We start from the raw sequence: 72,089 nt of genomic DNA on the forward strand, positions 1-72,089 counted from the left end.
GTCTACATATTCCTGCTCTAACACCACATTATTTTTTAAAGTATTTCTTTGATACATTTTTGTATAAGTAAGTATCTTCTCTTCTCTTTATTTTTTGTTGTTCAAAACTTTCTTGGCTCTTTAGTGTTTTAAAACTTCCAGATGCATGTTAAAATCATTTTCTCAAGTTTCAAAAATCCTGTTGGGATTTTGATCTGAATTACAATAAACTTACATCTGAATTTCAGAAAACTTGGCATGTTTATATTGTTTAGTCTTTCTATCCAGGAACATGTTATTCTTCTACATTTACATAAATCTTGTATCTCTCCCAGTAAAGTTTTGTAACTTTCTTTGGCCAGTTTTTTATTGTTTGTTTCTGAATATTTTGAATATTATGTTGTCATTTTGATTTGTCTTGTTTTTATACTATATTTCTAACTAGTTATTATCAGTGTATATATAAGAAAACTCTTTAGTCTGTTAATTTACCATATATCTAGGACTTTACTAAAATTTCTCATTAGTTCTAAAATTTTTATGTAGAACCTTTTAGATTTTTTATGCATATACTTATTATTGCATTCACTGGAGTTTTTATACCATAATTAAATAATTACATGATGAAATATACTTGTCTTGTCCCTGATTTTGGTTAAAATGTCTCTAGTGTGTCACTGTTACAGATTACATCACTTATTGTTTTTATCTGAATGTCATAATATAAAGTAACTATATTTTATGCCTAGATTTAAAAAAATATATGTTTCATTTTGTTAATCTAGAAATGGGTGTTGAAATTTAGCAAATGCTTCTTTTGGATATCTATTGAAATAGTCTTATAACTTGGTTTTCTTCTGATCTATGGATATAATATACTGAGAAATTTCTTAATGTTGCCATCCTGACATTCTGAAATTAGTTACATTTGGTGATATATTTTTTAATATTGTTCATATTTTATTTACTAAATGTTTTCTGTTAGATTTTCTTCACTTTAAGTATATCATTTTTTTAAATTTTCTGTGCTGTTTGGCAAGATGTAGCAGGGTTATGCTAGCTTCAAAAAATGCATTAGAGTTCTCCTTCTTTCACCATAATCTGCCTTTTGAAATTAATGATTAATTACATATTTCATAAAATTTGGGGAAAAACATAAATAATCAGTTTGGCAATTTAAATGTACCTTCCCAATGGACTCTAAGCTGCAAGGAATATTTTTGTCCATTTTGTTCACTACTATATTTCTACAGACTAAAACAGTATCTGGCAGAGAGCTGGTATTCATTAAAATTTGTGGACTAAATGTAAAATAATGAATAGTCTCTCTACACATTTTGTTGCATTGCTTGAAAGCTTTCTTTTTTCTGATTTGTCCCATGTTTTGCTCTATAAAGCTCTTTTAGGGTAGCACACATACCTTCTAAAATATCTGGTTTGCTTTACAGAACTCAGGTATAGATAGTACCAGAAAAACCATGCATTGTACTGAAATTTCCTGATGATATTAAGAACAATTATCACAATTCCCCAATACTTTCTATTATTACAAGTTATAAAAAAGGCTGAAAATTATATTTTAAGAAACTTTTCAAGTTGACATTTCAAAGTTTCAGTGATAGGATGCAATGAGTTGTTAAAGTTTCAACCTGAGATGGACACGCAGTCCATTCTTTAGTGAAAAAGCTAAAAGCAATTTTTCTTCCAAGTCCCTTAATAATTTCCAGAACATATTATGGATCTAAAGTTCAGTTAAAATAAGCTCTAAATTTCACTTAAATACTGACCAGGTGGTGACGCAGTGGATAGAGTGTCGGACTGGGATGTGGAAGACTCAGGTTTGAGACCCCAAGGTCACCAGCTTGAGCGCGGGCTCATCTGGTTTGAGCAAAAGCTCACCAGCTTGGACCCAAGGTCGCTGGCTCGAGCAAGGGGTTACTGAGTCTGCTGAAGGCCCATGGTCAAGGCACATATGAGACAGCAATCAATGAACAACTAAGGTGTCGCAACATGCAATGAAAAACTGATGATTGATGCTTCTCATCTCTCTCCGTTCCTGTCTGTCTGTCCCTGTCTATCCCTCTCTCTGACTCTCTCTCTGTCTCTGTAAAATAAAATAAAATAAAATAAAAATAATAAAAAATTTCACTTAAAGTTAAACAATGTCACTGAAAACAAAATACCAGAATTCAGCATCATCACTCAGATTATATAATTTTTTATTTTGCCTATATTACAATATCAAGGATCATACAGGCGTACAGGAGCAAAAAACTATCTCAAGTTAGTGTTGATCATAACATATATAGTCTTTATCTTTTCTTTTTTAAAACAAAAGAAATACATTCTAATAATTATAATTCAAATTTGATTAATTTTAAAGAGCATGTTCTCAGCAGAATACTATGGTACTTTATATACATGTAGTGATTCTGTATTCTGGTGTCATAGATCAATAATTTGTGGTATATTTCACAAAAATAATATGCCACTTATTTATTTGGCCCTGGATAATGTGGTACAATTCCAAATGAGAGAAAGTTGTAATTGAAAATACAGAGCAACCAAAAAATGTATTAAATCTACAATGCCCTCTGTTGTGAAATGTGTGACTAAGGAGTACATGATCAGTTGGAAAAAAATCAAAATATGTTTTTTAACTAATTTTTATTTCAGTTTAAATTAGTTTTGCTAAAATAACATCTTAATTAAACTTTATAAAATGAATATTTTAAGCTCTTTTGTTTTATAAAAGTCAATATAAAATTATGTAAGTTAGTAGGAAAAAAATATCAAAATACAAAGGTTTCCCTGGCCAAATTGCTCAGTTGGTTAGAGCATCATCTGGATACACAAAAGTTGCTGGTTTAATACCTGGTCAGGGCACTTACTGGAACAGATCAATGTTCTGTCTCTCTTTTCCTCCCCCTTCTCTAAAATCAATCAATAAAAAAATAATAAAAAATATAAAGGTAAATGTAGAAGTTTGAGCCCTGGCTGGGTAGCTCAATTCTTTAGAGCATCATACCCATATGCCAAGGTTGTGGGTTTGATAAGGGTACATCAAATGAACTAATGAATGCATAAATAAATGGAACCACAAATGTTTCCTCTCTTGATATATATATATATATATATATATATATATATATATATATATCTTTCTCTCTCTTTCTAAAATCAATAAATAAACAAATTTGAGATAAAGAAGCTTCTGTTTCATATCCTTATATAGATATGATCTACTCTGGCCTTGTTCTGGAAGAACAACAGTTAAAAAAAAAAACAATTTTTAGACAATTTCTCTTTTTTTTAAGTGAGAAGAAGGAAGATAGTAACACAGATTCCCGCGTGTGCCCTAACAGTGTTCCACCCGGGATCCCCCATCTGGAGACAGTGCTGGAATCAACTGAGCTATCCTCAGCACCCAGAGCCTACACTTGAACCAATCGAGCCACTGGCTGCGAGAGTGGAAGAAGGAGAGGAGGGGGAGAGAATCCGATGGTTGCTTCTTTTGTGTGCCCTGACTTGAAATTGAACCTTGAAAGTCCATACACTGCTCCAATGCTTTATTGACTGAGACAACCAATTAAGGCAAAGTGTAATAGGTAGATGGTACTATTCTGAGAAAATACATGGCTGCCTCAACCCCATTTTCTTTAATTTTCAAGTATCAGCCAAGTCCTCACAAAATATGAACTTCACTTGTGGGTTTGGGGTACAAGAACAAGTTGGCATCTTGAGACAAAATCTAAATCCCCTCCTCTAGAAGCTGTTACACCGGTTGATAGACATCCTTTGATAGCTCCTTCCTAGTAGCATAACCATCGATTTTGATAGGGAATATTGTTATCCTTATTAAACACTATATTTTTTAGTCTCCATTGCAGGTAGATCTAGCATTTACATTCTGACCAATAAAATAAAATGGTAGTATCATACAAAACTTTTGAGAAATATCTTTAAAATAGAGGCGATACATTCTCCTTTACCTTTTCTAGCAGCCTGGTAAGTGAGGGCAGTTAGGCAACCATCCTGAACCATGCAGTGGAAGATATATGTTGAGGATGACAAAGCAACAGAGTGTAACAAAACTGGGTTCCCAGTACATATGTGAGTCTTGCCTACCCATACTGTTCCTTTTTTTCCCTTTTTTTGTGTGTGACAGAAACAGAGAGTCAGAGAGAGGAACAGAAAGGGACAGACAGGAAGGGAGAGAGATGAGAAGCATCAATTCTTCGTTGCAACAGCCTTGTTGTTTATTGCTTGCTTTCTCATATGTGCCTTGACCAGGGGACTACAACAGACCAACTGACCTCTAGCTCAAGCCAGAGACCATGGGCTCAAGCTGGTGAGCTTTGCTCAAACCAGATGAGCCCACGCTTAAGCTGGCAACCTCGGGGTCTCAAACCTGAGTCTTCTGTGTCCCCTATCTGACGCTCTATACACTGCGCCACGACCTGGTCAGGCACTATTTATTTCTTAATCAACTTTGCCTTTGTTATTTTGGTCTCGGCTACAGATTATTCTAAACTTAATTGAAACAGAAAAAAATATTATCGTAAAATTTTTCCAAGACAGTATGGCTAAGGGCTGCTCTCAACCAGGATATGAGTAGCCAATATATCAACCAACCAAACTTCCTACACATTTCATGTACCTATAAAACTGAAAAGTACAAAAGGAGAAAATGATATCATCAAACATTTTTATGTTATAAATTACTTTATACCAACTATTTGTACAACCTTTAAAGCATTATTCAAATATACCTGAGTTGAATTTTTATTGTGTTAAAGGCATATCGTATAAACATTAGGGTAAATTTCATTATTATAAAATGAAAAACATGACTTAGATTATCATATGGGAGACTTTTCCCATTAATATCAATTACCAGTTACCTTACTTCTGTGGCATGTTGTATAATTTGTCAAGAAATTTCCTTGTTGATTCAGGTTGAAGATGTTTTCTTTTATGTGCAAAGACTACTTTGAGGACACTAAGATTTTCACTCTACATTCATATTATTTTCCTTCAAAATCAAATGGCTCCTGACCAGGCAGTGGCACAGTGGATAGAGCGTGAACTGGAATGCGGAGGACCCAGGTTTGAGACCCCAAGGTCGCCAGCTTGAGCGTGGGCTCATCTGGCTTGGGCAAGGCTCAGCAGCTTGAATCCAAGGTTGCTGGCTCTGGCAAGGGTTTACTCAGTCTGCTGTAGCCACCTGGGCAAGGCATATATGAGAAAGCAATCAATGAACAACTAAGGTGTAACAACAAAAAACTAATTATTGATGCTTCTCATCTCTCTTCATTCCTGTCTGTCTGTCCCTATCTGTCCCTCTCTCTGACTCTCGCTGTCTCTGTAAAAAAAAAAAAATTAAATGGCTAGGGGTCCACAGTTTTCAGACACCAGCAGCTACTACACTTTGAACTTAAGACATATGACATTATCACAGCTGTGTCTAAACATGTTAGCATACCCAAGAGAAATTACAAAATTGTCATAGTACAACTACAAAGGGACAAATACTTAAACCACATAAACAATATATTAATATCCTTTGATAGTCCTTCCATTAGTTTCACAGCTTGAGAGATGATGAGTTTATCTGCCTATGTACCTGATGAAAAACATACTGAAAGATTTAACATATATGTAAAATGCTGCCAAGGTATCTCCATTTATTTAGCTTTTCAACACAGAAACAGAAAATTAATACCATATTACATCTAACTTGCGACTCTTTGCTATTTGGGGATAAACATGGATATTGTATGATGAGAAGACCCAGAATCGGGAGACTAATTTCCTAGTTAACTAATTCTGAGAACTTAAGCAAAGCAATTAAATTATACCAGCTTCCTCTACTATAAAATGAGAATATACCTGTCTACTTATCACACCGTATTGTTGGGAGAAATAAATGAAAGTATGTGAATGTAGATTTTTTGAAAAGAATAAAAATGATAAACAAATGTAAGGCTATTCACTTGCTATCTAGAGATGGCAAGTTGATTTAATAAATAAATTGATTTTGTAACAAAACACCTTTATCTGACGCCCATCACCATAAAATATTGTCAGTAATCCAACTACAATGTAAAAATCTCATATATTCAAACATTCATCAAGTTGTCCACAAATACTTCATAATGATAATCAAATAACTGAGAAATCTGGTGTTTTCAAATTCAATATTTTATAACGTATATTTCAAGTGATAGGAAAAATTCTGGAGTAATTATAAAATTTATGCCTAATGTTCTCAACATTCTATTTTTTTCTTGACTCTATTCTACTTCTTAACCTTTCATGCTCCATTAACCCCATCTGGTCATTTTATCCCCTTCTACTAGCAAAACTTCATCAGATGACTAATGTAATCCAGGTATTTACAAAATATATTTTAAAAAATTGATGCTATGTATGCCATAGTATAAACTAAGGTCTCAGGAGGGGAAAGTATTTTAAGTTTTATGTCTAAAGTGTGGAGTAAACAAAAGCTTTCACAATCTTAACTTCTAGGAATTTTATTTTAGCTGTAGAGAGGTTAATCTTTTCTTGTATAAAACTAAGGTAATAAGGAACCTGCCCAAGGGCTTCAAAAACACATTCTGCAAGCATATGAAAAGTCTGATTCTGATGGGAAATCAAGTTGAAAACATGTTTTACCCATCATCCCCCAACAATAAGATAATCCTTTATAGTTTCTGTCTGGAGAGTGTAGCTTTACACAATAAAGAGTGTCTATAACACTACAGAATTTAGGTTGTTAATGGCAATCCATTAAGAAACAATGTTGTTTGTATCCCATGATTTTTTTCTACTACACAATTTTAATGCTCATTCTCTCTTTCTTTCAAACACACACATACACACACATCTCACCTCTTGACCATCCTTCTAAGCCACACCAACTTGACTTGTTCCCTCTTAAAGTCCTTCATCCATCCCCTTGCTCTAAGTGGTAGTTACCCATTACTGAAATTGTATATGTGTACCAAATCTCCATCAATGCCAACAATTGGCAAGTATCTATTGCATACCATCATAATTCATAAGATCAAACATGTTAAAAATGTAATAAACAGCCTGACCAGGAGGTGGCGCAGTGGATAGAGCATCGGACTGGGATGTGGAAGGACCCAGGTTCGAGACCCCGAGGTCGCCAGCTTGAGTGCAGACTCATCTGGTTTGAGCAAAGCTCACCAGCTTGGACCCAAGGTCGCTAGCTCAAGCAAGGGGTTACTCGGTCTGCTGAAGGCCCGCGGTCAAGGCACATATGAGAAAGCAATCAATGAACAACTAAGGTGTTGCAACGTGCAATGAAAAACTAATGATTGATGCTTCTCATCTCTCTCCGTTCCTGTCTGTCTGTCCCTGTCTATCCCTCTCTCTGACTCACTCACTGTCTCTGTAAAAAAAAATAATAATAAATAAATAAAAATAAAAATAATAAAAATAAAAATAAATTAAAAAGATTTTTAAAAAATGTAATAAACAAGAAAATGCATTATCCTGAATGTATGAACAAGAAAAAACACTACCAGGTAAATTCAAATTTTTCTTTGCACCTACAGTTGTTCACAAAGATAACAGATTTGTCAGAGACATCCTTTCAGAGCACAAACCCGGATTTTTTAATAGGAGGAAGAGTGGATTTTTATTTTGTGTTAACACAATAAATAAGATTCTGAAGAGGGGAGGAAGTAATAAAGAAATATTAAAAAATGAACATTAAGTTAAACAAATCTGCAGCATAGATGTTTAAAATATCATTCTATAATTAAATTAGCATACTTTGCCAGTGACCATGATGTACAAATTTTGAAATCTTTACAGCTAATATTTTGAAAGCATAGTGATAAGCAGCAATGATTACTATTTTTTCCAAATATAAGGAACTTTATGAAAGGGGATTTAAGTATATGTCAGAAGTAGAGTTTACAGAATATTTCAATAAGAAAAAATGCCTGTTTTCTGTGTACAGAATAAGATGGACTTTGAACAGGAATAAATCTCAAATCCTGATTTTATTTTCTGTATAATATTCATACAATAATTTCCTGTAAAGAATTAATGTGCCACCTTTATTTCTAACCTTAACATAGCTTTATATATCTATGTTTAAACATATACATCATTGTACAGGTAATGTGATAATGTAAAACTTTCCATATTTTATGATCGTTTGAATCAAATTTATTGAGGTTATCAATATACAAAAGTCTGCTGCTTTTCTATATGCCAAAGATGAAATTTTGGAAAATGAACTCCAAATAATCAATTCCTTTTATAATTGCAACAACAACAACAAAAATAAAGTACCTAGGAATAAAGTTAACAAAGGATATAAAAGACCTATATACTGAAAACTGCAAAACATTATTGAAATAAATTAAGAGTGACACAATGAAATGGAAAAATATTCCATGTTCATGGATTAGAAGAATCAACATAGTTAAAATGGCCATATTACCCAAAGAAATATACAGATTTAATGCAATCTCCATCAAAATCCCAATATTATTTTTTTTAAATAGAACAAAAAATTACCAGGTTTGTATGAAACTATTAAAAGCCCTGAATAGCCAAAGCAATCCTGAAAAGAAAAAAAAAAAAAAGAATGAAGCTGGAGATATCACACTGACTTCAAATTATACTATATGGCCACAATAATCAAAACAGCATGGTACTGGCAGAAAAACAGACAGATAGATCAATGGAACAGAATTGAGAACCCAGAAATAAAACCACATATGTATATGTATGGACAAATCATCTTCAACAAAGGAGCCAAAAACACTCAAAGGAAAAAAGAAAGCCTCTTCAATAAATGGTGCTGGAAAAGTTGGAAAACCACATACAAAAGAATAAATCTTGACTACAGTATTTCCCCCTGCAAAAAATCTAATTCAAAAATGAATCGCCTGACCAGGCGGTGGCACAGTGGATAGAGTGTCGGACTGGGATGTTGAAGGACCCAGGTTCGAGACCTCGAGGTCCCCAGTTTGAGCGCGGGCTCATCTGGTTTGAGCAAAAAGCTCACCAGCTTGGACCCAAGGTCGCTGGCTCCAGCAAGGGGTTACTTGGTCTGCTGTAGCCCCACGGTCAAGGCACGTATGAGAAAGCAATCAATGAACAACTAAGGTGTCGCAATGAGAAACTGATGATTGACTGCTTCTCATCTCTCCATTCCTGCCTGTCTGTCCCTGTCTATCCCTCTCTCTGACTCTCTCTCTGTCTCTGTAAAAAAAAAAAAAAAAAAAAAAAAAGGTTTAAAAATGGATCAAAGACTTAAATATAAGATCTGAAACTATAAATTACATAGAAGAAAACATAGGTACTAAGCTTATGGACCCTGACTGTAGAGAACAGTTTATTAATTTGACCCCAAAGGAGAGGAAAGTAAAAGCAAAAATAAGTGAATGGGACTGTATCAAACTAAAAGTCTTCCGCACAGCAAAATAAACTGACAACAAAACAGATAAGCAGCTAACTAAATGGGAGATGATATTTTCAAACAACAGCTCCAATAAGGGGTTAATATCCAAAATACATAAAGAGCTCACAAAGCTCAGCAACAAACAAGCAAATAATCCAATTTAAAAAGACAGACAGAGAGAGAGAGAGAGACAGAGTGAGAGAGCCCTAGCCGGTTGGCTCAGAGTTAGAGCGTCGGCCTGGCATGTGGAAGTCTCAGGTTTCCAGGGCACACAGAAGCGCCCATCTGCTTCTCTACCCCTCACCCTCTCGTTCATATATATCTGTTTCTCTCTTCCCCTCCTGCAGCCAAGGCTGCAATGGAGCAAATTTGGCCCAGGGGTTGAGGATGGCTCAATGGTTTCCACCTCAGGCACTAGAATGGCTCTGGTTGCAGAGGACCAACACCCCAGATGGGCAAAGCATCGCTCCCTAGTGGGCATGCCAGGTGGATCTCGGTCAAATGCATGAGGGAGTCTCTCTGCTTCCCTGCTTCTCACTTTAGAAAAATAAAAAATAAAAAATAGAAAGAGAGAGAGGACCTTAACAAACACTTCTCTCAAGACGACATAAAAATGGTCAACAAGTAGTTGAAAAAATGCTCATTTTCACTAACTATTCGAGAAATGCAGATCAAAACTACCATGAGGTACCACCTCATTCCTGTTAGATTTGCTATTATCAACAAGAAAGGTAATAACATGTGTTTGAGAAGCTGTGAAGAAAAGGGAACCCTAATTCACCGCTACTGGGAATGCAAATTAGTACAACCATTATGGAAGAAAGTATGGTGGTTCCTCAAAATATCAAGAATAAAGCTACTATAAGACCCAGCAATCCTTCTAATAGGTATCTACCCCCAAAACTCAAAAACATTGGTATATAAAGACACATGCAACCCCATGTTCATCACATGATTATTCACAGTGGCCAAGACTTGGAAACAACCAAATTGTTCCTCAATAAAGGATTGGATAAAGAAGATGTGGTGCATATATACAATGGAATACTTCTCAGCCATAAGAAATGATGACATAATGCAATCAACGACAACATGAATGAACCTTGAGAACATTATGCTGAGTGAAATAAGTAAATCAAAAAAAGCTAAGAACAGTATGATTCCACACATAGGTGGGATATAAAACTGAGACTTATGGGTATAGGTAAAAGTGAAGTAGTTACCAGGGGGATGGAAACATGGAGAAGGGGAAAGGGTATGTGAGGGAGTGGGGAAGGGAGTGGAAGGGGAGGAAGGGTATAAAGAGGGACAAATATAAGGTGATGGAAAATGATTTGACTTTGGGTGATGGGTATACAAGGTAATCAACAGTTCAAATGCTACAGAAATGTTCAATTGAAACCTATGTACTCTTACTGATCAATGTCACCCTGTTAAATTTAATTTTCTTAATAAAATTTAAAAATTAAAAAAAAATATTGCGGTGACACTGGTTAACAAAACTGTATAGGTTTAAGGAGCACAATTCTACAACACATCTTCTGTATGCCATATTGTGTGTTCACAGCCCAAAGTCAAGTCTTTGTCCATCACCATTTAACATCCCATACCCTCATCCACCTCCCCTCCCATAGATAATGCATATTTTTATGTTTTTGTTTATTACATGAATTATTATACTTAGGTTAAGAAAATAAATTCAATAAGATATATATATTGTTTTATTTATGTTCATATGTTAATTTCCTGTAACTATTGTACCTATTCTAAACTCAGCCATAATATCAGACATGATATTATCTTTACCAAAAGACATTTATCTTTATGGAAGAACCAATTAATTTAAATTTATTTATTTACCAAGAAAACTGAACCCAACAAATCAAGAACTGTCTAGTTCTTTATGTTCACTTGCACACATTTTAAATTATGTAATTTTTTTAAAGTTTTTAAATTTTAATTCTTTATTTTTTCACTATATGTTTTCTACATGGTTTATCTCCTCAGATATTATCATAGGCTTGTAAGTAGCTGTGAGAATATGCTAATGCATACCCAAGGCCCTGCTTTCTCTTTAACATTGTGGAAAGGGACTGTCCACCATGGCACAGTGCTCTATGCTCTTCTACACCAGCAGGACAGAGCCCCAGGGAGACAGACATCCCAAGGATTCCCACATTGGATACGAATGCAATGCTAAAGTATCAGTAAACACATATATTAATACTTTCCAAAGATTTTTTCATCTTGTAAATTTACAACTGTTATATAAATAAGAAACAAGGGTAAATGAAAACTGTGTGTACTGACCAGTGCTTATACATATTTTGTGCTTAGAAATTGTCCAGATAGCCAAAGAATATTTACTAATTAACTCAATTTAATATAAATTTAAGGACATAAAGTTAACTAAGCATTAGAATTTATAATTTAAGCCAATACAATTAGTCTTTATAATTTGTAGTATTACAAAAATTCATAAGACTAAGGAGGGATAAGGATTAATGGTGATGGAAGGAGACTTGACTTGAGCTAGTGAACAACACACAATATACAGATGTTGTATCATAGAATTATACTCCTAAAACCTATATAATTTTATTAACCAATGTCACTCCAATAAATTCAACAAATATTTTAAAATATATACCCATTATTGCAAATTCATTTAGTTAAATATTTAAAAGTACTTGTGGAAACAATAATGATAATTTATTTGGTCTAAAAAACAAGCTAGAAAATTTAAATACTTTAAACCTTTATAAATTGAATTCAACTCTTATGCTAACTAATATATTGAATCTTTATTATTTTTAAATTATGACAAAATCATGACGAAAACAAAAATTGTTATTACACTAAAGTTAATTCACTCTGATTTTTTTCAGGGTCACCCAATCAAGAAAAATGAAAATTTTGTGGCATTCTTTTCTCTCCCTTGCCTTACCCTCTCCCTAGTGGGGGCACAACTGACAAGTAGCTGTCCAATTTCTGATTCCATCCATTGTGCAGAAAAAGCAGAGTGAGAGTTGTTTAGAAAGTTTTGGTCTACTCATGGGCTGCCTGGATTGACTGATTTCTGTCTTGCCAGACTTAAACCTCAGTTGAAGAGCTGAAGAAAACTTTGAATTTCAATGTTGAAGTCATGGCATAAAAAAACTGTAGGAATATTGTAGACCTGTAGATGCCTGGTAGCAAGAGATTATAGGTAGAGGGACACAATAGAAATTCTAATGCCTCAAGAAAAATCTATGGCAAACTTTTGTTAAAATAAGACATGTAAAAGCAGCAAGAAAGATAAAAATAAATAAATAAATATAGCACAGCCACAGACAGAGGACAGAAAAGACCTAAGAAGACATCAAACCTTCACCCTCGACTGATCTCAAGGCTCAGAAGGACTTTCATGATAGTCTTCAAAGATTGGGAGAGGTAGTCATTTTCAAATGCACAATTTTCAACACAGTATTAAAAAGCATATATAAAAAAAATCCCAAAATTTCATGCCCAATTCAAAGGAACAAAATAAATCTTTCATGATCATCCCTGAAGGAATATATGCATTGAATTTGTCAGGCAAGTATTTTTTTTAATTGTCTTAAATATACTCAAGGATATTAAAGGATACATGGACAAAGAACTAAAGGAATTCATAAAAATGATATATGAACAAAATGAGAATATAAACAAGGAGAAATAATAAAAAAATAAAGAAATTCTAAAGGTGAAAAATAGAACTGAATTGAAAGATTTACTAGAAGAATTCAAAAATAGACTCAAAGTGGGAGGGAAAAAAAGCATCAGTGAAGATGAAGACATTGAAGATTATAAATTCTGAAGAATAAAAAATAGAAAAGACTAAAGAAAAGTGAACAGAGCCTGGAGAACTTGTGGAACACCATCAAGCAGGTCAGTTTATGCATTATGAAAATCCAAGAGGAAGAGAGAAAATTTATTTGAAAATATAATGACTTCTCAAATTGAAGGTAACACAAAATTTAAATATACAAATTTAAGAAGCTTTTAATAATAAACTTTAAGAGGCTTAAAACCAAGACACATTATAATCTGACTGTTGAAAGACAATGACAAAGGCCCTGGCCGGTTGGCTCAGTGGTAGAGCGTCGGCCTGGCGTGCAGAAGTCCTGGGTTCGATTCCCAGCCAGGGCACACAGGAGAAGCGCCCATCTGCTCCTCCACCCTTCCCTCTCTCCTTCCTCTCTGTCTCTCTCTTCCCCTCCTGCAGCCAAGGCTCCATTGGAGCAAAAGATGGCCCGGGCGCTGGGGATGGCTCCTTGGCCTTTGCCCCAGGCACTAGAGTGGCTCTGGTCACAACAAGCAGGCATCCCCAAACTACAGCCCGCGGGCCGCATGTAGCCACCTGAGGCCATTTATCCGGCCCCCTGCAGCACTTCCGGAAGGAGCATCCTTTCATTGGTGGTCAGTGAGAGGAGCACTGTATGTGGCGGCCCTCCAACGGTCTGAGGGACAGTGAACTGGACCCCTGTGTAAAAAGTTTGGGGACCCCTGCGAGGGACAGAGCATCATCACCCCCTGGTGGGCGTGCCGGGTGGATCCCGGTCAGGCACATGCGGGAGTCTGTCTGACTGTCTCTCCTCGTTTCCAGCTTCAGAAAAATAAAAAAAAAATTTAAAAAGGAAGGAAAGCCAATGACAAAAAGGAAATAATGAAAACAGCAAGAGAAAAGTGACTCATCATGTACAAAGAATATCCAATAAAAAATAAAAGTGAATTTCCCAGCAGAAATCTTAAAGTTAGAAAGCAGGGAGAAGGTATATGTATTTAAAGTGCTGAAAGAAATAAATTGTCAACTGAAAATTCCACATCCAGCAAATTTATAAGTCTTTAATAAGAAATATACAGATAAACATATATATGAAAAATTTCATTACCAATAGATCTACGAGAAAACAAATGCTAAAGGAAATCCTTAAGTTGAAATAAGAGTACACTAAAGAGTAGCCCAAGGCCATATGAAGACATGAAGATCTCTGGTAAAAAAATAAATACATGGGCATGTGTTAAAGAAAAAAAAAGGTAGCACAGCAATTTTGATTTTAACCCCACATTCTATTTTATACAAGATTTTTCGGACAAACCCATTAGAGAAGTAAAGCCACAGGGAAACATTGCTCCCCAATTTAGAGAGGCCTAAAGGAGAACACAAAGAATCACCACTTACCAGAGCAAGAACTAACAACTGATGGAAGAATGCAAAGGTAAGAAGAAATGAACTGTAATTGATAAGTTGCTAGAGATTCAGTTTGGACACATCTGAGGCATAAGAACTTCAGGGAGAACCAGGTATCAGCACCCCTAGCTTTTGAGGGTTTTACTATCTAGAGTTCCACCAGGTTGTCACAGTGAATATTGGAGAAAAATCTTTTCATGCATCTGGCAAGTGAATGAAAAAGGAACTATCATGAAATATGCCAGAGAGTTCTATTATTCTTATCAAGATTTGTCCACAATGGAAAGTATTTTACCAGAGCCTAATGTGCTGAGGTTTTATTAGAGGCTAAATAACAAGGTGGAGGAAGCTGGAAATACAAAATTCCAGCAGGCCCTAGCTTTCCATGGATGAAAGGAAATACTCACCTTCAGTCTCATTTAGGCTTTCACATAAGAGAAAGGAAATGCTGATCTCCAAATCATTCTAGCCATCCTGTTCCACCTAAGGTGAGGGAGAGGGTAGGGAGACTAAAAACATGGGTAAAGTTCACAATCTGTAGGCACAGGTTTGCTAAAATAGTAAGAGCTAAACATAGAATTATAGATGTTTTCTTCCCTCTCCCCATACACATATTTCATAATAGTGCTAAAAGGCTATTTTCAGCAATATCTTTTTACCCAGTTCATCATGTCTGGCTATCAAGAAAAGCTTATTAGACAAGCTAACAAGAGAAAACACAATTTGAAGAAACAAAGCAGGATTAAAACCAGACTGAGTTATAATAAGGATGTTGGAATTATCAGACTGGGAAGTTAAGACAACTATAATTAACATGTTAAAGGCTTTAATATAAAAATAGGCAGTATGTAAGAACAGATGAGTAATATAAGCAATGAAATGGAAAGTCTAAGAACAAAAGATGAGAGATCAAAAACACTATAATAGAATTAAAAAATGCCTTTGATGGGTTTGTAAGTAGACTGAGCTTGAAGATCCGTCAATAAAATCTTCCAGTCATCTATTGATGGGCTTTTTGGTTGTTTCCATGTCCTGGCCACTGTGAACAAAGAAGATGTGGCACATATACACTATGGAATACTACTCAGCCATAAGAAATGATGACATCGGATCATTTATAGCAAAATGGTGGGATCTTGACAACATTATATGGAGTGAAATAAGTAAATCAGAAAAAACCAGGAACTGCATTTTTCCATACGTAGATGGGACATAAAAGTGAGACCAAGAGACATTGATAAGAGTGTGGTGGTTACGGGGGGAGGGAGGAAAGGGAGAGGGAAGGGGGAGGGGGAGGGGCACAAAGAGAACTAGATAGAGGGTGACAGGACAATTTGACTTTGGGTGATGGGTATGCAACATAATTGAACTTTAAGATAACCTGGACATATTATCTTTGAATATATGTATCTTGATTTACTGATGTCACCCCATTAAAAATAAATTCAATAAAAAAAAAAACAAAAAACTTCCAAAACTGAAATGTGGGCTTCCAGTTAAGATAGAGGAGTAGGTAAACACAGTGATCACATCCACCCACAATCACATCAAAATTACAACTAAACTATAGAACAACCATAATTCATAACTGCCTGAAATCCAGCTGAACAAAAGCCCTATAAATAAGGATATAAAGAAGAACCTACATTGAGATTGGTAGGAGGGGCAGAGACACTGAATGGGCTGGTCACACACCCGTGTGTGTTGGTTAAAAATTGGGAGGGATATATCAGCTGCAGAGGTCCTGCCCGAGGAGTGAGGCGTTGCAACCCCACACCAGGGCTCCCTGTCCAGCATTCCAATGTCAAGAAGAGAAGTCCCAAAAATTTCTGGCTGTAGAAACCAATGGGGACTGTGTCTGAGTGGGATGAAATGGGCTGCTGGAGTCCCAGGTGGTCCTCATAAAGGCTTCCTGAACAGACTTATGGGACCTACTTCCTCTGAGCTCTAGCACCAGGACAGCAGTTCAAAAGGTGCCAGGGATATACAAGAGGAACTGAGGCATTTGACTTCAAGATGAGAAAACTGGAAGGACTATCTCTGGGACAGAAACATTGGCAGAGGCCATTGTTGATTACAGTTCCCTTGCTGAACCCTCCCCCCACAAAACTGTCAGGCAAACATCAAATCTGAGTCTCCATTAACCTGGCTAATATTGTATTGTTCATCCTGCCCTGGTGATTCACTGAGACCTTGTCCTACCCAACTTGTGGGGCCAACCAAGCTGTTCCCAGTGGTTTTTCCATACAAACGGCCTGTCTTGGATTATGCTGAAATCTTTCTAAAATCTCTCAAATAAGCAGCGTCTGGTCTAGGTGTGCCCCATACCTCTTGCTAAGTAGTCCCAGGCCTGGCACTAGTGGCAGCCAATTTTGGTTCACAGCTTAGCCTTTTCTGGGCACCTCTAAGCCCAGCACAAATAACAGTCATCTGCAGATCACATTGTAGCTCATGGCAGGTGGTTCAGTTATGGGCACAAGCATCCACTGACCTTGGTCTGCATCTTCCAATAGGCCCCAAAGCCAGTGCACCCAGTGGACAGCTTCAGACCACACTGAAGAATCATCCTACCACCTCCACAAATGACACACTCAAGGGACAGAATTGTCAAGCATGAGAGCCCTGTTGAAAAGACTCCTGTTCATGGGCACAGCAGTTCTTCCATTGTAGTTGCAGCCTGTCCTCTCAGTTGACTAGATGGGAGGAGGGTAAGTTCCTTCCATTGGCAACTTGTTGGCTTCCTCCACCTTGTTATTTAGCCTCTAATAAAACCTCAGCACTTGATGTGGCAACAACAATCAAGGCTCACCTATAATAAGAGGGTGCACACAGATCACATGGAGGGGGTAGATGGACCTGGAAGGTCCATCTTAAGTGACCAAAGACACTGTACCAATGGACCACCCAGTATACCTACTAAATAAGGTCACTCTACCAAAACCAGGAAACTTAGCAGATCCACCTAATACACAGAAACAAATACAGGGAGACAGCCAAGATAAGGAGCCAAAGAAACATTTCACAAATGAAAGAACAGAACAGAACAAAACCCCTTTGCCCCCCTCCCCCTTACTCCCTCCCCTTTTCCCTTTGGGATTTGCTGTCCTGTTATCTGTATCTCTGTGTTATGTATATATAACTTCACTAATCCCTTCTCTGATCCCATCCCCTCCTCCCCCTTCCCTCTGATAGCTGTCCCTCTGCTCCCTGTGACCCCGCCTCTGCCTCTATTCTGTTTCTCAGTTCACTTTGTTCATAAAATTCCACAGATAAGTGAAATCATATGATATTTGTTTTTCTCTGCCTGGTTTATTTCACTTAGCATAATAATCTCCAAGTCCATCCATGCCATTGCAAAAGGTAAGATTTTCTTTGTTTTCACAGCTGCATAGTATTCCATTGTGTATATGTACCACTGCTTTTTAATTCACTCATCCACTAATGGACACTTGAGCTGTTTCCAGATCTTGGCTATTGTAAATAATGCTGCAATAAACCAAACCATTGATTCAAAAGAAAATATGCATTCCCATGTTTACTGCAGCTTTGTTTACATCTATGAATTCATTGCAGCATTATTTTTTAAGAGGGAGGAGGAAAGTTAGAGAGACAGACTCCCTGACAACCCCGTCCCCTGTCTGGGGCTCATGCTTGAATCAACCGAGCTCTCTTCAGCACCCAGGGCAATGCTCAAACCAGTCAAGCCACTGGTGCAGCATTATTTATAATAGCCAAAGTATGAAAGCAACCCAGTTGTTCATCAATAGATGAGTAGATTAATGGATGAAGAAGTGGTACATATTTACAATGAAATATAATTCAACCATGAAAATAATGAAATCTTGCCATATGCAACAACTAGGTGGGCAGGACTTAGGGTATTGTACTGAGTAAAATAAGTCAGACAGAAAGACAAATGCCAGATGATTCCACTTATATGTAAAATCTTAAAAAAAAATAAACAGGTGGAATGGAAACAGACTCATACATAGAGAACATTTTGATGGTTGCTGGATGGGAGGGGGTTGAGGAGTAAGTAAAAGATGTGAAGGAATAAGAAGCACAAATTGGTAGCTATAAAGTAGTTATGGGCTGTAAAGTACAATATAGGGAATATAGTGAATAATATTGTAATAACTATGTATATGGTATCAGATATATAATAGATTTATTGGTGTGATCACTTTGTAAGTTATATTTTTATAATAAAGTTGTACATCTGAGACTAATATTATATTATACATCAACTGTAACTAAAAAAATATTTAAAATGAGAGAAACTAAAATGTTAAGAGGAAATAGCTGAAAGACCAGAATAGAATAACAATAACTGTTGGACAACACAAAGGGTATGATATATGCATAATGGGAACACCAGGAGAAGAGAGGAGGAGGAGAGCACAGGAGGAAGAGGGAGAGGCAAGAAGAGTAGGAGGAGAAGAAATATTTGAAGCAATAATAACTGAGAATTTTCCCCAAATTAATGTCAGACAGGAAGCAAAGATTCAGGAAGCTCAGAGAACAACAAGCACGATACATGCCTATTTCATCCCTTTTACATTCATTTCTGTGGGGACTTGGTTTAGTGCATATTCCAGGTGAGCAGAGACATTTTTTTTGCTCGTAATCATGCTCCTAGAACACATCATAGGCCCCACTTTCTGCTTGGGTTTATAACAAATGCTTGTTGAATAAATAAATTTTTAAACATTGGACTTATAATTGGGAAGTAACTTTGATATGAAAAGTTTATACATATAATTCCTTTCCATCCTATCTATACGAAAATAATAGTTATTCCCCAGGCAGACTTAATGAACAACAGTTTGACACTCACCTTGAGATTATCCTACTTTTTGTTTTTGTTTTTACTTCAGTGTCATCTTGTATATCTGAATTCCTTGAACATTTCTAACTTTTCTAGTACAATATTTTCTGCATCTGTTAGTTTTCATTAATACTATTCCAAATATAGTGTTCAATTCCTTGGGTGGAAAATATGAAATATTTTATGTTCACAAGTCAGCCAGTGGAGGTAGAGATTGTAGGGCTGAGGATGAGGGTGAAGGAACGTGGGACTTTACCTCTGGACACAAACTCTGGATTTTAGGTCTTGCTTTTGCTACTAGTTTTAAATGAGTTTACTTGACACCTGAATCTGTTTCTGTATTTCCAAAAGTAGACACAATATTAAAAACACCTGTAGTTCAAAATCATATGAGAATTATATAGGGAAGTGTCCCTTGAATTATTTTCTAAACTAGGAAGTGACACAAACATAAATAATTATCTTAATGTAATAGGGTTGGTGTGAATCCTGAAACAGGAATGGAAGCATGGAAGAGGTTTCTGGCAGTCTTATAATTAGTGGGTAGCTACTCTTTACGGGGTATTTGTATTGTGTTTTTGAAATAAGTAATGAAGTAGTTGCAGCTGAAATAAACATATCTTTTAAAAGAAGAGAGAAAGAAAGAAAGAAAGAAAGAAAGAAAGAAAGAAAGAAAGAAAGAAAGAAAGAAAGAAAGAAAGAAAAGGAAGGAGGGATGGAAGAAGGGAGGAAGGAAGGAAGGAAGGAAGGAAGGAAGGAAGGAAGGAAGGAAGGAAGGAAGGGAAGGAAAAAGAAAGAAGAAAGAAAGAAAGAAAGTGAAAGGTGAAGGGAATGTAAAGGGAAGGGAAAGAAAGAAAGAGCACTATAAAATCTTGGATTTGACCAGCTAATCTGGAATCAATCCTTCTATCATGTTTCAGCTTCCTGGAAATCCCACAACCATCCACCAGGCTCTTAACCTTCATCTCTAACCACTTGCCACCTGGTTTTCTGCAGGTGGGATTATGCGTTTTCAAATGGTGATGTAGTGTTCTTTTTTTTTTTTTTGTATTTTCTTATATTGGAAAAGGAGAGGCAGCAGACAGACCCCCACATGCGCCCTACCGGGATCTACCCGGCATGCCTACCAGGAGGCGATGCTCTGCCCATCTGGGGCGTTGCTCTGTTGCAACCAGAGCCATTCTAGTGCCTGAGGCAGGGGCCAACTTTGCTCCAATGGAGCCTTGGCTGCCGGAGGGGAAGAGAGAGACAGAGAGGAAGGAGAGGGGGAGGGGTGGAGAAGCAGATGGGCGCTTCTCCTGTGTGCCCTGGCCGGGAATCGAACCCGGGATTCCTGCACGCCAGGCCGACGCTCTACCACTGAGCAACCGGCCAGGGCGTGACGTAGTGTTCTTAAATGCATGCTCAATTGTGACGTCACGTGCCCTTCAGTCTTTAAAACCAGACGCTGAAGGGCAGCCGAGTTTTCAGTCGAGTTAGGTCAGGTAGCTCAGGACCCTCGACCCGCTGGCCGCAGGGCTTCCACGGAGTTCAGGCGTTCAGCACTCCCTGCTCACCCAGACCCTGAGAAGAGAGACGGGAAAGGCCGAGGAGGAGCCATGACCATCTTGTTTCTCCTAGTTGGCAGTGTTTTGTTCCTCTTGATGTTTTTCTTCTGGACAAATTCGTGTCAGGTAAAGTGTGTAAGAAAGTTTGGAACGAGATAAAGCTAAGTGAATTCGTGGATTGGGGGGGCTGGTCTAAGAAAGTAGAAAGATAGTAAAATGGTAAAATAAAGGTAAGGGAAGGCCATCTCATTCTCCTTTTTATCTTGCTTGAGCCCGAGGTGTTTATTCTTTGCCCCCACACTTCTATCATCTGGATCAGTGATTTTACTACTGTGATCTATTGTAAAACGACCCACGTCCTTAAGTAATACGGTCAGCTTTTCAGCCATTTGAAAATACACCTTAAAATGCCCACTCTCCACCACCACCTCCCGTTTTAAGAATCTGTACATTCTTTTTTTTTTTTTTTTTCATTTTTTTTTTCTTTTCTGAAGCTGGAAACAGGGAGAGACAGTCAGACAGACTCCCGCATGCGCCCGACCGGGATCCACCCGGCACGCCCACCATGGGGCAACGCTCTGCCCACCAGGGGGCGATGCTCGGCCCATCCTGGGCGTCGCCATGTTGCGACCAGAGCCACTCTAGCGCCTGGGGCAGAGGCCACAGAGCCATCCCCAGCGCCTGGGCCATCTTTGCTCCAATGGAGCCTCAGCTGCGGGAGGGGAAGAGAGAGACAGAGAGGAAGGCGCGGCGGAGGGGTGGAGAAGCAAATGAGCGCTTCTCCTATGTGCCCTGGCCGGGAATCGAACCCGGGTCCTCCGCACGCTAGGCCGACGCTCTACCGCTGAGCCAACCGGCCAGGGCTGTACATTCTTTTCTGGCTTCTACTGCCCCTGTTTCTATTTGCTTTTCCAGGCATCTTTATGAGAACTTTAGGGACATCCACAAATAATTCAGGTCAAAATGTGATACTCCTGGCAATTTTAAAATTGAAAAGGAAGTATGTTTAGGTAGGGGTCAGACAGTATTCAAATACAGACCTACTGGCCTTCCCAAGACATAAGGCAAGAAGATGGCATTTTAGCATTAAAAGTTCACTTTCATATATATTTCCCCCTCAGTCTGTGTTTGGGAAGAGCATACTTCCAAATCAATGTATTCATTCAACATATTTTTAATCTCTAATTTGTAGAGAAGAACAGTCAGGCCATTTTGTTGTTTGTTGTTCTTTGGAAGTATTTATAAATTGCTAAACTCAATCAACTACATATGTGTAATTTATTTCCCTTACAGATAAACACTGGTGAAAGGTCATCAGTTTCAACCATTGCGCTAATAGGACCATCTTCTTCTACTGGGTTAATTAAGAGCAATGCTGATGAGAGTCTTACAACCAACACCTTCTCTCAGGATATCTCAATTAATGTTCCACGCATAATAGTCATGCAGAAAAAAATACTGGTAGACCTTGAGATGGTGGAATACAGGCTGGCTGAATTGGAACAGTTACTAGTTACCAAGTGTTCAGCTGGTAAATTAGTTAAACGTAAATGCAGTGGCATGCTTACGGAATGACCTCGCAGTGCAGGCTATCAATAAAAGTACTTTGAGTGGACGCATTTGATTGTATGTTTTTACCAAATGAGTTATCATTTAAAAGGGGAGGAGATGCCAAGTGAGATACAAAATTCAGACAATTATCAATTTGCTTATTCACATTTAAAGAATAGATTACATGTTGCTAATATATATTTTATTGAGGGATGAATGAAAGCACAATAGAGAAAAAATCTTTCAAAAGCTTTTTATTTTTAATAAGCTACAGTGAAAAAAATCAAGCTGAAACACAGTAATTTTAATTTCACTCGGGTGAAAAACAGTTTTCTCTAATGGTTTACAATACAGTACCACATGTTTACAGGTTTATATTAAAGTAAATGAGATTTGATTGAACACTTTCCATTAGGCATAATATTCTTTCTTACCATTGTGGATTCTGTGTAATAATAATGAACTGCCATTGACCACCCTAAAATATACCAGGCACCGGTTAAGACCTGTACTTTACATCTTTCTGAAGAGAGTCACACACACTCTTAGCTACTCTTTGCAGTCATCTCATAAAAGGGGTTGCTTCTCCCCAGCCCCTCCACACTGACAATTAGATATTATTTCATTAGAAATATACCTTAATCATTCCTGAACCGCAAGAGTCACCTATAGAAAGTTGCATGCATTTTTCTACTTGTAAAAAAAAAAGCAAATAGCATCAAAATAAAAATGAGACACATGGACATAGATAAAAGTGAAGGGGTTACCAGGGGGTGGGGGTTTGGGGGAAGCAGTGGGGGGAGGGGAGAAAAGAAAGACAAATATACACTGACAGAAAATGATTTGACTTTGGGTGATGGGCACACAACACAATCAACAGCTCAAATGCTATAGAGATGTTTACCTGAAACGTATGTACTCTTATTGATCAGTGTCACCCCACTAAATTTAATTTTCTAAATATATATATATAAAATGATAAAAAGCCTGTGATATAATATAGATTAAAATTAACAAAAAAAGTATTTCTAAGCTCTAGTCACTCATTTCATATAATATTTTATAAAATCCAGTGTAACTGAGGAATTAACAGTCTGTTGAGGTTCACCAGCAGCATTTAACCTATAAAAGTTCATCTTAAATATATGTGCAGAACCACTGAAATTGTTCAATTACATGTCCACCTATTTACCTACTTTCATGGCTGCTCCTCTCAAAACAAATTATTAGTACAAATTGAAGAAATACCTTCATCTCTTACTCCTTTAATCTTCAATGTAAAACAAGAGAAAAAGGAATTTTAAATGTATAAGAAACTAAGGTTTAAAATTATTCCTAGCAGTGGTGTGTGTGGTTCTTAAGCTTTTGAGTCACAGATCCCTTTGATATTCTGATGAAAACTATGGACAATCTACTTAGAAAAATGCATGCACATATACATAGAGAATAATACTGTATATAATTTTACTTTCATATATTCTTTGAAGCCCAGGTTAAAAGCCTTCAGAATGTTTGAAAATTTTCTTACATATTTATACACTATTCATCATCCTAGGCTGTGATGTTTCAACCAATTGTCAATACTATGTAATCAGTGTAAAAACTATTAGTGACATAATATATTTGCATTTATCTTCTGTAAGGAAACCAGGACATAAGACTTTCTAATTTGGTTTCTCTCATTCTTCACAAGTTCAACAAATTTATCTCCTATAAGTATATTAAATAGGTTATCACCCATAAGTAGTAACATATTCAAATAAGACAAAATAATTCTACTGGATTTATTAACTATGATTACAACATACATTTTTAAATTTGATTGAAGCCATTTCTCCATTAGTGTTTTGTTCCATGTTCTACTTACAATTACACCTAGATTTCAGAGGGCAAATGAACTACTCTTAATTTTATAGAACGGAAACTAGATGGGTCATATTTTTCCTCCAAATATAATCTAAGGAAGACATTATATGACAATAGAAATACTCAAAGATTCTGATTTCCATATTCTGGATTTGTCACTTACTGGCCACAAAATCCTTATTTTTCTGTCTTATTTTTTCATTTGTAAATAAAAAACATAACTATTAAGTGCACATATGAAAAGTGAGCCATGATACACGAAGACTTTAGACGTATTAGAACCAAAAGTATTGAACTACAGTCTCAGCAGGCTGTGGCGCAGTGGATAGAGCATCGGACTAGGATGTGGAGGACCCAGGTTCAAAACCCCGAGATTGCCAGCTTGAGCACAGGCTCATCTGGTTTGAGCACAGCTCACCAGCTTGAACCCAAGGTCGCTGGCTTGAGCAAGGGGTCACTCGGTTTGCTATAGCCCCATGGTCAAAGCACATGTGAGAAAGCAATCAATAAACAACTAAGGTGCCACAGCGAAAAATTGATGCTTCTCATCTCTCTCTCTCTTCCTGTCTGTCTGCCCCTATCTGTCTCTTTCTCCGTCTCTGTCTCTGTATCTGGCAACACAAAAAAAAGTATTGAACTACAGTCCTCATGTTATACACACAGTCCATTTTTTCCATATGTGTACAGGATTTCCAATTAAGTGAGACCTTCAATATTAACACTTTCTTTTAAATATACTGATTTATTTTCTGCAGCTTTATGGGAAAAAAAGATTGTGTACCAAGAAAATATAAGCAAGTAATAACTTTAAACTTTACAATAAAAAATATAACCATTTTTTAAATAACTTGCTCAAATTAATGCCTTTGGTATATTAAAAAAATATTATGGTGATATGTACAAAAATGTCATTGTGAAATAAAGGTACCTATGTGTGTGTGTTATACAGATCAATCATCTAAAAAGAAATATAATGAGCTAAACATTAGTAGATTCACATTTTTATATTACATTTCTGCTTAAATGGGAAAAATGGTTGTTATACTATTATGAACATAATATATACATTTTATTCAATTAACATACAAATAAATAAAAATTTTCTCTATTCTAAAGTAATCACATTACACAAGCACATATTTTTAAAAGTTAAAACTTATTCTGGTTTTCCACTGCCACTGACAGTAGGTATTTCATGGTCAATCTCTTTCTTAAGATCTACCATGTCTTTATATCTCTCCCCACGGTGCCGTTCCAGGTATGGACCCCAGTTAGAAGCTGGTCTGCAGCAGCTCATAATGCGCTGGAATGGAAAGAAGAAGAAGAAAAAAACAGGCTTAAAACTTAAGTGCTACAGTCTGTAAACAAATAAATATCAACCTACATTTTTATTTTAGAATGTTGAATTTCTTTGTCCTGTCCTTAGAGTGACCATTAGGTAAAGATCTAAACAAATGTAAACATGGGAAGTTCTAAGAACCAAAGAAAGGGAGCTTCAGGGTAAAACGATTGACCTGGTCTTAGATCCATTCTTTGATGGGGTTAGGACTTTACTGAAAATCAGATTGCTCATCACAGATTTATTTACAGTAGCCAAGACATGGAAACAATGAAAGTGTCTCTCAATAGAGGATTGGATAAAGAAGATGTGGTACATATATACAATGGAATACTACTCAGCTATAAGAAATGATGACATCGGATCATTTACAATAACATGGATGGACCTTAAGAACATTATACTGAGTGAAACAAGTAAATCAGAAAAAGCTAAGAATTGTATGATTTCACACATAGGCAGGATATAAGACTGAGACTCCTGGACATAGATAAAAGTGAGGTGGTTAACGAGGGGAGGGGATTGTGGGGAAAGGGATGGGGGGAGTATAAAGGAACAAATATATGGTGACGGAAGATTTTTTTTTACTTTGGGTGATGAGTATACAACATAATCAACAGTTCAAATGCTATAGAAACATTTACCTTATACCTATGTACTCTTATTGATCAATGTCACCCAGTTAAATTTAATTTTCTAAACAATTTTTTTAAAAAAAGAAAGAGAAGTCAGACTGCTGAGCCTATCTTGTCATTGCCCTATGTCCTAGTGACATGTCACAATCAACTCCATCCCCCTAGGCCTCCATGGAAGAGGGGCAACTCTGGGTTCAAGATAATTTACCAGGTTTTTTCCAGTCTAAACATACTATTAGGAAATGTATTATAAACAGATCATTTGTTTGTTTTCATATTTTCAAAGTAAAGATTATAGATATAAAACAAAATGTCATTTACTTTGCATCACCTTCAGGAACAACTCAGTACAAATATAGATATAATAACTTTTATGTGCTAAGCACTCTAGTAAGGCCTGAACTTACAGCAACAAGCAAGACAAGACTTCTCCTTAAAGGCATGTATAGTCTAGTACAGGGAGACACACAAATATATGTATAGTATTGTACAATCTCATGATCAAAATCTTTTATTACCGCCATATGGGTAAGTTGATCTTTAGTTTGATCACAGTGCTTTATATAAAGTACAAATATTAATTTCTAATCAAATTTTTGGGTGATATTGGTGAAATAAGATATATAGGTTTGGGGTAAAATCTTATATCATTTGTATATAAACTAACAAAAAAATTAGAAACAGACCTATAGATATACAAAACAGACTGATATCTGTCAGAGGAGAAAGGATATGGGAGCTGGGTGAAGAGGATGCAAGGATTAAGAAAAAACAAAACAGACAAACAACAGTATGGTGATTACCAGGGGGAAAAGAGAGTGAGGGAAGGTAGCAGAGGTAAAGAGGAGAAGAATGGTGATGGAAGAAGACTTGATTTGGGGTGGTGAACAAATAATACCAATTTAATGTGCTTACTTGAAAGAAGTTTCCTTTAGCTTGAACTATTTTTATAATAGCCACAATTGGAATCCAAATAATGCAGAAAATAATCATACACCAGCCTAGAGCAACTCCCCAGTTTGGGTATGGAATCTTAGCATACTCAGGTCTTTCAAATTTCACCAGTGACCAGATAAAAATTGCCTGTAAATGTTAACATATATAAAGACAATGTTAAAGATCAGACTTTACTGCACTAATAATTTCAATTGCTCTAATTATTAGTAGTTTCCTTCTATTCCTTAAGAATATTTATCAAAAGCAATTACAATGCAAATACATTCAAGCAAGTAAGATAATCAGGTAACTAGCCAGAAGATAAGAATACTGAGTAAACCAATTTACATAGTTTGTATTTGTCTTAATAGATTCTTCCAAAATTAGCACTTTCACATATTTGTAAAAGATACAGATACCTTTCTAATGTGTATTTCAATAAAATATTTTCCCATAAAATATAGCAGATTGAAAGTAAAATAATATCTGTAATTTTTTATTGAACTTTTAACTTTTAGTTATAATAGCATGGTTTTATTTTGTGTCATTGGCTAACTAGCATATCCATTAATTCAATGAGAATGTAAAGTGCACTTTAGTGAACATGCTTTGCTGCTTGGTTAGCAATTGTTTCTACTATTTCCCACTGCACAGAGCATCCCTACTACACACCCAAGCACACACGCATCCCTGTACTAGTGGTATATACATATTTACCAAAGCACACTTCACTTCCAGTCTCTTGAGAAAAAACAAGCTCAATGTATGTTTGAATAAAACAATGAAGTCTGAATATTAAAGTTGAAACATGTTAAGGCCAAGATTTTTAAAAATGTCTTTTAAAAAAAATGTGGTTTTTTTATGCATTTAGAAATCTGTAAAACAAAACAAAATAATCAAAACCAAAAATAACTTAGTAGTTTCTCTAAATTTAGTTTAGAAAGTGTTCAGAATGTTAAGAATCTTTATAAAATAGATACTCAAATTTAGCTCAATTCCATTAATTAAATTACAGTAATTTAAATGTATTTCACAATTATAATTTTGCATAACTGCAAGAGAATGAATGAGGGATAGTGGAGTCTAATATACATAATTTGATGCAAGTGGATGATGATGTATATCCTTTAATATTTAATAGCTTTGTATTTAAAACTAAATTCAGTTATGAAATCTATGTAATCAATGAGTGTTGGCTGGTTAAAAGACCAGTTAGGTCTCCTAAATTTATAAGGGTCTTAGTTTATTATGGAGACTTGTCAAAAGGGCCAAACAATATATACTAACACTGTCAAAGTCATTTAGTAAAAATATAGGGCATCCAAATATTTTAATTCAGCATATCCAGTCTCAAACTGCTCACAACTTGAAAGTGATTCAACAATGTTTTTTTTAAAAAAAAAAAATACAACTTATTTCCCTCTAAAAATGAACAAACATGATATTTCAGATGTCAAGCAAATTCTAGATCAAATTATTAATGGACTTTTCTAAGAAAACATTTGAATCATAAAATCTATAAGAATCAAAATACATCCTCTATGAAGCTTGGTCACTGCTACACCACCACCATTGTCTCTAGTTGCTACTAATTTTCCATCACTTTAAGTGCTATTTTGGCATTCAGCCATTTGCTGCCCTGAACTGTTATTTAAAGATAGCATATCTATATGCCATGTCTTTCCAGGGAGACATCTTCTGCTTTCCCTCAGCTCCTAAATAGCACCAACTGCTGAATTCATTAACATAAACTGTTACCTCTTTTGACACAGGTGAGTTTCTTTTAGTAATGTTATATACTACGTATCTCCCATAAAAAGAAAAATATGCATTAAAACCTGAGTATTGATTCTTAGCAGTTAGTATATTTAGGTTGAATACCATGAAGGCAAAGTATAAGTCATATGCATATTTGTATTATCTGTATCTAGCATATTTTTTAGGGAATGAGCAAATGAATAATTTATTTTTATTTATTCTCTTGGTAATTCTTAAATATGTAGGAATTTTAAGGCTATATATAGGAGCCTGTTTATTTTCTTCGATAGTAAATGTTTAAACCTATGGCCTAAAATATAATACTGCAAAGGCATTTTAATTTAGGCAACTCAGAGGTGACAGTCATAAAGCATAAGTTGAAAATCATTAATTTATGACATTAATTTGCCTTCTTGTCTCCAATGTAAGTTATTCTTCAAGTTTACCTTAGAAATGTGTGGGGTTTTCTGTTTTGTTTTAAGTGAGAGGAGGGGAAATAGTGAGACAGACTCCCTCACGCTCCCCAACTGGGATCCACCTGGCAACCCCCATCTAAGGCCAATGATCAAATCGACTGAGCTATCCTCAGAGCCTGGGGCGAATGCTCGGACCAATCAAGCCACTGGTTGTGGGAGGAGAAGAGAGATAGAAAGGGGAAAGAGAAGGAAAGAGAAGCAGGTGGTCACTTCTCATGTGTGCCCTGCCAGAAGATCAAACTCGAGATGCACACATGCCAGGCTGACACTCTATCCACTGAACAAACCGGCCAGGGCTAAATATATATATTATTGATACCAAATTCACTGTGTATTAATACTTACAATCAAAAGAATAGGTGTAATGAAAAACCAGCAAGCTCTCCACCATAGCCAGAATATCCACCTTTTTGCTCCAATCATCATTTCTATATCTTCAATGAATCTGTTCCCTCCTAGTAAAATAACAAACGAAGAGAATATTCAGCCCCTGCTCGTATTTTCTTCTATTAATCATTGTGGCCCAATTTTCTTTCTGCACCTTTTCCTATACTACAATGAAGCATATACCTTAACATTTTATTTCTATTTTCCCAGTTATATTATACTTTACTATTATCATACACCCAATAGAAGGAATCAAACTAAATTATTTTAATAAAAAGTGTAGATAATTGTATCATCACTATTTACCATAAATCCAGATGATTCCTACGATTTCCAGTATAGCAGCCACCAAAATGCCCCATCCAGCGCAGAAGTGGTCAATCAGATTAACCCAGTAAATTCCAGCCTATCAAAACAAAAATCAATTACTTCCAAGTATAGTTTGAATTATTTCTATGATTGATTTGGCATTCAAATTGAATTCATTAACTTGATTTTAACATATGCTCCTTGGTTTCACCTCTGCCAAAATGTGAAAAGGAACAATTTCAAATATGAACACAAATGTGAATCTAAATATCTCAGAAATGAGACACTTTTCATTTTGTACTGAGTCACTTGGGAAACAGCATTTAAAGTAATTATTTATCCAAATGATGTGCAGTATGTGTGTGTTCTATAGTAGCAGCCAAGAAATATAGTGTACGTTTAAAGTTTATATCTTTATTGTAATGGGGGAAATTGTTCATTATTGGGCCTCCTCCCTGTCTGCAAAATATACTTCCTATCAAAATTGTGGTATAATGGGAAAGAAACTGGCCTAAAACTCAGAAAACCTTGATCCAAGTCAGACTTGGACTTGTCATGGACCATCCTCTTAAACTTTGGTTTCCTCATTTATATTATAAGGTATGTTCCAAGTAATATTCTTTCTGTAAAAAAAAATGTGATAGTGTACCTGTGTTACACAGACGAGACCAAGGAGAAACAAAACTAGGCAGCAACCCAAAGTTATGGGAATCCTCATTTTCTTCATCGCTTTGGGAAATAAATCGTGAATTGTTGTTGTAATTGTTTCTTCAGAAAGGAAAAAAAATGGAATATTATATGTCAACTCATTTGCCAACAAGTTTGATCACAGAATTCAACTTCCATTAATTAAATTTACAAATATATGTTGAGAATGTAGTCTGGGCCCTACTCCTCATTTTTAAAACCTCATAAGGTCTTTTCTTTTGGTGATCACCATTTGTCAGTTATGATAAAAATCGAAGGCAGCTTGATTTGTCATTTTAAGTCTGCTTTATAAGGTTTTTCATTGGTAGCAACTCTAAGGTAACAGGTCCCTGAGGGCTAAAGTAGTTTGAAAGAGTTATAGGGAAGGAAGAAGTCTAGTATGACTTTTTAAAAAGGTGAATATTTGAGTAAACAACATACAGAGAGAAAGACCTTCCAGATTTAAGAAATAAATATGCTCATTAAGCAGGGTACTAGCTAAAGGTAGAAGGATATGTGAGTGAAAAGATTCAGAAACATGCATAAAATTTTTAATGGCTTTGGAAGTCAATTAGAGGAGACTAAATTTTATCCTATAAACAGTAAACAACTAAAATGTTTTATGTAAGATAATGATATAATGAAAACTGTTTCATAATTTCTAGGAAATTTTTTTTTCATTTTTCTGAAGCTGGAAACAGGGAGGGACAGTCAGACAGACTCTTGCCTGCGCCCGACCGGGATCCACCCGGCACGCCCACCATGGGGCGACGCTCTGCCCACCAGGGGGCCATGCTCTGCCCATCCTGGGCGTCGCCATGTTGCGACCAGAGCCACTCTAGCGCCTGAGGCAGAGGCCACAGAGCCATCCCCAGCGCCCGGGCCATCTTTGCTCCAATGGAGCCTTGGCTGTGGGAGGGGAAGAGAGAGACAGAGAGGAAGGCGCGGCGGAGGGGTGGAGAAGCAAATGGGCGCTTCTCCTGTGTGCCCTGGCCGGGAATCGAACCTGGGTCCTCCGCACGCTAGGCCGACGCTCTACCACTGAGCCAACCGGCCAGGGCTCTAGGAAATTTTTTATGTGTACATAGAGCCACATGCAAGATGAGTCATTGCAACAGTGTGTGTGAAATTTTAAAATTTTGAAATAATCTAAATGCTCATCATTATGACAACAGATCATAAACCAGCTAGATCTACATGTCTGTGTAACAACACGGATTCATAATATATGTAAAAAACAACTGTCAGAATGATATGTATGGGATGAAACTTGACATTTATGTGACCACTTAAAAATGTATGTTATTTATGGCTATATATAAAATGTATACAAACATAGACTGAATAACATGGTGATGTCTGTTTCTAGGAAGGACGAAATGTCAGTTGTATTAGGGAGAGAAACGTAGTGTATGTTGAATTCTTCTGCAACAGTTTATTTTTCTTTAAAAAAAACCTCTGAGACAAATATGATAAAATATTAATGTGTTTCCTTCTGGGTGTCTGGTTCATGAGTACTTTGAATTTTTAAAATTTAAATTAAAAAAATGTTTTCAGAAAGATTATTCTGAGGGTAAAACCTGGATGGGCAACAAAGTTTACGGAAAGGATATTTTTAAGTAAAGGAAACATGAGTACAATGTAAGTGGGATAGGTTAACACTGGGAGCATTACTTACCAATGGAAGCAAACTGAGAGTCGAGACCCAAGGTCAAAAGCATGAAGAAAAATAATATGGACCAAAATGGCCCACCTGGGAGTTGGGCTAGAGCTTCCGGATATGCAATGAACGCCAAGTCAAAACCTAAGAAAAACGCATGGCATTTTAATTTAAATTAGTTGTCAAAGTACTTACATATTTGGATATTTTCAAAATAAGATACTAGAAAAATCTCATTTTAATTTGGCAACCCAATCCATGATATACATTCTGTAGCAACTATTTCACTTTCACTTTTTAAAACACCTTACTTGGTTGTTCTAAAATGTGATCGTGTGAACACGTGACGTGAGTTAAGCTGGTGAGATCAATTTTATAAATGGTACATTTCTTACATAAGAAATCTTAACTATTTTACTGATTTTGTATAACTGACTTTATTTTTAAGATTGATAAAGAATAACAACTGTCTTAAACTTCAAAAACCTAAATTAGGTCACCTTATCTTACCCCAAAATTCTAAAAGAATTACAATATCAAAAAAGATGTGTTTATGGAACTAACCTTTTAGTCTTCAACCATCTCTCCAAAAATCTACCCAAAATTAGAACTAAATATTATTTTCTATTTCATTTAATTACTTTTAGAGATGCTTTTTTAAAAATTTAATTTTGTTATGTGATAGTTTTAAATATTTTCTGTTTTTCTAACCTGCCAGAGGACCAACTTAGGATTTAGGAGAATTAGTTCCTGGCATGGGCTTTTTCACTTTGTAATTATTTTATCCTCTGTAAGACATACATTTCTGCACATCCATCCACTCCTCTATAAGTGAGTAGTTGGATACTAGCTGATCTCCAAGGTCCTTTCTAGTCCTAACATTCTATTCTCATTCATTAGTCTCTCCACCAAATGATAGTAACCATAAATAAAAATGTAATAAGAATTTCCTAATTAAAAGAACCTTAAAATTGTCTTTCTAAGAATCTTTTAGCCAGATAATTAAGTATCCCTCGCTAATGTCCTTAAAATTAAGAAAGTCAGTTCTGGCTGAGTAGCTCAGTTGGCTAGAGTGTCATTTCAATACATCAAAATTGTTGGTTTCAATCCTTGGTCATGGCACATACAAGAATCAGTCAATGAATGAGTGAGTTAGTGGAACAACAGATTGATGTTTCTCTCTCTGTCCTTTCCTTTCTCTCTCTAAAATCAATGAAAAATTTTTAAAAACTTACAAAGTTCATTAGTCAGACTATGTTCAGGCAAAACACAGATGGACATTCAAAGTCACTTGGTTTTCTATCTATATGATATGAATGAATATATAAATATTTTAAAAACTCAGACCAATACTATAATTCCTCATAGAGGAATATACAGATATGTTCTCTGTTATATATATGTTATATAATATATATGAAAACACAAATGTATATATATACAAACATACACACACATGAACATGATGCATTGAAGTGCTTAGCATGATGCTTGATACTTGTAATTGTGCAGTAAGTGTTCATGTTAAATAAAAAATAAACCAAATTCAAAAAATTCTTAAATAATTGTTCCCAAGTATAGTGTTATTTTCTCAGATCATCTAACAATTATTTCATCATTAAAACAACCAAATTATATAAGATAATGAGAAAGAAATGCAATACCTGAAATCTTGATTGTTTTAAGTAAATTGCTGTAAAATATATTAGTGTTTCTCAAATGAGCTACATTCAGTTATTCAAAGTTAATAATATATAACATTTCATACCTGATTTTACAACTTGAGAGACTTCCTGTCCAGATATATGAGCCATGTGTCCCAATATAGAAAATATAGCAAATCCAGCAAACACACTAGTGAGGCAGTTTGTCAAACAAACCACAATGGCATCTGAGAAGCAGTTGTTATTGAACTTATTGTACGATGATAGAGCAACCAAGCCACCCCAAGCCACAGAAAGGGAATAAAATATCTGAGTAGCAGCATCTTTCCAAACCTATGAAAAAATAATTTAATATTTAAAAACATGCAGTCTTAAATTTCATTTGCATTAAATAAGTTTTATGTACAAATGAATAAATATAACGAAGTAAACACATAAGTATTCAATACTCATCTTAAGAAATAAAATGTTATCAGTCTTTTTTTTCTTTGTATTTTTCTGAATCTAGAAACGGGGAGAAACAGTGAGACAGACTCGCTCTGTTGCGACCAGAGCCACTCTAGTGCCTGGGGCAGTGGCCAAGGAGCCATCCCCAGCGCCCAGGCCATCTTTGCTCCAATGGAACCTCGGCTGTGGGAGGGGAAGAGAAAGCCAGAGAGGAAGGAGAGGGGGAGGGGTGGAGAAGCAGATTGGTGCTTCTCCTGTGTGCCCTGGCCAGGAATCGAACCCGGGACCTCTTGCACGCCAGGCTGATGCTCTACCACTGAGCCAAACGGCCAGGGCTTCTTATCTGTCTTTTAAAGACCCTGTATGTCCCTTTCTAATCATTCCACCATTCAAACCTCCAGAGGTAACTGCTCTGCTGATTTTGGGGCTTATCATTTGCTTGCAAACTTATACAACTCCCCTTTTTTTAGTCAGTATTGTATGAAATTGTTGCCTTATTGATTTGAACCATGTGACATTCCAATTGTGTAAGTCAAAAATGAAAGAATAAAAGCAAATTCGTATAGCTCAGTTAAATAGATGAAGCTTTGAACATTTTTTTTCACTGCTGTATTGCCCCACTTTTTCCTTTATCCTGTTGATGGACATTTAAACTGTTTAGTATTTTGCTATTAGAAGTAATGTAGCTGTGAATATTCTTGCATGCCTCCTCATACCTAGTTGTGGAACTGTGATGCCATAGAGTATATGAAGCTTCTCTTTCACTAAATACTGCCAAATTATCCTCCAAAGTGGTAATATCACTTTGCACTAGCACCAGCTGGGTATGAGAGTTCCCCTTCCTCCAAATCCTTACTAACATTGGTCAGAATTTTTAATACAGTCTAATTAGTGGCTGAGACGTGAGAGTTGAATATCCTAATGACTTAAAAGGTTTCGCATGGTTTATGTGGTACATTCTATACTTGTTTTTTTTCTGTGAAATTCATGTTCATGTCTTTTGCTATTTTTGTCGAGGTTATTTGCCTTATTGGATCTCTAAAAATACATAATTTGGATTCTAACTCTTTGTTTATTAGATATGTTAAACTTTTCCTCCCAATTTGTGGCTTCTTTTCACCTCTTAACAGTGTGTCCTTGGATGAAAAACAAAGTTTTTTGTTGTTGTTTTAATGTAGCTGAACGTGTCCATGCTTGATTTCTCTGACTTAAAAAATAATCCTTAACCCAAGGTTATAAAGATACTATGCTATATTTCATTAATAAAGTGGAAACAGCAATAATAATAGTTATTATGTATCCTAGGAATGATGTGAGAAACATGTAAAACAATTAGCAGTTTGCTCAATGGTAGCTATTATTGTAATTATGTAAAATAATCACAAATTGATATTTATTGTTTATGGGAATTAAAAACAATAATTTCCCCCTGAAGGTATATAATCTATTTCCAATTACAAAAAAAATAAAGTCTTTAGACAGTAAAGTAAATATTACTAAGTTCAGAATACAGCTTGATATTACATTATTATTCTACTATAATTGCTTTATAATGGCAGGAAGCCAGTTTGGAAGCAAATAATTAGATAGATAAATAGATGGTGTTTACTTTACTTATATATAGCAAAAACCTGTTAGAAATAAAATGTTCTCTTATTTCTTAAGCAATTGTATATATTAAAAGATAAATAACATGCTTCTGTTGGTCTCTCAGCTTCTCTTACTTGAGACATTATGTATGCATATATGAAGTAAGGGGAGCTGGGAATGGTGTGGCAGGTGGGTTGTGTAAGAACACTCCTGAATACCATAAGTGTTTACCCAGGTTGCAAAGAAGAGTGAAGCAAAATCCCAAACATACTTAAAATGTCCATACCTACCAATCTCATAACTGTATACAGGATCATTAATTTAGGGATTAGGAATTCTTTTTTTTTTTTTTTTTTTTTTACAGGGACAGAGAGAGAGTCAGAGAGAGGGATAGATAGGGACAGACAGACAGGAACGGAGAGAGATGAAAAGCATCAATCATCAGTTATTTCGTTGCAACACCTTGGTTGTTCATTGATTGCTTTCTCATATGTGCCTTGACCATGGGCCTTCAGCATACCGAGTGACCCCTTGCTTGAGCCAGTGACCTTAGGTCCAAGCTAGTGAGCTTTTTGCTCAAGCCAGATGAGCCTGTGCTCAAGCTGGCGACCTCGGGGTCTCGAACCTGGGTCCTCTGCATCCCAGTCCAACGCTCTATCCACTGCACCACCACCTGATCAGGTAAGGAATTCTTAATTAAGGATACAGAAATTGGCTGTGTAAACTTAACTAAATCTGAATCTTTCTGAGTCTCAATATTATTACTGTAAAATGAGTGAGTTAGTAAAATAATCCCTAAAGACCCCTCTAGCTATAAATTTGTATGGTTCTCTACTCTTTTAGAGATCTCACTAGAGATCAGATATTCAATGATAAGGAAAAACATATACTTATGATTCCATGCTTAATATGTAGACAGAGATGAATAAAAAATCTAACAAAAAATTCTAATTGCTAGGAAACCCAAAGAAGTAGAAGTAGTAGCTGTGTTGCAGTGGGGAGCTGGGCTGATTAAATTTTATGTTTCACAAAAAGCTTTAGATTTAGCTCTGATCTTTTAAAGGTAATAGAGACACAGAAACACAAACCAATATAAATTATTCATATAAATTTTTCTGGATAGTTTCAAGGAACTATAAAGCCCAGGTGATCTGAGTTTGTAAGCCAAGTAAAGGAAATGAAAGGGACTGTTGAACTGTGCTCAAAGATGTAAAGTTTAAATAAAGTGAAGGTTCTGCTTCTTAGGGAAAACGTTGCATCTATAATAATAGGCAGGAGTGGGCAAAAGTAGGTTTACAGTTGTTCGTCTGGAAAGATATAGGTTATGATCATTACAATGGCTTTATTAACTCTGTGGTTTATGTACTCACAACTGTAAATCTACTTTTGTCCATCCCTGTAGTATAATAGCAAAAATTTAAATAATTGTGTGCTCATATTAATATAGCCCTTCACTATTACAAAAGTACATTGATATTTTATCTTGTTTAATAACCTAACATAGAGGAGATAATGAATCAGAACTTCCATTTGATTTGTTTCTTATTCATTATGAAACATGGTCTTTGAGTTGGGAAGAGATTAACAAACAATATTAAAAGATGTGAGGCCTAAAATGAGAAAAATAAACAGATGGTCTGTGAGCACTTCAAAGTATCCAAGACTAAAATATAAAACTTCTAGTTCTAAACCAATGTAGAGCTCTTGTGGTTGATTACTGAATAAATAAAATTATTTGGACACAAGAAAGGTAACCAAATGCCAGAGATTGACACCTCAATTTTCAAAATTATTAAAGATGGACTTCCATGAATAAAAACTAATAAATTTGACATGCTTCCCAAAAAATGTCTACAACAAATAATTAAATATCCAAATGGTAAGTACAGGCATACCTCAGAGATATTGCAGGTTCTGGCACAGACTACCACAATAAAGCAAATATAGCAATAAAGTGAGTCAAATGAACTTTTTTGTCTACTAGTTCATATAAACATTATGTTTACACTATGCTGTAGTCTATTAAGTGTGCAATGCCATTATATCTAAAAACAATGTACATATCTTAATTTATAATACTTTACAGCTAAAAAGCATTCCAGGCAGAGGGAATAAATGTGCAAAGGCCCAGGGGCAGGAACAGTTCTGTTATGTGTAAGGAACAGAAAGGAAGTCTATCTGGTAAAATGAGCAAGAGGATGTTGGAGAGATAGGCAGGTTATGCAGAACTTTGGAGACCATTACAAAGTCACTGGGTTTTATTCACAGAGCTATGGGAAACCACTGAAGGGTTACTTATAAGAAATGTGTTATACTTAGTTATTAGAGAAATGCAAACTGCAATGAGATACCACCTCACACCTGTTAGATTAGCTATTATCAACAAGACAGGTAATAACAAATGTTGGAGAGACTGCGGAGAAAAAGGAAATCTCATCCACTGTTGGTAAAAATGTAAAGTAGTACAACCACTATGGAAGAAAGTATGGTGGTTCGTCAAAAAATTAAAAATAGAACTACCATATGACCCAGCAATCCCTCTACTGGGTATCTACCCTCAAGAATCAAAATCACTGTTATATAAAGACACATGCAGCCCCATATTTGTTGCAGCATTGTTCACAGTGGCCAAGACATGGAAACAACCAAAAAGTGCTTCAATAGATGACTGGATAAAGAAGATGTGGTACATATATACTATGGAATACTACTCAGCCATAAGAAATGATGACATCAGATCATTTACAACAACATGGATGGATCTTGATAACATTATACAGAGTGAAATAAGTAAATCAGAAAAATCTAAGAACTACATGATTCCATACATAGGTGGGACATAAAAATGAGACTCATGCCTGACCAGGCAGTGGCACAGGGGATAGAGCGTTGGACTGGGATTCGGAGGACCCAGGTTCAAGACCCCAAGGTCGCCAGCTTGAGTGTGGTTCATCTGGCTTGAGCAAAAGCTCACCAGCTTGGACCCAAGGTCGCTGGCTCCAGCAAGAGGTTACTTGGTCTGCTGAAGACCCATGGTCAAGGCACATAGAGAAAGCAATCAATGAACAACTAAGGTATCTCAACGAAAAACTGATGATTGATGCTTCTCATCTCTCTCCATTCCTGTCTGTCTGTCCCTATCTATCCCTCTCTCTGACTATCTCTCTGTCCCTGTATTTAAAAAAAAAAGAGACACTCAGGGACACGGGCAAGAGTGTGGTGGTTACGGGGGAGGGGGAGAGACTGGAGAAGTAAGGGAGGAGCACAAAGAAACCCAGATAGAAGGTGACGGAAGACAATTTGACTTTGGTTGATGGGTATGCAACATAATCAAATGTCAAAATAACCTGGAGATGTTTTCTCTGAACCTATGTACCCTGATTGATCTATGTCACTGCATTAAAATTAATAATAAAAAAAGTCTCAAAAAAAAAGAAATGTGTTATACTAATGTAAAATGATAATAATAGGAGTATGGGAACTTTTCGTATGATCTGCGAGATGTTTCTGCTAAATTTAAACGTGTTTTTTAAAAAATAAAGTCTGCTAATAAAAAATAGGAAACTGAAAAAAAATTATAATAACTTACTGCTAAAAATTCTAATCATCTTCTGAACCTTACAGGAGTCGTAATCTTTGTGATGGTGGAAGGTCTTGCCTTAATACTGATGGCTGCTGACTGATCAGGTTGGTGGTTGATGAAGTTTGGGGTGGCCGTGGCAATTTCTTAAAATAAGACAACAATGAAGTTTGCAGCCCTGACTGACTCTTCCTTTCATGAATGGTTTCTCTGTAGTGTGGGATGCTCCTTGATAGCATTTTACCCACAGTAGAACTTCTTTAAAAATTGGAGGCAATCTTCTCAAACCTTGCCGTTGCTTTATCAACTAAGTTTATGTTATATTCTAAATCTTTTGTTGTCATTTCAAAAATCTTTACAGCATCTTCACCAGGAGTAGTTTTCTGCTCAAGAAACCACTTTCTGCCTGACCTGTGGTGGCGCAGTGGGTAAAGCGTCTACCTGGAATGCTGAGGTCACTGGTTCAAATCCCTGGGCTTGCCTGGTCAAGGCACATATGGGAGTTCATGCTCCCTGCTCCTTCCACCACCCCAAAAAATAAATAAATAAGTCAATTAAAAAAAAACACCACTTTCTTTGCTCATCCATCCATAAGAAGTAGTTCCTCCCCCATTAAAGTGTTATCAGGAGCTTGAAGCAATTCAGTAGCATCTTCAGGTTCTATGTACAGTTCTACTTCTCTTGCTATTTTCAACCATATCTGGAGTTACTTCCTCCATTGAAGTCTTGAGCCCCTTCATGTTATCTATGAGGATTGGTATCATCTGTGAATGTTGACATTTTGACCTCTGCTCATGAATAACAAATGTTCTTAATGGCACCTAGAATAGTGAATTCTGTCCAGAAGCTTTACAGCTGACGTTCCTCAGATCCATCAGAGGTGTCACTATCTACTTATAGCAGCTATAGCCTTACAAAGTGCATTTCTTAAATGGTAAGATTTGAAAGCCACAATTACTCCTAGATCCTTCAGCTGGAGAACGGATGTTGTGTTAGCAGGCATGAAAACAACATTAATCTCAGTGTACATCTCCATTGCAGTTCTTGGGTGGCCAGGTGGACTGTCAATGAAGAGTACAATTTTGAAGAGTCCTTTAATTCTAAGCAGATCTCAGCCATGGGCTTAAAATATTTGATAAACCATGTTGTAAACAGATGTGTTGTCCTCCAGGCTTTGTTGTTCCATTTATAGACCACAGGTAGGGTGGATTAGGCATATTATTAAGGGCCTTAGGATTTTTGGTATGGCAAATAAACATTGGTTCCAACTTAAAGTCCCCAGCTGCCTTAGCCTTAACAAGAGAGTCAGCCTGTACTTGGAAGCTTTGAAGTCATGCACTGACTTCTCCTCTCTAGCTATGGAAGTCCTAACTGGCATCTCCTTCCAATATAAGGTTATTTCTTCTACATTGATAATCGGTTGTTTAGTGTAGCCACCTTCATTAATTATGTTAGCTAGATCTCTGGATAGCTTGCTGCAGCTTCTAAATCGGCACTGGCTGCTTGACCACCTTTCACTTTTATGTTATGGAGACAGCTCTTTGCTTCAATCTCATGCATCAACCTCTGTTGACTTCAGACTTTTCTCCTTCAGCTTCCTTGCCTCTTTCAGCCTTTGTAGACTTGAAGAGAGCTGGGTCTTAGCTCTGGGTTAAGCTTTGGATTAAGAGGATGTGATGGATAGTTTGATCACCTACTCAGACCACTGATACTTTCTCCATATCAGCAATAAAGCTATTTTTATGTCTTATCATTCATGTCTCCAGTGAAGTAGAAATTTTAATTTCCTTCGAGAACTTTTCCTTTGCATTCACAACTTGGATGTTCGGTGCAAGAGGCCTAGCTTTTGGACTGTCTTGGCTTGCAACATGCCTCCCTCACAGAATTTAGTGATTTTTAGCTTTTGATTTAAAGTGAAAGACATGCAACTCTTCCTTCCACTCGAACACATAGAAGCCATTGTGGGATTATTAATCAACTTAATTTCAATACTGTTATATTTCAGAAAATAGGGAGTTCTAAGAAGAGAGTGACAGGAGTGTGGCTTTGTAGATGGAACAGTCAAACACACACAATGTTTATTGATTAAGTTCACTGTCCTGTATAGGTGTGGTTTCTAGTGCCCCTAAATATTTAAAATAGTAACATCAAAAATTACTGATCACAGATTACCATAACAAATATATTAATAATGGAAAAGTTTGAAATATTGCAGGAATGACCAAAATGTGACAGAGACACGAAGTAAGCAAATGCTGTTGGTAAATGGTGCCAATAGACTTACTTGATACACAGTTGCTACAAACCTTCAATATGTAAAAAAAAAAATTTTTTTCTGAGAATCACAAAAAAAGTGAAGAGCAAAAAAAGTGAAGTGCAATAAAAGGAGTTAGGAGTTATGCCTGTATTTAGAAAATAGCAATTGTGGGAAGTAAGCATGAGTTCCACAAAGAATACCATAGCAAACTAAAACAATTTTCCATTTTGGATAACACTACTAGATGTGATTACTGAAAAAGTGAAAGCATCCTTAGGTTCTTACCAATGAAAGCACAATACACAGTCTACACTTACAGTTAAAATTGTAACAGTTTATATGTACTTGTGATACAGACAGCTATTATCTGGAGGTGGACTAAATTTAAAATAGGGTTGTCCAATTCATATTCATAATGCATGTTTATGTTTCTGGTACCATAATAATTTTGTTTATGGAATGCTTCATTCATTTCAAATTTATGTTTTAACTTCATAATCCATTCAGCAAAATTTAATCTTCCTTTTGGGATATTAACTTTTGGAGACAATTAAAATATATAGCAGTGTATTAAACTTTCAACTGTAATCTTTAAATATACTGAGAGTTTATCTAATAATCATATAGTCCCAGTCATCAATTAATAAGCATTCATGCATGAAATACTCTTTGTCAGATTAATAAACCACAAATCTTTGTGGTCAAATAAAATCAATTATATAAATAAAAGGACTTTTATTACATGATTGCTAAAAAATGATTATCTCATTTCCAACAAGAGAGCATTGGTGTCATGTTAAATAGCTAAGTCAGACATCCTGGTGAACAGAAACACTAATAAATCTAACTATATTCTTTTGCAAGTTTCCACATTATGACACCTTTATATGTAAGCAAAGATATTTGGTATTTGCTTTTAAGGTTTACTTCCTCAGATGATTTGAAATTCAAATTAAGTCTTACCTCTGCTTCTCTAAGTTTTGTAAAATTTGACTGTGCTCCAATATAGTATGAAATGCCTTTTGCTGCACCCTCTAGAGTTGCACCTCGTATCAACAGGATGAGTAGGACAACGTAGGGGAAAATAGCTGTAAAATATACCACCTATCAAAAAAAACAATCTGAAGTTAATGTCACTTTTAAAAAATCATGGTATATAATTGTATAGAAATAAGTCATTAGCTGGTTGAGATTAGCAAAATAAAGTATCAAAAATTTCAGAAGGTTATTAATAAGTCTGATGACACCAGTAGCAAAGTTAGAATAATTTCTTTTTCCTGTTCTCCCTACTCTCAAATGACTCATTTTTCAAACACTCTCATGTATGACACAGTATTTCCCAGGTTGTAAATACACAATATATCAGCAGTGATAACTTGGAATCCAGATAGAATGCATTACAAAATATGTCCTTATAAATACCTGAGGGGACTGAATATCGCCTCATGGTAAAATGCAGCATTGAGATGGAGAGAGAATGATTTTAAACCCTGCAATGGTTAGTATATTCCCAGTCTCCAAGGAGAAGGAAAATAATCTTCTAATAGATGTTCAAATCCCAAGAAACCTGATTACATTGAATACTACATACTTGTTATTAGTATCCTTAAAGCTACCATGATTTGACAGCACACATACAAGTGCACTGCTCGTGTCCTAGATAACACATTATTCTGGATGAGTAGATTGCCTTTGAGACTGGCTTTTCATTCTTTGACCCATAGATGTCCTATGTTTGATAACATGCCCTAGGACACAATTGAAACAAGTTATCCAGAGACCAATAAAAATTAATGCATTGGGTGAATGGCCTTTAATGGATTCTTTCAATATTTACATTAAAAAACCCGAGAGTTTCAAAGATGTGCAATTGAAACATTATTTTGGAAAATTTCCACTGACTTTGTGATATTCACAATATTTCTGTGACTTAATAGCACATCTCATCACACCATACCATTAACTGAATGTACTAGATATTGTACCAGGAATACAAAGATAGTATCCATAGTTATTCCTGTCCTCCATTCTTAACAAAATTTCACTCTAGGAGTTACAGATATGTAAACATTCATTTTTCTGGTACTTTACAACTGCTCACAAAGAAAATTTATGCTGTTCTCTGAAATTGCCATGATGCTTTCTAATAGTTTAAAAAATTAAACACTGAAGGGGGGAAATAAAATTTTTTTTAGAAAAGGACTATTTGCTGAGAAAGATGGTTCTGAGTCCATTTTAGCAAGTTATAAGAGAATGATTACATAGTCTGTTTTTTCTAACTCCTCCAATTTGGGGGAATCCTGATATAATTACTCCATAGAACAAGGATCTGGACTTCCAAAACCAAACATTACAATATATAAGATGCTCGTATATTCAAGATGCTTATTTATATACCTGGACAGAAAATTTAAGAATATACTTACAAGCCTCAGAATACTATAACAGCCAGAAGAGTCCAAGTTTTGAGTAACTGCACAACTCTAGGGCTAGTATGTGCTTATTTTGTTTTTTATTTATTTATTTTTAACAATAGCAGTGACTTTATGTATTTTGTAGAGCTAGAATTCCCACTTGGAAAGCTTTTCATACATCGGACTTTTTCCATTATACAAACAATATGCATTTAAGAATGCTCACCATTGAACTATAATAATATTGAAAACAGCTCCATCACTATTTATTGTGTTTTCCAAATTACCTTGCCAGAAGACTTGATTCCTTTAAATAGTGCTGCACCAACTATAAGCCAAGCCAGGAGAAGACAAAGAGCTAAATACCACACAATGTTCCCAGTCTCATCCAGTCCTCCTGAGCGTTGGAGTGCCACTTTGCTGAAAACACATAAGCCTTTTTATGAACACAGAATGACTTGTCTTAATATATTAAATTTTATCAAATATTTTATCCATGGAGAAGCCTCATGAGCATTTTGTCTTATCAATACATCAATGTTACGTGAGCTTTTTATTGTATGGAGGGGCAAAATAATTCCAATGAAAAGCCAAACTCTGACTTGATCCTTAAATACAGCCAATCCAAAGTTTCAAACCCTAGAATAAAAGATCTAGATCCTGACCAGTTGGCTCAGCGGTAGAGCATCAACCCAGCACGTGGAAATTCTGGGTTCAATTCTGAGTCAGGGAAAACAGAAAAGGCAATCATCTGCTTCTCCTCCCTCCTCTCTCTCTCTGACTTCTTCTCCCACAGCCATGGCTTGATTGACTTGAGCACGTTGGCCCTAGGCGCTGACAATGGCTCTCTGGAGCCTACACCTCCACCTCAGGTGCTAAAAATAGCTAGGTTAGGAGCATAGCCCCAGGTGGGTAGCATCAGCATCAGTCTCAAGTGGGGGTTGCCAGGTGGATCTCAGTAAGGGTACATGCAGGAGTCTGTCTCTGTATCTCCCTTACTCTCACTAAAAAATAAGAAAGAAGATCTACTGATATTTTAAACTAATGATTTTCCCTAACACTTCAAAGTTTCTTTATGTAAAAAAAATTCAACCTTACATTAGATTATTTTATTTTACTTGTACAATATTTTCTCAAACTACAATAACAAAGATGTCATTTAAAATTGCATTACATGCTTTCTTATTCATTGTACTTGTATTTATCATCAAATCTAAGTGGTTGGCTATTTATAAATTTTTCCATGGCTTTCTGTAAAATTTTTATTATTTCTACTAGGAACTTGCATAGATCTAAGATTTTAATTCTTAGTTTCATGTTTGGAAACATTTTAAGATCCAAATTTTAAAAAAGGTCACAAAAAAGCATTAACATGTAGATGAGAAAAAACTCATTAGAGCAGTAATCAAGAAAGTTAGGTCAGGGTAAAAAGATCAGTATACAGTAAAGAATATAAAAAGGGCACATTGCAAATAAAACTAAATATAACTCAAAAGATCTTTTTCTACCAATAGTGACAATTAAAAGCAAATGGATAACAAAGAATTGCAGCTTTCAATAGCAATTTTACCCCCAAATTTCTTATCACCCAAATGTTTATCATTAGAACTTGCGAATTATAGTCTAAACTTTGAATATTTTTTTTCAGAGCAATGCCCTAACTTATATTTGATAAATCATTAGTGACAGTTTTGTTCCCATTTACAGAAATAACTTACAACTGATAATTTGTTGACTATGAGCTAATTTCACAGGTTATCACTAATCACATTGATGGGTGAGCATTTGAGACAAGTGGAGCAGAATTTATTCTTCTCTTTTTTTTCTACTTATATGAGTTAAGAAAAGAGCTGATTAAGACTTTACTCTTATATTATAAAAACGTTATAGTAACATCTGTTTAAGAAGTAGATTGTCTAAAGAACTTACTTCCAATATTGTTCACTGGGGAGCTGCCCTGGCTGATAAACTTCAGTTCCATTGATGCAGGTTAAATTGTTGAAATCTACCCAGCTTTTATTCACATGGATCACCTCCCTTATCAGTGTACTCACATTGCAGGAAGTTACTAAAAATTATTTTTAAAAAATGAACACACAAACATATACTTAGTTTTAGAAAGGTATTTTCTTGTGGAAAAAAATTTAATGGAAAATATTTATTTTATTTTTTATTAATATTTTCATTGAATTATTGAGGTGACACTGGTTAACATAACTACACATGTTTCAGGTGCCCAATTCTATAACACAGCTTTGTAAGCCAAATTGGCTGCTCACACCCCCCACTAAAGTCAGGTCTTAGTCCATCACCAATTATCCCCCCTTGACCCTCCACTATCTCCCCCCCACATACCATCACCACACACTATTGTCTGTGTCCATGAGTTCTTTCTTTCTTTTTTGTCCTTTGTTGCTCAATCCCTCTACCCCTCTCACCGAGCAGCCCCCCCACAGCTGTCAGCTTGTTCTTTATGTATGAGTCCATCATTATTTTGTTTGTTAGCTCATTTTGTTCATTAGATTCCACAAAGTACTGTCTAAATTGTTACTTGGTAAAGGCAGGTAAAAAATTGTACAAACGGAAGAAGACATGCACTTTTAGCATCTTAAATCTTCTTTACTATCAAGCTGGGGATGAGTATGGAAATACCTGACCTTTTAAACTATGACTGTATTTATAGTCATAATGACTATAAAGTAACAATAATTTCAGGTGAGATTTAGTGCTCTAAGCAACTTTTAGTATGAGGACTTATCTAACCTCTATAGAAAATGACACCTTTAAATTCCTAAAATGTGTTGTCTTTATGGCTTTTTCTTCTGACATACAAAGGCAATTCCAGTGGTAATAATCTACGATATTAATGCTACATTATTGCAAAGATTAGCAACGTATGACATGAGCAATCCTCACTGTCTCCTGAAACACACTATGACTATCATGAACAGTGCTTTTCTCTCTTTATAACTCTCCCATTGTCATTTTACTCTCCCACCGTGGCTTAGGACTGCAAGAAGTACACCTAGTAGCCATTTAGCCTTACTGACTGTCCTCAGAAATTAACATTGCAATGATCAATTTTCAGGTTATACATGCTTTATTCTGTTTTTATTAGTAACCCATGGCTCACTTAAAACTACTCCTAAATTGATTAGAAAATTATTTACTCCTTTAAGTTTACTAGAAAATATAAAAGAATAAAACAGAGTTAACCATATTTTAAAAAATAAATGGGCCCTGGCCTGTTGACAACGGTACAGCGTCAGACCAGCATGTGTATGTCCCAGGTTTAATTCCCAGTCAGTATACACAGGAGAAGCAACCATCTGCTTCTTCACCTCCCCCCCCCCTTTCCCTTTTATCTCTCTATCTCTCTCTTACTCTCCTGCAGCCATGGCTTGGTTGGAACAAGTTGGCCCCGGGGCTGAGGATGGCTCTATGGCCTTGCTTCAGGTGCTAACTAAAATAGTTAGGTTGCTGAGCAACAGAGAAATGGCCCCTGATGGGCAGAGCATCGCCCCATAGGGGGCTTGCCAGGTAGATCCCAGTAGAGGTGCATGAGAGAGTCTGTCTCTCTGCCTCCCTGCTTCTTACTTAAGAAAAAGAATAAATAAATTAAATAAATAAATAAATTTTACCTATTGGCGATCTGCTGCAGTTTTGATCTGACCAATACGAACAATTTGCCCATGGTAGTTTACTTTGAAAAGAAGCAAACATGTAGTAAAGGCTATAGGCAATTATGACATTGTAGTAGATGGTCACAAAAACGGATATCAGGACCATTGTAATTCCCACACCTACAAAAGAGAACAAGTATAATAGGAAAAATAAAGTAAGGTGTTTTGGGTTTTTTTGCTAATTCCTTAAAAAGCTGCATCTAAATTTCTACAGAATCTATTTTTTAAGTGTGAAATCTGTTTTAAAGAACTCTTCTTGGGGGGGGGGGAGGAATAAGGGCAGTACTACTGTCTGAGTAGCTTTCTTCTCATATTTAAAATTATTTTGATGATTGATTTTGATTTTCAGAGACAGTTTTTTAGTTGATTTAAAAAAGTACTAAGATCAAGGGCAGAAAACTTGTACTAATCCATTGAATTCACATAAGGAAAAACCTAGTCCATTACTTTTTCTTATGAAGTCTATAAATTCTTGTCAGAGTGCGTTATAGTCTTTGAAAATAATAAAAAAAAAACTATTCAAAGTTCATAATGTTATTGACTCGCTAACCAATACATACATCTTCATCTATAAATCAACATTTTGACAAGTAAAAGAATAAACTTATGAATTAATGTCTTGAAGGAATAGTGTACACCACTCTATGGTACTTGATAACTCAGGAACAATCGGAATTTAAACTTCCAAGGTTTTAACCCAGTAGTTTCACAATGCAGCTTATCATACTGAATGTAACTCCTGCGCTTAAGACTGGCGTTTGAGGTAGCTTCCTTAATATTCCAGCACAATGTGCTATTTACATTACTATACATTTATTTCCTACTTTCCATTAAGGCTTTTACAAGTAGCTTCCAGCTGCTAACAGCTAGCCAAATGAGAGCTAATCAGATAAGAAGACTGTTTGATGTTTCATAAAAATCACAGTACTTATTTTAAAAACTTCACCAGTGTCTTATTCTATTAGGAGCATCCAAGAAAAAATTGTGAGTTGCCTTTCAACTTTTCTGAATGAGATGCTGTAAAAGATATGTAAAAGCAAGAAGAGGGAGACCACCTGAACCAGAAAAAGCCAGAGCAATGAAGTTAATTCACAGCAGGACTGTGTCCCTAGAAAATTGAAAGATGAAAGTAGGAAAAGAATGACACCCTTACAAGCCTCTCTAATATCCTTCCTTACCCCTTCCATACTTGCAGTCTGAGACAAACAGGAATAAAAATTAACATTTGATTTTTAAATTCTACAATGGCAAATATGCAGGGGAAAAGTATGTTTCTTTGCCTTTAACCTGTCCAAATTTTAAACAGTTTTATTCCACACAATAAAGACAGCTATGTTCACCAATAGACCAGTAAGTACACTAGGAAAACATTTTAATACTAACCTTGAAACAATGGAAGAATCCTCCAAACTGAAACTGGACCTAAGCTAGCAAACTGTCCCAGTGAACACTCCAGGAAGAACAGAGGTAAACCAGCTAATGCCAGCATAATTGCATAAGGTATCAAGAAGGCACCTAGAAATTGTAAAAAAAAAAAAAAAAAAAAAAAAAAAAAGGACTATTATATCCCAAAATTTTGATGGCATTTTGACAACCAGCATAACATTTTGAAAGCATTCTGATATAGTGGAGTCAGAGAGTATTGGGTTTAGGCTTCAAATTTACTACTTCCTAGGAGAAAGTCCTTGATCCTAAACCCTGGATTCCTCATCTATAAAATGGGGATCCTATACTGTAAGTTCTCACATAACATCCTTGATAGGTTCCGTGATTTTAAGTGAGACAGCATATAATAAATCCAATTTTACCAATTTTAATCAAACTAATTGATATAAATGAGAGGTAAGTTCTTATGGCATCTCATCAATGTTATAACAAAATGATGCTGATCAAAATAACGCTAGTAGAGAACTGGCTGTATTAAATAATGTGATTGTTGTGATTATTAAAAAAAATAGCCCATGAAAAGCAATCCAGAGGTTTCCGATGATCATAGATTTTGGAGCTCAATAGAACTAGGTTTATACACTGGTTCCCCCCTTGACTAGTTATGTGGCATGGGGAAATTTACCTAACCTCTGAATCTTGTGTTCATCATAAATGGGAAGAACAATATGTACAACTCATCAGTGTGTAGTAAGGGTTATATGACTGAGCCTATGAGAAAACACTTGGGAAAAGGGCAGGTACATAGCAGATGTCCAAAGTTAGTTTCCCATTTTTCTCCTTTAAAAATAAATAGTCTATTTTTAAGACATAGGTTGCAAATGTAAAATGTGGTTCAAAGCAGGAATCATTTCAGTTAAGGTCACTATTCTCCAAACAGTTTATAAGGGCCTTCATTCAACTTAAGAAATTTATTGCTTTTATTTAAAAAGTCTGAACTTTTGAGATGTTTTCATAGTTAACTTTTAATTTCATAAAGACTAATTATCTTACATTTAGATAATTCAAAGTCCTTTTTGATTTAAAAAAATTTTCTCTGCTCACTTCTGGGGCACAATATTGCTCATTTGAACTTTTATCACATTACGGCTAGAAGCAGGGACATAATACTACACTTATTAATCAAGTATTCTAGAAGTCTGAACAAAATTTAATAAGAGAATATGAGGATCTGTGGATAAAAACGGGCTTTTGGATTATGTACATTTCACTTACTATGTTACTTTTTTTAAATTTTTCATATTATGGTACTGTAACATCATACCTGGGAATTACATTTTTCTAACCCTCCAAATATATTCTATTAAAAATAATGAGACAATAAACTACTTGTTATTTACAAGACACTAGTCACTAGAACATAGGGACAAATATGTTTTTACAGATGTTGCAATATAGATACCATCATTACTATGACTAATAGCAGTTTAAGTCCTGTCAATGATGAATATGAAATAAACATAATACAAAATAGCCTTGTTTTAAAACAATAGTAATCAAAGGCTTACTAGCCCAGTGTAAATAGGTTTTGGGGGGAAGAAAAAGGATTATGTTCCTCAGTGTTATATATGGCTTTTTACCCATTATATTTTTTCATTATTAATAAGATCCATATTGGTAAATTGTTAATACAATACAGTACCAACAAAGTATCAATACTGCTGGCCTAGACCCTCATGTATCATGATACTTCTTTTTCCATAAACTTTGGAAAATAATATACAAATAAAAATGATTCCAGATTTCAGCATGTTTTCAAATTCAACTGACCATATTTTTAAAATAGGTTCTATTAACGTTTGACAAATTTGAATTTTATGTTTGTCATCTACCCCTGGGCAGAGAGATAAAGAAGCAATTAAGAGATCCTAGATCATCCATTACCCAAATGATATAGTCTTTTCATATATATTCTTAGAGGAAATGGTGAAAGAGAAAATGGCATACAATTAGTAATACTATTTTTTGGCTACGTTTAAAAATTCTCTATTAAATCTAATTTAGTATAGTTCCTGGAAATTAATGAAAACTACTGAGTCTATGTATGATTCAAGTTACAGGGAATTTCTTAACTAAACCTAAATACAAGAGGCTAGAAAGGAGCCTGAATGCTTCTCTTCATGATTCTGGACTTTAAGATATAGATACCAAAAAGATTGTAATTTCTGATCCATTTTCCAGCTCAAAAGTACACCTACCCTTGAATAAATAACAGAGGCTTGATTTTTTTTTGCCACCAACACTTAAACTTTTTAATAAACAGAGCTCCTTTCTTAAGTCTCTGAAGGCCAGTGTTAACGTTTTAATGCAACCAATTAACAAGTAATGTAAGATTGAAATATCACCACATAAAATCCTATTATAACAAGAAAAGGAATTACAATGGCATAGTTTCACTGGTACTCAATTATGAAATATAAGGGCATGTCACCTCTATACTTCTAAAAGAACCTGTAATTACAAGTAAATAAAATATGGTGTAAGTGAAAAGTTGTTTCAACATTACTAGACAATTACGCAACTTGTTTTTGTGTCCCTTTGTGTGTCAACTCAGAGCTATTTTTTTCTTCTTGTTCTAATTGAGTCTTCCTTAATGATTTCTGAGGTATAAACAGTATTATTTTGCAGAAACTAAACACCTAGTCTTGAACTAAATTCTATTGCATTTTAGAAGGATCGTCTGCATAATCAATTCAACCAGGAATACATGTAACTGAATATTGCAGCTTAAAATACTAAAACTTTAATTACTTTTTAATCAACTGCTTTCCTACTTAAATTTCCAAAATGCAATGCCTTGCTCTATTTACACAAACAATTTAATTGAGTTTCTTATTAGAACTAGAATTCACTGTCTTTTGCTTAGATTCAGTTATAAATTAAGCAAAACACTAGTCTGAATCAATTATCACAAGAACATATAAATTAAGAAGAGTAACTAATAGTTCAAAATTGCATAGGATCTCAAATAAGAAACTTGTACGCACTAAATATACAACTTTTATCATTATTGCATCTGAGGATTTTGTGAAGCCACCTTTCTAACTTGAGCTAGCAACTTATAGTCAATAATAAATGTGGTATGCTTGTTTCTCATCCTCTCACTCATCCCAAACATCATATACTTTTCCCCACTTCTTAAAATATCCTCAGAGGCCACACAACACCTCACTTAAAACTGGACAGGAAAGAAGCGAGTGTGGGGAAATACCTCCACCATTGTTGTAGGTCAAATATGGGAATCTCCACACATTCCCCAATCCAACTGCATATCCAACCATAGAGAGAAGATAATCCGATTTTTTGGACCAGTTGCCACGTTCCTGATTTTCATCAACATGGAAATTCTCAGATGAAGCCGTCACTTTCTGGAGAAGAAAAAATATCAACAGCTTGTCTTTCTACTCTTAAATTTTTCACAGGAGCATAATTATACAAATCCACAGAGTGAAAGCGAGAGAAAGAGACAGAGACAGAGAGAGACAGAGAGAACCTGAAAACCACAGAACCACAGCCAAGGGAAACGCTAGTCAATGTTGGGGAGATTTCTGCTAATGGCTGCTTTTACTTTACATTAAACTCTTGAAATGAGAGAGCTTTGTAGGTAGATACTTTTAATAGCTGTTTGGGTGAGATCATCCAAATTTATTGGGAAGGTTACATGGAGCACCCAGCATGAAAGGCAAATGAAGGTGGACAAATAAGTTTTCAAGTACCAAAGTCATAAAGATGAATTAGGTAAAATCAACACTCTTGAGATTGTAGAAGAGTTTTGAGAAGAAAATCAATTATAGCTTCCATTAAAACACGAAAAAAAAAGGAAAAGGAAAGAGAAAGAGAGAAAAAAAAGGGGGGAAAGGAAGTAAGAAAGGAATTCATAGACTCCTTTTCCCATAGGCTAAGAGTTTTAGATGTTCAACCGTAAAGGAAGTTTAACTTCGCTCCCTATCTTGGAGAATAAAATTAGTGCTTTTCTGAGAGCCACAGAATAATATTCAGAGACAATTTCTCCTGTCCCACCAGGTGGAGCAGCAGTCTCTCCACTTCAGAGGAGAAGGCTTGTCTCCCAACCTGTCAGCTGCCCTGGGCTATGGAGAGTTCCTCAGGTCAAATAAGGACATTGTATTTTCTCATTTTCATCCAGCATACGGACAAGGTCCGGGGAGGAACAGACAGTAAAGTTTTGTGGGCACACTCAAGGCAGGGGATGAGGTACCCCTGTCTTCTAGCTGGGGAGCGAGAGCTGTTCTCTTTTTCTTCTACTCTATGGGGACATCTCGGGCACACTGGAAGGCAGTTGCACAGAAATGTGGAGAAGTAATAAACACAGAAAGCAAAAAGTGAGACCTGCCTCCCCTTAAAGTTTTCCTTCCCAGACCCTCCACACATCCCAGCTCCCAGGCCCCTACCTCCTTTCTTCTGCACTTGAAAAAGCTGGGGCACTTCAATTTGTCCATTGTTCACTCACTGCCTCTGCTCGCTCCACCTCGTCTCGCAGTCTGGCTGAGCTCGACTGGTGGCAGGTGCACACTCTCCGTTGCTACCTGTCAGAGTGAGCCACCTTGTCCAGGGGTGGGACTATTTATGGAAGGAAGCTCTCCCCTCCCCCTCCGGGGCAACCTGTCGTGTCAATTACTGGAAAGGACCAAAGTGAGGCTCTGGTTTTCCCCAGGTAAACTGGCATGTAGCAATTCCCTGCCCAGCCCCAGAAAAGGGCTGGGCTGTGACAGAGTGGAGCAGCTTCAGCTAGGACGACTGACAGCCTTTGACTCAGAGCCCAGCAGGTGCTTCGCAATCTCACCTCCTTTCCCAGGTTCGCTGCTTCCTCCTAGCTGCCTCTCTTAATCTGGTATCTGTCCTGGGGACACAAGCTGACATCTACTCTTGCTGAAGAGGAAGGGGAGCACATCTATGGGGCCCATTCTGTTCCCCAAGATTTTCATGAATAGACCATAACACCCTGGGCCCTGGGGTTTCCCAAAGTTTTGCACTCACTAGAAAGCACTTGGTCCCCTGAGGCAAACGCTGCTCCCAGAGGAAAAGCTCCTGAATTGGGCACCTTGAAAAGCAGCCAACCGGGATACGATTACTCAGCTGGCTCTACCTGAAAAGAGCAACTTGGAGCCTATGTCTCCAGCACCTTTCTCAGCGTTCAGGACAGCATTGCCCTTTACAGAGATTGCTTTGTGTAGTAGTTCAAAGAAGCCAAACAAAAACAAACTATTGAGCAGGTTTATGGGAAATTCTAACCCTAACAAAGGAATCCACTTTGCAAGAAAAGAGAGGCCTAGAAAGTAAACTATGTGGAAGCATCCATCGTAGCTTGCTTGGGGAGGAAAGAATTATTATAATGCTGTTGATTGATTTTTTATCAGAACGTTCAAATGATTTAAATGCTATCTTCCCAGGTAAAAGATGGAGTCAGTTCTCCGCAACAGTATGAATTGGGACATAGTGAGATACGAGTAGAGAGCCAAATTCTGTACCCCATGTGCAACCTCTTTGTTCTCCACTAATGGAGGTGAGTTTTCCTTTTGCAATAGAAATATGCCCTGGGGAATCTGGGAAGGTGAGGCAGAGGAGAGTCTATGAGGGGAGTGGGAAGGCAGTAAAAGGAAAGTATCAGGAAGTTTCACCTGACTTTGCTTTGAACATAACACAGGCTGTGTGTGTGCGTGCATGGATATGCGCGCACACGCCTATTAGTATGAAATACTACTAGGATGACCTAAAGGCTAAAATAAGGGAATTATTAGCCTAAATTAGACATAGAAGAGAGACGGACTTATAAACCTCTTTATGCAAGAATGAGCTGAAAAGTAAATCTAAGAGTATTTACCAAACTATCAAAGTCCTGTAACACAGTTCAGTTAGCATGGGACACGGCAAAGATGTGGCAACTGTGGGAGTAGAAAGAAAATTAGAATCTTAGGGATACATAGATTGTGGGGATAGCAAGGAAGGGGGTTGACATACAGAGAAAACCACCGGCAATTTTCTCAACCTGTTAGGCAGTAGAGAAATGTCTAGGGACTTGGAAAGTTTAGAGCATCAAAGGCATGAAATTTAAGACAAGTTATTTTAGAGAATGTATTGTTGTTTAGTTATTGGTTGTAGGGGTTAAGATTCCCATTGCCACGAATGGCTTTTCATGACATGGCTTCTATCTTTTTAGTGTCATTTTGTATCATTCTTTGCCTCAAACTCTTAAGCTTGGGTGTCCTTTCCTATGCATGCACATACATGTTGCTTCTTGCTGATGCTATTTCTTCTGGAAATTCCTGCCCTCTTCATTTGCCTAATAACTACTCATGCTTCAAGACTCTGCTTCGGTGTTACCTCCTCCAGGTATTTCCACAATGGCTGCACCTCTATTACTGCAGACTGGGTTGAGACGCCTCTCCTCTGTAATCCTCGGCTTCCCTGCACACACTTTACATCGTGGGAAATGATTTGCTCGCAGTCCTCTGAGGGTTGTGTGACTTTTTAAAAAAAAATAATTTCTATATTCCCAATACTTAACATAAAATCTGACATAGAGCAGGCACTCAGTAAATGCATATTAGAAAACTGGACTCTGAAAGGCTATTGAATAACTTTGTGCTAAAATAAATTAATTAATTTAAAAAAACTGGTCTAGACTGCATCTCCAAGAAATCATAAAATACCGAAAGCATGTTTTCTCTTCTTTGGGGTCTGACTCATTAACTGAGATACCAATGTGTTTGTGAATATTTTATTTATTTGTTACTTAAGAAAAGTGTAGAAATTGAGTGGGCGCAAGACAGAGGGAACTACATAAACTCAGGTACCAATGAGCATGGCATGAGAGAATGTGAGAGGACTCTGTTAACGCTTAGAGTGCTAAGAAACGTTTGAAAAGAAAAACTGTGGCTATCCATGTGCTTTGAAATCCAGGCCTCAGCCATGGCCTGATAGAGAACAGTAAAGTAAGTGTTAACTTGGGATGATACATGGTATACACTAGTTGAGAAAAAAAAAAAAACCTCAAAATTGTAATTAATAACCTGGATGCACTGAGTTGTGCAATGCTAGACTTTTAACTGTGGGTTATCACTTCCTTCCGGGACACACATACTGCAGCCATGAATCTGCTGCTTTTGAAAAAAAAAATTGACAGAAATTTAAAGATTGATTCATAATTGTGATTTTGACCAGGGGAAAAGTTAAAATAAAAATGGATCCAACAGTTATAGTCCACATGCTTTTTTTTCCCTTACTATGATTAAATTAGTTATTATTCATGGAAATTCCTTCAATTTTGTTTTTGGTAACTGAAAATAAAACCAACTCATTACCTAAAGCTTTCTTCTAGCTATTTGGATGCAAAAAGAAGTGCATAAATTTTTTTTAGCCCTATCTTGAAAGAACCTTATTAAACTTCATCAGCTAAAAGTCTAAGAGAAGGAACCCTATTAATCTATCATCACGAAAATATATGTGTATGTGTTTTAAAATCCTATCATGATAAAGTTTATAGTTTCAGACATTAACCCCTTTATTAAAATATCAGACTCCACCCACAGTCAAATCATTAATACATTATTTCTTGAAAACTTTTCTTCAATTCTAGATAGCAAGGCTTAAGAAAAACAATCACATAGGGTTCCTTGCTGGCAGCCAAGGAAGCAAGGATTCTCGAGGTACATCAACTAGTGGAAAGATTGAGGAAACACACTGCTTCCCGAGAGAACCAAATGGATGACATGTCAGAAAACCTTGACAGAAAACAATAGCTCCTGATGCACAATTTCATACTGGTGCTTTCTAAACAGGAAAAGTGAATCTGTTAAATTTCATGGGTTTTTTTTATATTTGCTATAGCATACCATATAGCTTTTCTTAAGAACCAAATGTAGCCTGACGAGGCGGTGGCGCAGTGGATAGAGCGTCAGACTGGGATACAGAGGACCCAGGTTTGAGACCCCGAGTTCGCCAGCTTGAGCGTGGGCTCATCTGGCTTGAGCAAAAAGCTCACCAGCTTGGACCCAAGGCTTGAGCAAGGAGTTACTCGGTCTGCTGCAGCCCCATGGATAAGGCACATATAAGAAAGCAATCAATGAACAACTAAGGTGTCCTAACAAAGAACTGATGATTGATGTTTCTCATCTCTCTCCCTTCCTATCTGTCTGTTCCTATCTGTCCCACTCTCTGTCTCTCTCTGTCTATGTCACACACACACAAAAAGAACTGAATGTATACTGGGTATCTATCCCCAAAACTCTAAAACATTGGTATATAAAGACATGTGCACACCCATGTCTATCACAGCATTATTCCTAGTGGTGAAGACATGGATACAACCAAAGTGTCTGTCAATACAAGGTTGGATAAAGAAGTACATATATATAATGGAATATTACTCAGACATAAGAAATGATGACATAGTGCCACTAACAACAACATAGATGGACCTTAGAACATTATACTGAGTGAAATAAGTAAATCAGAAAAAGCTAAGAACTATATGATTTCATACATAGGTGGGATATAAAACTAAGACTATGGACATAGATAAAAGTGAAGCAGTTACCAAGGGGAGGGGGGTGAGAAAGATGATGAGGGGAAGGGTATAAAAAGGGACAAGTATAAGGTGATAGAAAATAATTTGACTTTGGATGATGGGTGTACAAAATAATCAACAGTTCAAATGCTACAGAAAGGTTTATCTGAAACCTATGTTCTGTTATTGATCAATGTTGCCCCATTAAATTTAATTTTCTAAATAAAATTATTTAAAAAGGAACTAAATGTACCAATCATAAGTGTATGGCTTGATAAATTTTCACAAATATGATACTCTAATGCACTGAGTTCAAGAATAACAGTATCAACACCCCAGAGGACCCCTCCTTATCCTCTTCAAGTTTGAGCACTGTGTTGAATTTTAAAATCATAGATTAGTCTTGCCAGGTTTTGAACATTTTATATGGAATATTATGGCATGTACATTTTTATATCTAACCTCTTTTGTCTGAACAATATGTTTCAGATATCTAATCATACTATAACATAGATCTGTACTTCATCTATTTTCATTGTGTATGATAATCCAATACATGAATATAGCACAATTGACTTGTTTTATTGATGGACATTTGGGCTATTTCTAGATTGAGGCTATCTTGAAAAGTATGGTTATGAACTTTGCTAACTTTGCTGTAACATATCTCCTGTGTGTATTTCTGTTAGGTTTAGACCTAAAGTGGACATTTTGGATTATGGTATTTGTTGTCAAGCAGGTTTTCAAAGTGATTTTCCAATATACATTCCTGCTACAACTACCACTATATTTTTAAAGGCTATGTGAAATGGAATAGGTTATGGAAGAAGAAAGGAGATAGTTGATGAGAAAAAAGAAGTAATAGTTATTTACTGAGTCAAGGGCTGTGTTAAGTACTCTACATTTATGATCTCATTTAATTCTAATAAAACACCATTCGAGGTAGGAACTATTATAATCCTCATTTTACAAATGAAGAGACAGAAGTTCTAAGAAGTTAAGTGACTTGCTCAAAGTTACACAACCAGTACATGACAGGTCTGATATTTGAACTCAGACTATCTGACTCAAAAGTCTATGTTCTTAAACCACTTTATTATAAGAACATGAGGACAAGATGTCAGAAAATGCTTAGTCTGTGGCATTCTTGCTACATAGGTCTTGGTACTTTGTCAACATTAATGATGGCAGTAAATGGGTAGGTATTTAACCATCCCTATATCCAACAGAAGAGTACACATAGATGAAACTCTGTTTAATCTCATCTTCAGTAAGATTTAATAAGCTTATCTAAATTCCCTCCTTGAAGAAGCCACAACTTTTACAACATTTTCACTTCCTTCCCAGATGAGTCTCACATTGTCAACTTGCAAAGGTCTCCATTGAGAAACTGTACTTAACTGATTCATACTAAAAACAATCAGTGGTGAGTGTTCAGTACTTAGAGCTTAGAAATAAAGACAGACATATTGTTCTTTGAGTTGTAACAAACACATGGGATTTGCAGCCCATGGAACATTTAGATGCCCACTAACTAAACCATCCATGCAATGCAACTTTTTCCCCCTCTTTTTGTTTCTTTCTCTTTTTCTTTTTTCTTTCTTTCTTTCTTTCTTTCTTTCTTTCTTTCTTTCTTTCTTTCTCTCTCTCTTTCTTTCTCTCTTTCTTTCTTTCTTTTTCTTCTTCTCTCTCTCTCCCTATTCCTTTCTTTCTTTCTTTCTTTCTTTCTTTCTATCTTTCTTTCTTTCTCTCTCTCTTTCTTTCTTTCTTTCTTTCTTTCTTTCTTTCTTTCTTTCTTTCTTTCTTTTTTTTCTCTCTCTCTTCTAATATCTTTAACCAAAACCAGTGTTATATATAAGAGATACCTGACTCAAACTAGACAACGAGGCTAATGTGGATTTCTTTTAAACAAGTATTAAATTAAGTATTTCCCCTCTCAGAACAGTGAGGGTCTTTCTTTAGTACATTAATATTAATGCTTTCTATCACCTTGAAATTTGACTATGTAGCTAGTAAAGGTACTGGGTTTTTTTTTTTGTGAGAGAGAGAAAGAAGAAGAAGGGAGAGAGTTGAGAAGCATCAATTCTTCATTGTGGCTCCTTAGTTGTTCATTGATGGCTTTCTCATATATGCCTTGACCAGGGGGCTACAGCAGAATGAGTGACCCCTTGTTCAAGCCAGCCACCTGGGACTTGGCTTTAAGTCAGTGACTTTGGGCTCAAGCCAGCAACTATGGGGCCATGTCTATGATCTCACACTCAAGCGGTGACTCTGCCCTCAAGTCAGATGAGCCCTCACTCAACCCTACAACCTCTGGGTTTTGAACCTAGAGCATCCTCGATCGATGCTCTATCCACTGTGCCACCATCTGGTCAGTCTAGGATACTCTTTAAATTGTTATTAACAACGAATAAACATTTTAACTTAAACTAGTTATCTGATTCTACTTGTACTAAAACATTAAAGTAGAGAAATAGTCTTCACCCTTGATGCATTATTATTTTTCCTTTGAAAAAGCATTGTTGTAAAGCTTTCTTCAGGTTTGCATTTACAATAATAAACATGAGGCTTTTCAGAGATTCAGTGCCTTATCGTTTGCTTTCCCACTTAAGAAAATTATTTACTTCATATGATCCACAGAATAATTTTTTTGTTACCTTTTTAAATAAAAGCATTAAAAAATCATTTCATCATGGGACATAACTGAAATCCACCTACTAGAGTCCTTTGAGAAGATAAAATCAGTTAAATAATAGTTGTGTTAGTACTGTCTGTGCTCATGTGCAGAAATTTTCAATATATTATTCTAACTAATAAAGATCAAACTAGGAGTTGCCGTTATTATATACTCTAGAAAACTGGAAAAGAAGTGCTATGAACAAAGAGAATCATGTATAAAGTAGTTATTTTCAACCTTTTTTCATCTCATGGCACACATAAATTAAGTACTAAAACTCTTCAGCACACTAAGAAAATATATATATTTTTGCTGATCTGACAAAAAATAGGCATAGTTTTGATTCATTCACACCAGACTGCTCTTGTTATGTTGGCTGGTGTCATTTTTTTATTTGATGATCTAAAGGGAAAGAGGTTGGTGTCCCGGACTGAATAGTCAGGTATTGCACGTTTTAGAAATTCTTGTGGCACAGTTGTTGAAAATCATTGGTATATGTATGGCATGTATTTTTCTTTTGCTTGGCTGATGTCCTTTAATGTAAAAATGATGTGCAAAAATGTCTAATATGTGGATAATAAAATGGATCCTTTCCTCCTTTGCCTCGGACAGTGATATTTTAGCTTCTTTTGCTAAAACTGACTTCTAGAGTGCTATTTGAAGCCTCTTTTGCCTGTGCAATTCCTTGCTTTGCTGAATTGCCATTGGCAACTGATTAGTTTGTGTTTTATTACTGTCAAACTATACTGTCATTAACAGCAATAATGTTACTGTCTCTAACAATAACAATAACTGCCACAACAGTAATAATATCAGTTACCTTTTGTTTGAGTAGTTGTCATATGCCATGTACTTTATGAATATTATTTTCAATCATCACAACAACTGTACCAAATAAGTGGTATTATTTTCGCCAGTTATACAGATGGATAAACAGGCACAGAGAAGTGAAACAATCTTTCCAAGGTCATTGGGCTGGAAAATTCAGTGCTAATCCTCAAACCCAGTTCTGTTAGAACTTGAGCTTTCCCCAGTAATCATATTATGGAGTTTCTCCTTCTCACTTTAGCCTTTGTTGAGTATTCTATAATGTTTTTTTCCTGCTCTCAGCATTCCTGCTTCCTTTTCTTTTTTTACTTCTATTTCTCCTTTCTTTCACCCATAGCATGCCTAGTATATTCTTTCTTATAAAATTGTTTTCCCTTTCTTGGCAATCTCTTTTCCATCTATCCCTTCAACTCAGTAAATCTCTTCTTAAAATACAAATCAAGGGTAATTAGTGCCCATCACCAGCCCAAAAGGGTAACACTTTACCACCTGCCAGATAGCTCACTTCTCCAAGTGGAGGTTCCATTTTGGGATACTACTAAAGAGAGGAAGGCTGATTCAGTGTATAAATCAACTGGATCAGTTCCATAGACTTACTACAATCAGAAATCAATTTACAAAATCAGTACTGAGACCTCTATCAATATCCATGACCAGGAAGGTTTATGAATAAAATAAATAAAATGGAATCTAACTCTATAATCAGTATTCTTATAGTTATTTACATTTGTGGGATGCAACAACCAGTCACTGGTGGTTAAGATTTAGGCTTCCCATGACCCTGTGTTTTGGGGATACTATTGTTTTCTGGCTTAGGAGTGCTGATACATTTGTCTTGTAATTATATAACACTAGCTAATACCTCAGTGGGAATTTAAATACTGACTCATTTGTTTAGATCTTTTCTGTCTAGAAATAACAAGAGCTATATAATTAAGGCTTACTGGGAAATATTACTGAAAAGTACAGGAAAAATTAAACCACAGCTTCTTACATAATATCTTTCCATTAAATCATTTTACCAATTAGAATTGCTCATTCCAATGAGGTGCACCAAGCAAAATTGTTGCAATGTGTATTAGTCTTACTTTTCTTTAAAATTTCTTTTAAATTTATTGATTGATTTTAGAGAGAACAGAAGGGAGAGAGGTGGGGGAAGCCTCAGTTTGTTGTTCCACTCATTTATGCATTCATTGTCTGATTCTTCTATGTCCCTTGACCTGGGATAGAACCCACAACCTTGGCATATTGGGAAAACTTTCTGACCAACTGAACTACTCAGCCAGGGCCTCATTTTTCTAAATAACTAACAGAAAAATTCTCACACTGCTGTTTCATAATTTTGTGATGCAAAAAGAAATATCTGTGGAGCTAGAAAGCAACAACACTTTCTGATATGGGTACTAAATCCTCTTATTTATTCTGACTAAGATGTCCAGTTACTTGAACAGTGGTAGGTACACATATAACTTTTTCTAGTTATTGCCTTACTATCTTTAACCATGGTATGTTGAATCTTAATTTTCTGACCCTTAAAAACACCTCAGGAATAAAACTGTTACTTGTCATGAACCAGTGTGGCAAATAATTTGGCAGGTCTTGGGTGGGAATGGTGGTGGATTAGAAAATAAACCCAGAAAGAAAAAAGATGGGATCGGGAGGTCTTATGGTGGCTGATGGCCTACCAAAAGCGCCTGCATTCCCAAAAGCTTTATTTTTATAGTGTAAAGCAAAGTCATTTGCAAATCAAAGAGAGCTCGGATACAAAGTCACATTTCCAAGGAAAACCAGGAATTCTCCTCAGAGCCCCCCAAAACCCTCTACCATACATAACATCTAAACTTCATGAAACAAAGAGTAAAAAGAAAACTGTCTTCAGTCTCTCTGAGGGGACCAGTAGAAACTACCAGCATCACAGCTAACATGGAGGTGTGGGGAAGGGCATGTAAATTGTCATTACCAACTTAAACAAACTGTCAGAGGTTGTGGGGAAGAGCTTAGCCTTTAGCAAATTAATCAAGCAAGTGAGGTGGGGGATGGGCAGCAAGGACCCTGTCAGCTTACTGCCAGTCCCCCACACTGCTTTGTCCCCCACAAATCTAAATTTCAAGGACCCTGTCAGCTTGCAGTCTCCAACAGTTACTACTTACAAGTGACAAGATATTATATGTACAAAACTGCAAGAATCCTCTCCCTCAAAATTATTATAACTAATAAACCAATTCAGTAAGGTTGCAGGATACAAAATCAATATATATAAATTTATTGCATTTGTATACAGCACAATGAGACATCACCTCACACCTGTTAGAATGGCTAATATCAATGGCCAACAGATACATAAAAAGATGCTAATCTCCACTAGCTATTCAAGAAATGCAAATCAAAACTACAATGAGATATGACCTCACACCTGTTAGATTAGCTATTATCAACAAGACAGGTAATAACAAATGTTGGAGAGGCTGCGGAGAAAAAGGAACCCTCATTCACTGTTCGTGGGAATATAAAGTAGTACAGCCATTATGGAAGAAAGTATGAGGTCTCTTCAAAAAACTAAGAATAGAACTACCATATGACCCTACCTATCTTCCTACTGGATATCTACCCCCAAAACTCACAAACATTAGTACGTAAAGACATATGCAGCCCCGCCCTGGCCGGTTGGCTCAGCGGTAGAGCATCAGCCTGGCGTGAGGGGGACCCGGGTTCGATTCCCGGCTGGCCAGGGCACATAGGAGAAGCGCCCATTTGCTTATTCTCCACCCCCCCTCCTTCCTCTCTGTCTCTCTCTTCCCCTCCCGCAGACAAGGCTCCATTGGAGCAAAGATGGCCCGGGCGCTGGGGATGGCTCCTTGGCCTCTGCCCCAGGCGCTAGAGTGGCTCTGGTCGCGGCAGAGCGACGCCCTGGAGGGGCAGAGCATCGCCCCCTGGTGGGCAGAGCGTCGCCCCTGGTGGGCGTGCCAGGTGGATCCTGGTCGGGTGCATGCGGGAGTCTGTCTGACTGTCTCTCCCCATTTCCAGCTTCAGAAAAAAAAAAAAAGAGATATGCAGCCCCATGTTCATAGCAGCATTATTCACATTGGCCAAGACTTGGAAACAACCAAAGTGTCCCTTGATAGAGGATTGGATATGGAAGATGTGGTACATATATACAATGGAATACTACTCAGCCATAAGAAATGATGACATAGTGACATTTATGACAACATGGATGGCCCTTGAGAACATTATACTTAGTGAAACAAATAAATCAGAAAAAGCTAAGAACTGTATGATTTCACCCATAGGTGAGATATAAAACTGAGACTCATGGACACAGATAAAAGTGAAGTGGTTGCAAGGGGGAAGGGAACTTGGAGGAGGGGGTTGGGAGAGGGTTGAAGGAAAGGAGAAAAGAGAGACAAATATAAGGTGATGGGTACACAACATAACCAAAAGTTCAAATGCTATAGAAATGTTTACCTGAAACCCATGTACTCTTATTTATCAATGTCACCATATTAAAGTTAATTTTTTAAATAAAAATTTTAAAAAAGAATGGCTACTATCAAGATGATAAGAAATAATAATTCTTGACAAGAATGTGGAGAACAGGGAACACTTGGGCACTGTTTTTGGGAATGGAAATTGACGTATCCCCTATGAACAAACAGTATAGAGGTTCCTTAAAAAAATTTAATATAGAACTACCAAACAACATAGCAATTCCACTTCTGGGTATTTATTCAAGAAAAATAAAAACACTAACTTGACAAGATATGTAAACCCCTTATGTTTATTGTAGCATTATTTATAATATTCAAGTTATGGAAACAACCTAAGTGTCCATTGTTGAATGAATGGATAATGAAGATGCTGTATACATACATAATTTAGTCATAAAAAAAGAATAAAATTTTATCATTTGCAACAACATTGATAGACCTTGGGGACATTATGCTAAATGAAATAAGTCAAAAAGAGAAAGACAAATACCATATGATTTCACATATATACTGCTCACAAAAATTAAGGGATAGTTCAAAATGAATATGAAGCAATAAAAAGAAGCATTTGATTATATTTATTAAACAAGAACATCAGAAAAGCAAGGGACAAGTCAAAGGAAGTTGTTTGATTATGCAAATGAGATGCAAAACAAACATTTTTTGTGACAGAGACCGAAAGAGACAGAGAGAGGGACAGATAGAGACAGACAGGCAGGAAGGGAGAGAGATGAAAAGCATCAATTCTTTTTTGCAGCACCTTAGTTGTTCATTGATTGCTTTCTCATATGTGCTTTGATTGGGGGGCTATAGCAGACCAAGTGACCAGTGACCTTGGGCTCAAGCTGGTGATCCTTGCTCAAACCGGATGAGCCCATGCTCAAGCTGGCGTCCTCAGGGTCTCGAACCTGGGTCTTCCATTTCCCAGTCAGACTCTCTATCCACTGTGCCACCGCCTGGTCAGGCCCAACTTTTATTTCATTAATGAAAATGCACTATACAAAAGGCTGAAAGTACTGGAGTCTCTGCACGTTCCCTGATCCCTTAATTTTTATGAGCAGTTATATGTGGAACCTAAAAAACAACAACAAAAATAAAATGTTCATAGATACAGAGTACAGATTGCCAGTTACCAATGACAGGGGGTGAGGAGAGTTAGGTACAATGAGAGAAGGGTACAAACATCCAGTTATAAAATGAATAGTCATGGAAATGTAATGTACAGAGTGACAACTATCATTAATAACATTGTATTCTATATTTGAAAATGGTTAAAATAGTATATCTTAAGTTCTCATCCAAAAAAAATTATAACTGTATGGTGACAAATGTTAACTAGACTTATTGTGATAATCATTTCACAATATACAAAATTTCAGATCATGTTGTACACGTGAAACTAATATAACATAATATGTCAGTTATACCTTAGTTTTACAAAAAAAAAAATGTAGGAAACATGAGGAAAAGAAAACACCTCAGGCATATCCCATAGCTTTTTGGTTACTTTTAAGTATTAAAACGTCCATCTTAGTCCAACTCATTTATAACATCAATTCATCGTCAGTTTACTGGTCTTCTCCCTCTGTCCAGTAACAGCCAGACTTCAGTTCGAGGGGCTTGGAGTAGTGAATAAATACACTTTCTCTTTCATTTCCCCCCTCTTTCAGAGTACCTTTTTTCTCTACCAAGTTGGGGATGGGAAGAACTCCTGATCTCTCTGTATTCTGCTGTCACTGCTTCCCTGACTGTGAACAACTGGTCATCACTACATCCTACAAGCACGTAATCATGTCACAAGTGTGTATGAGGTCATCTGGAACTGTATGTGTGTGTGGCTCCTCTTCTCACTAGTCTCTGATATCCAGTTGCAATCTCTTCCAAGCTGGCCTTGACAGTATACCTCGGAGCCTCTAGCTGCTGGAAACACCTTCATCACCTTTGGGAAGCATACCAGCAAGATGACTCAAGCATGGCTACCATTGGTGGCATCCATTTGACTAGTGGGAAACACAAATACTTTCTTTGCCAAATTGGGAGTTCAGGCTGTTCCAATAACATCCATTCTCTTTGCTTTGCCATCTCTCTTCTACTAAGTTTTCATTCTGATCAAAAGTCATATGGTTTGACTGCTAGTGATGCAGTGGATAACACGTCAACCTGGAACACAAGTCTCAGGTTTGAAACCCCAAGGTCGCTCGTTTGAGCACAGGCTCACCAGCTTGAGAGCAAGGCCACTTGCTTGAGCATGGGATCATCGACATGATCTCATGGTTGCTGGATTGAGCCCAAGGTTGCTGGCTTGAGCAAGGGGTGACCAGCTCAGCTGGAGCTCCTCAGCCAAGGCACATATGAGAAGCAACCAATAAACAACTAAAAAGTGCTATAGCTATGAATTATGCTTCTCATATTTCCCTTCTTGTCAGTCTGTCTCCCTCTCTCTAAAAAAAAAAATTGTTATGGGGACAATTCAGATGATCCACTACATAAGCAGAATTAGTTTTTAAACAAATGACATGAAAATGTCCTCTTTTTTCCAGCCCTGCAATTTCTGGCAAGCCATTATCTTAGAGTCCTCTTCACCCATACTTGGCGTTGGAGCATTCTTCTTCTTCCCCTTTAAGAAAAAAGAAGAAAACTATAACACTTCACACATACAACATTTTATACTTCACACATACAATATTTTACATATACTTTCTCATCTGATCCTTCTCACAACACTATGAAATAGGTAGCAAATAGTTTATTTTGAGGAAACTAATTCCCAGACCCATGTTCTTTGCTGGAGCCCCATTCAAACACTGAATTCAGGGGTTCTGCCTTATACTTGTAACTAGACTGACATGAGAACCTTTGGGAACTCTGTAATGAAATCTTCTTGGGCACGGTTGCTTCAAGACAAAGAAGCATTGTTTAGAATCTCATCTTACTGTATTAAAGCAAGGTTCTGGTTTTTAAAAAAAATAGGCTACTTGGCACATATATTACACTAGGTGCTGTGGGGAAGTGCATATGCGGGGCTTGTAGTCTTTCTCAGGAGGATATTAGAAAGTTGTATAAGACATAAATGCAGATTTAAGTGTTCAGATGATTGGAATAGTGGAGGAAAGTTTCACAGAGAACTTAGATAAATCTCGATGAAAAAGGTTAGAGCTTATTAGACAAGATAAATGTAATCAGGTGCAAGAACAAGCAGAAAACAGCAAAATACAGGTCTGACCAGAGCAAAAGATTTTGTGTTGGAAAGGGGCAGTGGTGGGATTCAGTCAGTTTGCATCAGTTTGGCAGAACCGATATCTAATTTTTGGTTGAGTTCGGTGAACCGGTTGTTAAAATGGCACTTGTAACCAAGGTTCTCTCTAAGGTGGGTGCCTGGGTGGCCACCCACTGTGAAAATCACAAATTTACATTTCTTACTCTTCTTCAATGTTCATCTGCTCAACAGCATATTCTAAGTGCCCGTAGTAATGTTCATTCTGTCCATAGGTGAAAGAAATTGCAAGTGAGGACGTCAATCAAGAAGTAATATGGAAATATCTTAAATAACCATTTTATTGTTTTTTGACAGGTGTTATTTAATACTTTTTCATTAATATTTTAAAACTTTCTTATAGCATACTCTACTTTTGTGTACCTCTTTTATTGTTCTTATTTAAGTATTAAATGCATGGAATAATAAATTACTTTTCAGTATATCATTTTTTTATACTTAAAATGGCCATTAGGGCAGAGAACCAGTTGTTAAATTATTTGAATCCCACCACTGGGAAGGAGGCGTAGAAGAAATAATTGGCTTATTGCAATGGGATTACCAGACTGCAACCTTTATGAAGGAGAGACCTCGTCTTGTTCACCAGTGAACGCCCAGTGTCTTGAAGGAGGTCTGGAGCATGGTAGGCTCAATAAATATTTAGTTTGTTGAGCCTGAGAATAAAGATGCTTGTATCTGGATTCCACCTTGTAGGTAAGAGGGAGCCTTCAGAGTTATCAAGAACAGAATCACTTCAGAATTTCCCAAAGTGCCTTTAAAATTATTTTGAATTTTACTTTTATCCAGTCTTCATCCTACACCCTTATTCTACTGAAGTATATCTCAAAGTTTATAAAGGTGAAACAGCTTGCTCTGCCCATGAAATAAGGCTGAGGAATAAGTAAGTAGTATTCATTGTTATTTCTTTGGCTGTCATCAGAATCAAATTTATTATAATATTTCTGTTATTTCTTATAGTTTGAAAATCCAGATTCACATTCTCTTGCATAGTTGACAGGACTGCAAACTGGTATAAATTTTTGGAGGGCAATTTAGCAATATGTATCAAAAACTTGAAGAATGGTCATATTCTCTGACCCAGTATTCCTTAATTATATTAATAGAATTCAGCCTGAGGAAACAAAGATGTGAACAAAAATTTAGTGCAGTTGAAAAAAACTGTCAACACACTGAAGAAACATTTTGTGAATGTTTAAGGAAATTTTATATTACTGAAACAACAAAATTATTATTTTAGAATAATAACATACTAAAAGGTAAACACACAAATATATTGGAAAAAGTCTGGAAGAATTATGCTAAAATATTAGGGGAGTTCTTCAGGTGTGAGATTATTAATAATTTATATTCGTAACTAACATGTATATTTTTATAATCCAAGTAAAACTACAATTTATGAGTTTATTTTTAAAATCTATCTTTGATCTTATCTTCTCATCCCTTCTGCAGAGGCAGAAATATAAAGGGACAGAGAAATGGAAGTATTTATAAATTCACAGCAATTGTGGGGTTATTTTTGAACTTCTTTTTTAATTGTTATTAATTTTAATTTATTGTGTTGATATGGATTCAAGTGTCCCACTGAATATAACTTCATCACTTCCCACCCCTGTGCCCCTTTTTATACACCCTCTGCCCCCCTCCCCCTAACTCTCTCCCTCTTTTCCTCTAGGATTTGCTATCCTGTTATCTATACCTGTGTTATGAATTTTTTAAACTTTTTTATTGATGTTTTTAGAGAGAGAGGAAAGGGGAAGAGAGAGGCAAGAACATCGATCTTTTCCTGTATGGGTGCTGACCAGAGATTGAACAGGCAACCTAATTAGGTTTGTGCTTTGGGATGATGCTCTAACCAACCAAGCTTTCCAGCCAGGGCAGCTATGTACCAGTAGGTTTTTATGGACTATGGTACTCTAACCCATTCTCAGAGTAATCTTGAAAATCCCTTCCTTATCTTGATGTTCTTGTCCCAATATGGCTGTCCATGCAAATAACAACAGAAGAAAGTTCAGTGGAGATCATTGTCTGCTTTTTAATGTCCCAAGGAATAAGGAGAGTGATATATGTGGCTCTAAGCTTGAGAATCTCTTTGAATTCTAGTCTAAACTTCTATTTTGCTTCCTGCCTTTAGAGTTGGCCTCAACGTTGCAGTAACTGGAATATTAGGACATAGGACACCTAACCTTAAACAGGCAATTCTGTGCTAACTCCCTGCTGACATCATTGAAGGTAATGTTTGAATAGCAGGGGGGAGGGTGGTTCTTTTCTGAATTTCTTGCTCTATGGCTGCCAGCATTTCCTCTTTCCTTCTCCCTTGCCTGTTTCCTCTGCACCATGTCTGCCACTTGCACATGCTCAGTCAGCCAGTTGGAGTATGACACTACTTACAGCGTGGCAATTTCAAGGTATATATAAACTATACACCAATTAGGTAAATGGCAGGTACTCAGGCTTATTATTTAAATTAACGAGACACAACTTATTGTTAATTAGGTCTTTAAAGAGGTTGTTGCTCTAGATTTTTCTCAAAGGCTGGACAGCTCACTAATTTGGTTCTCTTCATTCCTGACAAACCAGCAGGCTCACCCCTCAGGGCTGTAGTAAAATCGTACCTTCTTTAAGTAGTACATCAAAACTATATACCATATAGTATTTATTTTACATACTGATTATAAAAGCAATACTTTCTGTTTAAAAAAAATCACAAAAATAAGAAAAGTAAAAACAAAAGTCATCCATAATACCTCTACCCAGATACAACCAAAATTATTGGGGCATTCACTTTATAAATTTAAATGTATCTATATGTATGTATGTATGTATAAATAAAATTAAATCAGTTTTGTGTTGCAAAGTGAGTTTTAGATTCCAATTTTTTTGTACTTAGTATTATATTTGAAATTTTTCTTATGTTGACATCTTTAAAGATGTCTTCATAGCAACCTATCACATGGGTATGATAACATATTTGGCCTATATTTAGTGATTTATAATTTTTCAAGTGTTCACTGTTATAGAGGATATTTTTTAATTTTTTAAAATAGAGTTTAGAGAGAGCTAGGAAGGGAGCAGAGATAGGGAGAAAAAGACATTGATTTGTTGTTCCACTTATTCATACATTCATTGGTTGATTCTTGTGTGCCCTGACCGAGGATTGAACCCACAACATTAGTGTATTGAAATGAACCAACTGAGCTACCCAACCAGGGACTAAAAGATATTTATATAAGCATTTTTGTCTATAAATTGTTAAGGATTATTTCCTCAGGTATATTCTTAGAATTGTGATTAGAAATAATAAAGAATCAATGTTTTCACACTTAAAAAATCTTCCTTAATTATTATCTAAAATTGTAGCAATTCGTATTACCTCCAGAAATATATTAGAGAACATTGGCAGTTCTTGGTATGTAACACCTATGGGCCAATATTTTCATAGTATGGTTTAGAAACCCTAACTCAATTTCAGACAAACAAGGATCTTTCTTATTTTTTTGCACTCCACATTTACTGTAATTGACTATCTATAATCAGAAAGATTCTCTATGGATCTTTATGTATCTTTTTGGACAACAACTCTTTGATAAAACCATGAA

The 72,089-nt window shown here is 36.2% G+C and overlaps 2 protein-coding genes and 1 non-coding gene across 3 annotated transcripts; 1 reads left to right on the forward strand and 2 right to left on the reverse strand.

The window, feature by feature from the left end:
* Positions 1 to 7,493: 7,493 nt before the first annotated feature.
* On the forward strand, positions 7,494 to 22,592 carry CT83 (cancer/testis antigen 83). The gene is made up of 2 exons (XM_066249918.1): positions 7,494 to 7,535; positions 22,311 to 22,592. Exons 1-2 carry the CDS (start codon positions 7,494 to 7,496, stop codon positions 22,590 to 22,592), a joined length of 324 nt encoding a protein of 107 aa, XP_066106015.1.
* Positions 11,408 to 11,612, reverse strand: LOC136317993 (small nucleolar RNA SNORA73 family). Its single transcript, XR_010727974.1, has one exon. It is a non-coding gene; the product is annotated as a small nucleolar RNA SNORA73 family (small nucleolar RNA).
* Positions 22,593 to 24,338: 1,746 nt separating the features above from the next.
* SLC6A14 (solute carrier family 6 member 14) lies at positions 24,339 to 54,243 on the reverse strand. Its single transcript, XM_066249892.1, has 14 exons — positions 54,112 to 54,243; positions 52,914 to 53,070; positions 49,640 to 49,771; positions 48,215 to 48,376; positions 46,503 to 46,641; positions 44,861 to 44,993; positions 43,123 to 43,263; positions 34,390 to 34,618; positions 32,640 to 32,765; positions 30,924 to 31,042; positions 30,272 to 30,371; positions 29,924 to 30,033; positions 27,324 to 27,491; positions 24,339 to 25,737 (listed from the first exon to the last, which is right to left on the reverse strand). The coding sequence occupies exons 1-14, from the start codon at positions 54,157 to 54,159 to the stop codon at positions 25,591 to 25,593; spliced, it is 1,911 nt and encodes a 636-aa protein (XP_066105989.1). The 5' UTR covers positions 54,160 to 54,243; the 3' UTR covers positions 24,339 to 25,590.
* Between the last annotated feature and the right edge of the window lie 17,846 nt (positions 54,244 to 72,089).

This window comes from Saccopteryx bilineata, chromosome X (assembly GCF_036850765.1).
Source record: "Saccopteryx bilineata isolate mSacBil1 chromosome X, mSacBil1_pri_phased_curated, whole genome shotgun sequence".
Lineage (NCBI taxonomy): Eukaryota > Metazoa > Chordata > Mammalia > Chiroptera > Emballonuridae > Saccopteryx > Saccopteryx bilineata.

Excerpts from the sequence above, each read along its gene's own strand:
- CT83 (XM_066249918.1), top strand. The coding sequence starts at position 7,494 with ATGCATTATCCTGAATGTATGAACAAGAAAAAACACTACCAG. Across the intron at positions 7,536-22,310 it reads ACAAGAAAAAACACTACCAG|ATAAACACTGGTGAAAGGTC; the intron begins GTAAATTCAAAT and ends TTTCCCTTACAG.
- SLC6A14 (XM_066249892.1), bottom strand. The coding sequence starts at position 54,159 with ATGGACAAATTGAAGTGCCCCAGCTTTTTCAAGTGCAGAAGAAAGGAG. Across the intron at positions 49,772-52,913 it reads GACCTACAACAATGGTGGAG|GTGCCTTCTTGATACCTTAT; the intron begins GTATTTCCCCAC and ends TACAATTTCTAG. Across the intron at positions 30,034-30,271 it reads AGGAATCATCTGGATTTATG|GAGGGAACAGATTCATTGAA; the intron begins GTAAATAGTGAT and ends TTATTTTACTAG.